We start from the raw sequence: 72,089 nt of genomic DNA on the forward strand, positions 1-72,089 counted from the left end.
ATGGATATGGCTTGATTAGTGAAACATGCGGTGTCATACCTAGTGTTAGTATGACAAGTACATACTTGTACCCTCTCACTATTTTATCACAGATTATTGATTAAACATGATAACTGAGCCTAATATACTGTGTTAGTGAGTTTTCCATATAAATATTTTTCTATTCTTGTTGATTATGAAATGGCTACTATTGGCTCATCTAGACTTATATGCTTACCCTATTTATGGATAATATAGTGACTATTGTATTATTTTACCCTATTAAGATGAAGTGGAGAATTTAACGACTATAGATCTATTTGGGAAAACCTTGGGTAGCTGGGGTGGTGGTTCTCTCCATCACTTTGGATTAGGGTCAATTATCTATGAGGCTTACTGAGTACACGCGGTTTCGTACTCACCCTTATTTTTATTTACTTTTCTTTGCCTTTCTGTGCCCCATGCGGGTATTGGTTTGAGTGGCAGATTATAGATTGTGTTCCTTCGGCATTAGATATTACAGAGATCGAGGTTGTGGCTGACAGACTTTGGGTCTTATCGAATCTCTCAAATTATTTATTATGTTTTATTCATTTCTAAGACATTTTAGAAAATTATTATTACTCTTAATCTATACTAGAGGCTTGTACTAGTGACAAATAGACCTGGGATATAGCTTTGAGACTTGTACCTAGTATATATATTTAAGATCACTTCTATTATTCTACTTTTGCTTTTAATTTTCTTACATTCATGTTCTTTGAGTTGGGTTAGGCTTACTTGTCAAGAGGGAGTGACAAGGTCCATCATGCCTATTTTGGGTCATGACACATTTGAACCTTAGACCACTACTATGCTACACATGTACTTGTTTGAACCAGTGAGTAAGCAATCTTTTAAATTTGTACTTTAAGAAAAGAGTTATTCAGTGATCGTGCATTTTCAGATAGTGTAGAATATAAAAATCTTATTCAACTTCGTATTAAACAACTGGAACATAAGTTTATAAAACAACAAAAGGATATTGATGAAAGCAAAACTACATTTTTATTATAAATACCAGACCTATTTATAGAGTTACAATCTAAATTGAAAATATGAAACTAACTTATAAGGATAAGGATTAAGGATTAGGGATAAGAAAGAAACTAATTAACTGGTAACAGATAAAAACTGTTATACAAATAAGATAGAATGTGGATTGTTTCAATTCTTATGTATTTTTCTAACACTCTTCCTTGATTTAAGAGATGCAAACTCCAAGTTTTTTCCTAAGAAGTTGAAATTTATTTCTTGATAAAGGGTTGGTGAAGATATCAGCTAGTGGTGGGCATTCGGTATTCGGTTTGATATTTTCAAAGTATGGGTTCAATAATTCGGTAATTGGTATTTGAACATAAATACCACATAACATACTTATAAACATCGATTCGGTAATTGGTAAATTAAACTTCAGTTCGGTATGATTTTTGGTAATACCATATTAAAGTTGTAGATGTGCAAACGTACATTTAAACTTCAAATAGTATATTTAATAGAAACCCTATGTAGTATTCCTTTTGTTGCTTTTTATGAATATACTATCAAAGTCCAAGAGATTCTTTGGGATGACTAATACAATTGTCTATTGGGTTGGTTAGACATATCATATGATATATATATATATATATATATATATATATATATATATATATTTGGTAAATACTGAATACCAAATGATATTAATATCTTGTACCAAACCCAATCCTAAATATCAAAATATCGAAATTTTATTCCCAAATACCATACCAAATAACAAATTACCGAATACCAAATTTTTTTATTCGGTTCAGTAATTTGGTTTTGGGTATTTATGACCAGCCCTAATATTAGCCAATCTGCTCCTAGATGTTGCAATAGAGCAGAATCATGTTACCATTTTTTGGACTTCCCTCCAGAAGAAAAGCTTGACATTGAAGTATTTTAATTTTGCATGAAATATAGGATTGTGAGAAATTGCTATCGCAGATTAGTTGTCCACAAATACCTCAGTTCCTTTTGTTTGATTTGTATGCAGGTCAGTAAATATTTTCCTCGACCAAGGCTTGATTCATACTATTGTTGCAGCCATAAATTCTACCTTTATAGTGGATTGAGCCACAATATCCTACTTCTTTGAGCCCCACAAATATATTCCGAGCCAAGACTAAAGCAATATCTGGATGTGCTCTTTATGTCATCCATTGATCTAGCCCAATCACTATCATAATACACAAGTAGTTTTAGACTTGGATTTTTCTAAAACTTAACACCATAATTAATGGTTCCTTTGTCACGACCCAATTTCTCGAGTCATGATCGCACCGACGCTATCCCACCAGTAGGTAAGATAAAATTTATCACGAAACAACAAGTAATGAGCTAGTTGGTGGAACGTAGAATAAATGCCAAAATTATGCAAGTAACTAGATTACAAGCCATAAAGCATAAGGATAATAGCATAACTGAAGATAAATAAAGAAAACAGTAGCAATATCTCATGACCTAGTAAAGTCGGTATAAGAGCCCCTGTCCAAAATAAGATTACTATAAGTAGAAAATACACAATATTCTTGAATAGAAAGACTATCCAAAATAGAAAAAGAAGAGAAAGTCAACTCTGGCTCTAAAAGCTTACCCTATTTTCGAACTTTGACCAGCACTAACACAACATCAATAGCAGCAACTAGTACTTGGATAAAAAGTATGTAGAGATGTAGCTTGAGTACCAGCAACGGGTACTTAGTAGGCATCATCTATTGACTAAGTTAAATAATAATATAAGTATAATAAGAGGTGAGGTAATAAACTAAGTCAAGGAAAAAAGACAAAATTCTCTAAAGATGAAAGTAAACAACTGAATAAATAATATCAAGAGAACGTAAATAACTATAGCATAACTAGGCCCCCATAAGCTCAGAAGACACAAATAAGAGTAAATAATACATGTGAATCGGTGGATGCAATCAAGAAGAAGTAATGACAATAAATATCCAAAGCTTAAAATCGTAATTATGGACTCTTTCATACCATACACACCGAACTCGAACCGATTACATAACAATAATAATTAACCTCTCAATGTTGAATTTGAACCAGAATAGTATCTCACATACCGAACTTAAATGAAAAATAATATCATGAATAAAGAACTCAAACCAGAAGTAATATCATCATAGATGCCGAAATCAAATCAGACTAAATATCATAATTTGTTGAGCTAGCTGCATATCAGTTGCAGGATGTTGCTCACACTTGGTTCAAGCAGTGGAATTCAGAAAGGGCAGATAATATAGGGCCTATAGAATGGGATAAGTTTGTCACTGTATTCGTAGATAGATTCTTTCCCCAAGAGCTTAGAGAAGCTAAGGTGTTAGAATTCATCAACCTCAAGAAGGGAACCATGAAGGTGAAAGAGTATTCTCTTAAGTTTACTCAATTATCCAGATATGCCCCTTATGTAGTTACAGACAGTAGGGCCAAGATGAGTAAGTTTATGTCAGGGGTGAATGATAGCATGGTTAATGAGTGCAGATCCACCATGCTGAATAGTGACATGACATTACCCAGGCTTATAACCCATGCTCAGCAGATAGAAGAGCAAAAGATTAAGATGAAGGAAAAAATAGAATAAGAGGGCAAGGACAGATAGTTTCAGCTTTGCTCATCCTAAGTCGGAAGATGTTAGCCGTTCTCAGTATAGTCATAAGTTTTTAGTCTGAGCTCTATGTTCAGCTAGTACACCAGTACCCAAGTTCAGGAATGACCATAGTGATAGGTTGTCAGACTCCTAAGCCCAGGGTAGTGAGAACAGAAGTCTTACCTATCCGCTTTGCGAAGAGTGTGGTAGAAATCACCTAGGTGTATGTAGAGCAGGAAGTGAGGTATGTTATGGATGTGGTAAGTTGGGCCATAGGATGCGGGAATATAGAGTAAAGGTTCAGAAGAGAAAAGATTTACTCCAGCAGGGCGTCACTTCCAGTACCACTAGTGATCAGTGTCAAAATAGGTTTTATGTTCTTTAAGTTTGCCATGATCAAGGAAATTCCCCCAGCATAGATTTGGGTACATTATAGATCCTTCATATTCATGATATGCATTGTTAGACCTCTTCCTCTCATTTTAGCTTAAGATTTTTCAGCATGAGTTAGTCAGTAAAACTAGCAATTTCATTTAGCAGTCAGACAGTAAAATTCCTATGGTTTGTTTTCCAACTTTTCATTTAGTCATACTATCCTAAGTTTCTTGAATAAGACCATTTCGAGGTAACACATCCTAGTAATTGTAAGTTCAGCCTAATTTTGGTGTCATATCTCAGCTTTGAACCCCATATATTCAGTCATAAACCAGTTTGTTGATGCCCTGTGCATTGCTCCAGTATCTCAGTAAGGTGAGCATTCTTAGAGGGACATAGTGTCCCAAGGGAGAGATACCCCATAATTCCTCAATGCTCTCATGTCTTAAATTCAGTTTCTCTTCGCATAACGAATCCAGTATAGAGTAGAGGGTACTCATAAGTTGACCCTCAAAGTCCCAACCTCAGTCATGAGCCATGTATTACTGGGCTCAGTTCAGTTCATGAAATTCAGTTCATGCATCATGTTCCAGTATCAGTCATGTTCTCATATTCCCGTACATGCATTCTTCTAGCATAATCACGGGTTCATTAGTACTTTCAGTATACATAATAGCTCTTCCTGAACCTACTCAGTTCTATGTTTAAACTACCATTACAAACTTGGTATTAGATTTTTATTACAAGCTTGGTACGAAGTACCCTTGTATATTTCAGTCCTACCTTCGTATATCAGTTCAGTTAGGTAATTATGTCTCAAATATGTATTCTCATTTTGAGAAAACTCAGTTCATCGTAATGCTCAGTCATGCATTCAGTAATCAGTTATCCATGTATCAGATATACATGTTGTATATGATATACTCAGCTTATCAGTCATGTCAGTCAAGAAATCAGGTTTTAGTAGTGTATATCTCGTACGTACTTTAGTTTATCATCTCTCCCCTTTCAATCAGTCTCATTCAAGGATGAATGTTCTCAAGGAGGAGATATTGTAATACCCCGTACTTGTACCTAGCTTAAAAACATCCCAGAAATGTTAAAGACTTACTTTAAATATGAACCCACTTTTATACATATGGTATTTTCATTATTTTCCCTTTTTATCATGTGGTAAATTGAATAAGCTTTCCTTCGATACAAAATTTTCCCAAATCCGACACCCGGGCGAAGACTTAGAGCCCTTTTAGTGAGACAGTGTATCACCTGAGCAATCAGCGTGTCGCGGAACCAACTTAAATGGCAATTGTCAATTTCCAGTGTTGCTCTAAGATAATGGCACATCTCGCTAAACTTCCAGGTCTCAAACAAAGTGGCAATGCGATAGCTTTGCATAGCACCACCATGTAGATTCCCAATTGTCCAGTTCTAGTGACTTGGTGCGATAGTGGAGCGTCGCGCCAAGGATGAAAATCAAAAAGTTTTCACAAGAATTAAAATACGTGTCCTAGGGTTAAAAGGGTCAATTTCCGTACTCTATGTAGCTCAAAAACATAGATTTGAGCCTCTATTACACCAAAATATACTCTATTCTCTCAAAATCCTCTTAAGAACACATTAGGATTTTTCATAGAAGATTCAAGTTCAACAAAGTCTCTCCATAAATCTTTGCTAAACCAAGAACTAAGGTATGCATAGTATTCATTCATGGACTCATTTCGTCCATGAAGCCCAAGAATCTCTTTTCTAAGTTCAAGTTATGGATTTTCTTTATGAGTTTCATGTTGGGTTGTTATTGTTCATGTTGATAATGACTAATTGAGTTCTAATCCATGTTTAGTGATAAATTTCATGTGGAATTGATTAGTGTAGGTGTAGGTTCATGTAAATCTATGATTAAAACCCTTGGATGATAAAATTAGAGATGAATCATGATTTTTGCTTGTTGTATAATGTTATCTACATATACTATGCTTACCATATGTTTGATTAAATGCCTATGTAAAGGAAAAGTTCCCAAATAGTATGATATCATGAAATCCCCATTTATGTACAAGTTTATGCATATCACATGTTTGACGAAATGCTTCAACAAATGAATTATGGATTATGATGTTAGTCATGTGTTCAAGTAAGTCATGCTTTGTTAGTTTCCTTCTATCGAGTCATGGAGGTACTTGTACCCAAAAAATATAGCTGTGTTTCTAGAGCCAGTGTCATGTTTTCATGATATTGTCAGTCAAGACAAGATCCATAGAACTCCGTTAGTCATGTGACTAAGGAAAGCTCAGTACTTCATTAATCCCAATAATTCTCATAAACTCAGTCAGTGATCAGATATTTGTAGTATTCCATTAGTAAAAGAAAATTCAATAAACTCAGCCCATGTTCATTTTAGTTAATCAATTTAGTGTCTTTCAGATGGAAGTAGGATTCAGCATCAAGCGAACCTAGGGATGGGGGCTCACCCGCTAAATAGGATTGAGATCCCTAGAAGCAATCCCTATGTTCTAGAACTACGTAGCCAGCTTAGGCACGAGATATCACCAGTTAGATAGGATTGACATACTCATGGATCACCCGCTAGTATAGGACTGATCTCAGGGGTTACCCGCTAGATTAGGAATGACCCCACAGCAGTTGTCTTTACCCGTGGCATGGTACTGACACCCTTCCAACTGGGGTTACAGGTTGGATCCCAAATTAGCTTATATGGGGCATATTAGTTAGATAACTACTTCCCACAGTCTCAGCTTCAATATCAGTCTTAGTAATAGAACTCATATAGTTCTACAGATTTTAGAACTGTCAGATACAGTCACTCAGATACAATTTTGAATCTTATGGCCTTCCAGTTCATGTTTTCCACATTATACAGTATATTATATAATATATAGGTATAGATATCAGTCATGGGCTAACTTGTGGTCCTTCGAGGTCATAAGCACCGTGTAGCGTTCCGGGTACTAGATTTGGGGCGTTATATGAACTGATCTTAATGTCTCCCAAGTACAACTTAGAACAAGTCAGACAATGTCTAAATCCTTTTGGGGCTCAAGAATGTAGATGGAATAATGTATAAAGGCATATTGAGTCTACAAGGATATAATAGTGATCTTGACCTAAAGTGGGCCAAAAGAGTCCATTTCTAACCCCAAAGGTCCATTCTAGGGCAATTTCTATCTCAAACTGGGCTAAGGTTCCAAAATCCCACTAAGAAGTGCTAAATAAGCCTTATTGAGTCCTAAGATAGTAATTAAACCTAAGGAATGAGTATCTAGGTAAAATACACCTAAATAAGGCTACGTAATTGGCAAAATAATATAAATCTCACTAAATATACAGCCAAGTCAAAATTCACAATCCAAAACTAGCATAATATTATATTGTAATACTCCGATAATTTCTTAAGCCTAAATCCATCTTTTGAGTGAATATAGATGACTTCCAAATTGATTGTTATTTATCTCATGTCTTATTTCCCTAAATTCTACTCTTGATCATGTGGAGAATTAGATAAGCTTTCCATCAACATAAGATTCACCCGAATTGGACACCCAGTGAGGAAGTTAGAGCCATTTTGTAATTCCCCGAGACTCTAACCAATAGTGCAACCATGAATCAAGATCTTGAAAAATAAATTATAGTGCTTTGGTTGTTTTGTAATCAAGGATGATGTGTATTAAGGCATTAAAGATGTCCTAACGATTGGGCGAATGAAAATATTCCTTACCGATTGAGTTCTTGGGAAGTATATTGGTATATTCTACTTCAAATGAGAATATCTCTCATTATACTTGGAATTTTGGAGCTCATGACCTATCAACATATATATAATTTAATTAGATTTCCAATAATACCAATTTCTCCAAAATCCGATATCGGAGCAAAGAGTTATGCCCATTTTACTCCAACATTGTCAAGCTGAAAAATGGTGACGACGGTTCCGTCGGGCTGTCATGTTTCTGACGCCATTTTTCACGACGTCGTCACTTTCTGACGAAATTTCTGACGACGTCATCAGCCTTAGGTAGAAAATAAAAACTTCGACCCATTTGTGACGACATTTCGTGACGGCCTATCACGGGTCTGACGGCCTATCACGAATATCGTCAGCCATTTTTTTCAGCAATAAGGGGTATTTTTAAAAGGGTATTTTAGTATTTTACACCCATTTTGATCCTCTATATATATCCAAGTAAAGAAGAAAACTTCATTTTTCTTCCATTTCATCAAGAATACTAGGGTTTCTCTCTCAAAAATCCAATCCAAATTTTCCAAGAACATCAAGAATCCAACCACAAATTTTATAAATTGGTTCAAGATTCAAGGTACCCAAGTCAAAAGCATCAAGAACCCTAACTCAAGAAGTGGAAAAGGAGTGTATAACAAGTTTCCTCATTCAAATCCATAATCAAGGTATGTGGGGTTTGAACAAGAACACTTCTTTCGTTCTTGTGCCCAAAGATTTAATTTCTACTATTGAAATCCATGATTTTGCAAAGTGGGTTTACACCCAAATTACTTTATTAATGATTTATGATATTTGAGATATTCAAGATCGATACACGTGACTATTTCATCATTTTATTTCTTAAATTGAGAACTTATGCCATGAGTTGAATATTATTATTATGAGTTGATGATTTTCGAATGATTTGAGATAAGAGTCATGATTTAAGCTTTTCTATGAGAATTTTTATTATTGAATATATATATATTGATATTTGAGCTTGAGAGTCAAGAATGAGTTCTATGATGTTTTCTTGAAGTTTTTGATACATGATTATTTTACACTTCCAAATTATAACTTGATATTTAATATTGTGAATTTCATGTTCTACCATGAGTTGGTATTTCAAGTGCTTTCAAGACATGTGTAAATCTTAAGCTTCCTTATGACAAATTGGATTATTGAGTATATTGATTCATAAGATTGAGTTTTTATAATGAGTCTTGATATTTCCTCAAACTTATTGATGTTGCCATGACTAAATGAATTGATACATCTTGATGTCTAGAAAGATTGTTTGATTTTGAGTCGAGTTAGGAATCCACAGTTGTATATAATTTACCGATGAGATATATATTTATGTTTTGGTCTTTATAATGGACTCACGAATTGATATTGATTAAAGTGGATTTCCTAATGCGTTTTGAGCTGATTCTGGGAGGAGTATTTAGCACCGAGTGGGAAATGTGGTATTTCCCTAAAACTATGAGCCACCATAGGATTGATATTGATGATTGTGGGCCAGAGCCGAGTATGGGATTGTGATTGAGAAATTGAGGTTGTACTCCTTGGCAAGAATACGACACCCCCACCAATATGGGGTTCTCTCCTTAGGAGGGCAAAACGTTGAAATCCATGCGGCTCACATAGTGTAGTTATGTCGGTTATAAGAAACTTAGCCATAAGAGTTCAAGTTTAATAAGTTACCGAGTCACTCTACGTCATGATTTAAAGAGTTTGAGTTAAGTATAATGATTTATGAGATTTAAAATTCTTGTATTACTATTGATGATTTACAAGGAATATATTTCTGTTAATTCAAGCGAAGAAAGTTGTTATCGTCAGCATGCATGATTTTCATAATCATTTATGATATTATTTATAATGTTGCATTGCACCCCCACATACTCATTACATTCCTTAAAGTACTGCCCCCCATATATTTCTATATGCTACAGTGCCTTATAATGTAGGTACAAGTTATAGCGTAGATACCGCTGTCAGTCAGTTCACAGCTTCCAGTTAGCAAGTGATGAGTCCTTTTGATTCGAGGGCATGAGTCAGCTATACAGTTCGAGAAGTATTGTATTTTTCTTACTTTAGTCATATTGAGATTGGGTAGTTGGGAGTCATGACCCATCTATCTGAAGTCAGTACCAGTAGAGGCTTCATAAACAGTCAGTAGAAGTTGATGTATTCAGTTTCAGTTTCATTTGTAAAAGTAGAGTTGTAATCTTGTAAAGTTTATGTTTATATTGATCAAGTTTAGAGAAGTTCTATTTTTTCGCTTACTTTATATAAATTTATGCATTTTATCCAGTTGTTTATGAGTTATGCCAGTAGGAGGGTTAGCTTAGGGTCACTTGCGCCCCTAAGCACTGTGTGACATCTCGGGACCCAAATTTTAGGGCGTTACAAACTTGGTATCAGAGCACAGAGTTCAAGCGTCCTAGGGTGTCTATGAAGCCGTGTCTAGTAGAGTCTTACAGAATGGTATGGAGACGTTTATACTTTTCTTCAAGAGGCTACAAGACATTTAGGAAATGTTCTATTTTTTTAAGTCTTAGATCATGCTATAAAAAGGTTCATTGAGAAACTTATACAGATTCTTATCTTACCCTATTCGGGGCATCCCCGCCTTATTTTTAAGGTATTAGAGATAGTCAAACTCAATTCTTTGTAGATAGTACTTTCTTAAATAGTCCCCATAGATAGTTATGAATTTGTAAATGAGCTAGAAAGTACCCTATTAGTGCCTTATCATGCTTTGTTTATAAATTGTGCAATAAGCCTAAGTCAGTTGCTCTTCTAAATTTCCTTCTCAGAATCCATATTGATAATCTATACTTCCTTATCTATGTACAGTTCTTGAAGTAACATGATCAGCGAGTTCCAATTTTCTCCCTCTGATAATGCTTTTAGACTTACAAGAGAGAAATTTCAGAAGTATCACAAAGCGTCCTGAGAAGAGCTTACCAACGTGTTATAAGTTTACTAAGTTCAATGTTATGCCCTCTCCCTTATGACTCTTTCAGTTAAGATAGAGTAAGATGTGTATTCTTAGATTATCAACTATTGTATGGCGAGTTTCTATCTCTTGTAACCTTATTATCTTTATGATGTTGGAACTAAAAGTCTAATGAAGTCGTGTGGGGCTCTTTTGATTCACTAGCATAATTGTTTTGTTATCCATCTCAATTTTTTTTTCAAAATACAAATCAAAGACTAAAGAAGCCGGGTGAGGCCTATTTTGATTCACTAACGACTCATTGTGTAGCTTTTTTCTGCGTGCTGGTTAGAACTGGTTTAGAGGTGTTGTGGAAAGAAAGGGTGAAAAGTGTGAATTATTGAAAGTATGTATAACTGAGCCTTTTGCATGTGATCGAGTTAGTGATGAAGTGACATTGTTCTTGTGTGTCAGCTCATGGAAGAAAGAGAAGGAGTTATTAGTGGAGGTAAATAATAGTTTGCATAAGGTATGAAAAGATTTGTTGGCGGTGTATTGCACAAGATAAGTATAAGTTATGGATGATGATAGTTAGTGGATGAGTGTTGTTAACTTAGATGCTCCTGAGATTGCAAGGGAAAGTTAAGTTGAGGCTTAGACAGTTATAAACTTAGTTAAGTTATGTATGAAGGGTAGATAGTAATGATGGGTAGAAGAGGGGCGTGTTGATGGATTATAAATGAATGATTATGACCAATTATTGTTATTAGGGGGTTTAAGTGGACTAGTGTTTATTCATGTTTTATTTTATAGTTTTCAAGTGAGAATGGTGTGTGTGAGGTGGAGTTGTAAGTTATGCTGAGCGCTAGACATTAAGATTGGATGAATGGTGGCTATGAAAGTGGATGTGATGATTTCTTGGTTAATGGTGCTAGTTACAGGGAAGTGATCTAATGGGCTTGGATAGTGTATGTGAGATCTTGAGTTTCATCAACTTGTAATTAAGTTTGATTTTGTGTTCTTGGTGAGAAATCTTGCCCAAGGTTCTGTGGGGCTGCTTTATTTTTTTCCAGGGTCATTGTTTGTAGCGTAATTAGTAAGTGTCGTGGAGTTGCTAGGTGGAGGAAGACTAGTTAGGCAATGAACGATGTTCCTAATAATTGAGTTAAGAAGTGTGATGGCTTTAGTCTAAGGGGGAGATAGTAAAACAAAGGACCAGGTTAGTTTGTCAGGTTCTAGTGGGTATGCCAATATGTTGTGGAATAGTTGTGAGAAGGGATACTGCTCGACCCATTTTTATTTTAGTATTTTCAGTCATTCTTGTATTTATTCATGCTTTGCGGTTTGATTCCATGATTATGATTCATGTCCAGGCATGCCATAAAAAAATCCTGTCCTCACTTAGTTGCCGAAATGCGAAGTCTCAGACCTTTCACCGGTTGGAATCATAATTAATAGTTACGAATTCCCAATTTAGGTCATGCAACGCATGACTTATGTACTCAAGCTTTGTGATATGTTCAGTTCCAATGTTTAAGCACTACTTTTAATGATCAGCAAGAAAGAAATTCAGATTCATATTGTGCATGTCCCCTGGCCGTATTTCTTTGATGGGTTTATGATGTTAAATCCTCTATTCCTCAAGCCTCAGTTGAGTGTTAAGTTATTCATAGTATCTATTCATGTGTTAGATCCTCACGCTCTAATCTTTTAGTTATCTTTCCTTACCTAAGATAGTGGTGGTTAATAGTTGTTTAGTCTGGAGAGAAAAGATATTTCCTTATCAATGATAGAGGGTGCCATACCTACTTTGGCTTGGCGGTAATGTGAAGTAAGATTGAGGCTAAGTCTTTGATGCATGTTATGGTTAGCTGAAGTTTAATGTATTATGATTAGTAAGATTGTGGTGTGTTCATTTTGTGTAATTCCATGAGTTGTAATTCCATGAGTTGGAAGAAATATTGGAGTGAAGCATTTGTGTAGGACTCGATTAGCAAGGAGTATGTCAGGTGTGCTTGAGGTGAGTGCATGGAAATTTTCGTTATTAGAAGTGTGTAGGGTATGAAGAAGAGGCTTTATAAATGTTTGATTAGGAATGCGCATGTGGTTATGAAGATAGGCTTGAATGTCGTGTTTGTGTGCATGCGGATGGGTGCCTTGCACATTAGTAAATGGATAGTGCTAGGTGGATTGGAGTTGTAGAAGTGTTAATGAGAATTACTCTTGAAGTGAGAGATTGTAAGAATGGAGATGTGTGGGAGCTCATGATTCAGAATGGGGTTATGTGGCGAATCTTGTGGTTCTAGGTTACGCATGAAAACGATGAGGGGGTTTGGTTCAAGGGGATATGAGTAGATGGAAGTATCGGTGTCATGTGAGGATTGTAAGTCAAATAGATCAAATATAGTATCAGAAGGGTATAGTATAGTCGAGAGAGTGTTTGACAAGTGTGGTTGAGTTGAGAGTAGGGAGTTTCCTTGCTTGAATCTTAGTACTTTTATCCTGACTTATGATTCATAGGTTTAGGTTTCAAGTTATGGGATTATGGTAATTTTATGATCTCCAATTCAGATGTCTTATTTAGATCTTACCTAAAGTTCTTTGCTCTTTTAGACCATTAGAATTCCTTGGGAGGGTGTTGAAGAAATCCTCTACTTAAGTATGAGTATCTAGTACGATTCAGTTTTCATAGCTAGCAACCTAGTTTTTAAAATTTGGCAGATAGATTTCTATGGTCATCCATTTTTTTGAACTAGACTGTCTTACCACTCGAAATTTCATAGGTATGAGCAATTCGATAAGTAGTTGCTCGCGCCAAAAATCTATGAATTCAGTTCAATATGTGTATCAGGCATTAGTTTTAGACTCGGATATATAATTGTGATTCAGTCTGTGAGCATTCATTGAACAATCTTTGTTTTCCAAGTATTCTAGTCCAGACAATGTAATATCCATTGTGTAGTCTTATCCTTGTTTATCATGACCTATGCCTGCATAAATTATCTCTTCGCCGTCTATGAGTACGATTACACCCTTATCACATCAAGTGAATTCTAAACTCTCAGTATGAGCCCGCTCTTTAATATAGGAAGAAGGCAAATCAGCTCAGATTCAGTCGAGAATTACAGTTGTCCTCTATCTATTTTTTTCCAATCTCGGATCCAGCTGTATAGCTATTCTCATCATGATTTTGTACATTCAACGAAGTACTTCAAAGTTTAGAAAGATATAGATTTAGATTTGCAAGTTGTTTCAGCTGTGTGTCTTCAGTTTTCTCTATATTCTTGGCCAAAAAGTAACACTCAAGGATGAATGTTTCTAAGGGGGAGATATTGTAATACCACGATCGTTTCTTAAGCCTAAATCCATCTTTTGAGTGAATATGGATGACTTTCAAATTGACTGTTATTTATCTCATGTTTTATTTCCCTAAATTCTACTCTCGATCATGTGGAGAATTGGATAAGCTTTCCATCGACATAAGATTCACCCGAATCGGACACCCGGTGAGGAAGTTAGAGCCATTTTGTAATTCCACGAGACTCTAACCAATAGTGCAACCATGAATCAAGATCTTGAAAAATAAATTATAGTGCTTTGGTTGTTTTGTAATCAAGGATGATGTGTATTAAGGCCTTAAAGATGTCCTAACGATTGGGCGAATGAAAATATTCCTTACCGATTGAGTTCTTGGGAAGTATATTGGTATATTCTACTTCAAATGAGAATATCTCTCATTATACTTGGAATTTTGGAGCTCATGACCTATCAACATATATATAATTTAATTAGATTTCCAACGATACCAATTTCGTCAAAATCCGATATCAGAGCAAAGAGTTATGCCCATTTTACTCCAACATGGTCAAGCGGGAAAACGGTGACGACGGTTCTGATGGGGTGTCACGTTTCTGACACCATTTCTGACGACGTCTTCACTTTCTGACGACATTTTTGCTGATGTCATCAGCCTTAGGAAGAAGATAAAAAATTCGACCCTTTTGTGATGACATTTTGTGACGACCTATCACGGATGTCATCAGCTATTTTTTTCAGCAATTAAGGGGCATTTTTAAAAGGGTATTTTGGTCTTTTCCATCCATTTTGACCCTCTATATATATCTAAGTAAAAAAGAAAACTTCATTCTTCTTCCATTTCATCAATAATACTAGGGTTTCTCTCTTAAAAATCTAATCCAAATTTCCCAAGAACATCAAGAATCCAACCATAGATTTTATAAATTGGTTCAAGATTCAAGGTACCCAAGTCAAAAGCATCAAGAACCCTAACTCAAGAAGTGGAAAAGGAGTCTATAACAAATTTCTTCATTTAAATCCATAATCAAGGTATGTGGGGTTTAAACAAGAACACTTCTTTCGTTCTTGTGCCCAAAGATTTAATTTCTACTATTGAAATCCATGATTTTGCAAAGTGGGTTTACACCCAAATTACTTTATTAATGATTTATGATATTTGAGATATTCAAGATCGATACACATGACTATTTCATCATTTTATTTCTTAAATTGAGAACTTATGCCATGAGTTGAATATTATTATTATGAGTTGATGATTGCCGAATGATTTGAGATAAGAGTCATGATTTAAGTTTTTCTATGAGAATTTTTATTATTGAATATATATATTTTGATATTTGAGCTTGAGAGTCAAGAATGAGTTCTATGATGTTTTCTTGAAGTTTTTGATACATGATTATTTTACAACTTCCAAATTATAACTTGATATTTAATATTGTGAATTTCAAGTTCTACCATGAGTTGGTATTTCAAGTGCTTTCAAGACATGTGTAAATCTTAAGCTTCCTTATGACAAATTGGATGATTGAGTATATTGATTCATAAGATTGAGTTGTTATAATGAGTCTTGATATTTCCTCAAAGTTATTGATGTTTCCATGACTAAATGAATTGATACATCTTGATATTGAGAAAGATTGTTTGATTTTGAGCCGAGTTAGGAATCCACAGTTGTATATAATTTACCGATGAGATATATATTTATGTTTTGGTCTTTATAATGGACCCACGAATTGATATTGATTAAGGTGGATTTCCTAATGCGTTCTGAGCTGAGTCTGGGAGGAGTATTTAGCACTGAGTGGGAAATATGGTATTTCTTTAAAACTACGTGCCACCATAGGATTGATATTGATGATTGTGGGCCAGAGGCCAAGTATGGGATTGTGATTGAGAAATTGAGGTTGTACTCCTTGACAAGAATACGACACCCCCGCCAATATGGGGTTCTCTCCATAGAAGGGCAAAACGTTGGACTCCATGCGGCTCACATGGTGCAGTTATGTCGGTTATAAGAAACTCCTAAGTCCATAAGAGTTCAAGTTTCATGAGTTATCGAGTCACTCTAAGTCATGATTTAAAGAGTTTGAGTTAAGTATAATGATTTATGAGATTTATAATGCTTGTATTACTATTGATGATTTACAAGGAATACATTTCAGTTAATTCAAGCAAAGAAAGTTGTTATCGTCAGCATGCATGATTTTCATAATCATTTATGGTATTATTTATAATATTGCATTGCACCCCCACATACTCAGTACATTCCTTAAAGTACTGACCCCCATATATTTCTATATGCTACAGTGCCTTATAATGTAGGTACAAGTTATAGCACAGATACTGCATTCAGTCAGTTCACAACTTCCAGTCAGCAGGTGATTAGTCCTTTTGATTCGAGGGCATGAGTCAGTTATACAGTTCGAGAAGTATTGTATTTTTCTTACTTTAGTCGTATTGATATTGGGTAGTTGGGAGTCATGACCCATCTATCTGAAGTCAGTACCAGTAGAGGTTTCATAGACAGTCAGTAGAAGTTGATGTATTCAGTTTCAGTTTCATTTGTAAAAGTAGAGTTGTAATCTTGTAAAGTTCATGTTTATATTGATCAAGTTTAGAGAAGTTCTATATTTTCGCTAACTTTATATAAATTTAAGCATTTTATCCAGTTGTTTATGAGTTATGCCAGTAGGAGGGTTAGCTTAGGGTCACTTGCGCCCCTAAACACCGTGTGACGTCCCGGGACCCAAATTTTAGGGTGTTACATATATCGATTCTATAATTAAGCCCAATCTAAGAGAAGAGTAAGTCTGGCCCACCTGGATGTCAAAGAATGCCTGATTAAGTCTAGTAAATTAATGATTTCTCCTTTCGAGAAGCCTCTAAATGATGCCACACTATCAAAATAGTGATATATGCTTTAATATGAGAAATGATACTCATATTATATTTTTATGCTTTGTGTCCAAAATCGAGTCAAAAATTCTATGTGGGGCCTTCTTACAGTATCGTGCTTTTGGGACCGTCAATACGTCCATCTACGCTCAAGGATTATTTATCCTCAAGAATGAGTAAATTTCAAGTTCAAATGATACTCAATTCAACCCATCAAAGAACTAGGGATTTACGACTAAATCGAAGAATTAAACCAAGAACTAGATGGAAATTTACAAGGAATATGATGACAAAATGACTTTCTCGAGCTTGCCAACACCTCAAGACCACTCAATGATCAATTTCCTAATTTTATACACTCCATAGCTCTTTAGTACTTATGGAACTTGGAAAAATACAAGAAAAAAAGGTGAGGGCTGAAATAAATGCCCCTGCAGTTACCGCTTAAGGGGCCACCGATAAAGCGATATAAGGTTATTTATACGACATCCTCCTCTGGCCTACCTCTGCTGTAGCGGACAACATGTCGCTCAAGAGATGTCTACTAAAGTGGTAAAGCATTTGCAAAAGCGGCATAGGCAGTACCAACCTTGGCCACTAAAGTGACCACTTAGCCGCTAAAGCGACCACCGCTTAAGCAGCCCCAACTTAGTCCATGCACTAGCTGAACTTGGATTTTGCCAAGTTTCCACCGACCCCTCGAGATTCATTTGAAATGCCATGAATGAAAAAAACTATGCTACCCTATCAAATTTAACAAGGACTCAATGGCGCCATTAAAATTTCAATCTGGAGTTCTTTCGATGAAATGTAGGCTCCACACCCAAGGGACACCTTTACCAAAATCCATTCAGTAGCTCAACATGAGTTCGAAAGCCTTAGAACCCGAACTAAATATCCCCGTAGCCTAAATTTGGTATTTCAAAGCTGATGAACTATCAGAATTGGCATATAAGATTGTTAACTTGAAGTTTACACTCGATAGCATATCCTTACTAGCAAAAACTTTAAAATAGGGAATTGGCTCTAAAAATAAATGAACTACCTAGTAACCAAACTACCGGCTCCAACAAGTCATAAATAACTTGGGACAACTATAGAAAAGCTATAAACAGTAGAAAAGTTTGGAAAGGTAGAAAATGACCTGGAGGGTCATTACATACTTTGATGTATCTAGTAACTTTTTTGCTGGTCTTAGAAACAACTTACTAGCAAAGGTATGAACCTTGATAAAATGCCTACAACATACAAAATATTGGGTCTTGTAGCTATGAGATACATCAAACTGCTGACTAAGCCTCTATAGTACGTTTTATCCACTTTCTCCACTCCATCATTCTTGCTTAGTTTTTCTTTTTATTTCATAGGAGTACTCATATCCTTACAATCTTCCATGTTGAAATTCTTGAGAATTTCCTTAAAATATTTCTTTTGGCAAATGAAAAATTTTTTCTTTCCCTAATTGATTTCCATTCCAAGGAAATTGAACATTACACCAAGATTAGTCATCTCGGAGGCTAGCATCATTTCTTGCTTGAAATCATCGTTATGCCTTATATTACTTCCTGTAACTAGTACATTATCCATATGTATAGACATAATAAGGATATCAATGCCATTATGTTTAACATAAAGAGTAGATTCTGATAGACTCTTTCAAAGTCTAACCCAAGAAACTATACCAGGTCCTTGGTGCCTGTTTAAGTCCATAAAGAGCCTTTCTTAGCCTGTAAACTTTGTACTCCATTTATTTTGCCACAAATCCTTTGGGTTGTTCAACATAAATTTGTTATTAAAGGAAATCATTAAGAAACATTAATTTGGCATCCATCTAATATAGTTTCCAACCTAATTACGCAGCAAAAGCGAGAAGTAACCGGATCGTGTCAAGCCTATCAACTAATGTGAATGTATTAAAGTAATCCACACCAAAAATTTGAGTATATTTCTTAACAACTCTTTATTTATGTTTGTTGGCTGAACCAACAACATTTATCTTCATTTTAAGAACCCATTACAACTCAATTACCTTTTTATCTTTAGGTTGATCAACAAGTTCTCAAGTTATATTCATCTCAATCATAAACAAATCCTCTTTCATTGTAATCACCTAATTTTAATCATTCTTGGATTCAATAGACTCAAAAAGTTCACATACTGACATATTGCGTCTCTAATCTAGTTCAGTAAGCAATTAAGTACCTTTAATTAGTGAATGATCTATGATTTCATCTTGTCATGATAGTGATATTTGTTATTCAGGAAACTTTTTAGTTGAGTTTGAAGAGCGTAGGACAAATTTCTTTGAGTCTTCCTAACACCACTCTTCGTTCTCTATAAAATATGCATCTCTACTGAAGATTATATTTTCAATTTGTGGTTGGAAGGCCTTATACGCCTTTAAAGATGCCATAAAAATGCTTGGTATTGATATTTTATCTAGCTTATCTCATTTAACTTGAGGAACATAGATAAAATAGAGACAACCAAATACTTTAAGAAAGTTTAATGATGGTTTAAACCCAGGTTCAATATTTCACCACTTTTGTGGGAGGCCTATTTTGGAGAAAAGCAGATATATTTGCTTTCTTAAAATTTACTTGGCAAGTTCTTCTCGTGCAACATGTATCTAGTCATATCCATTATGTATTTTTTCCTTATTTCACTTACTCTATTTTGTCCTAGAGTATATGGAATAGTAAGCTGATGATGGACCCCTGCTTCCTTACGTAACATGTTGAACTGTTGAAAAGTGTATTACTTTCCATTATTTGTTCTTATGGACTGAATTTTACAATTAGCTTCATTTTCTACTTTTTCTTTGAACTTTTGAAAGACTTTACCAGCCTCTGATTTATGCTTGAGAAAGTAAATCCAACACATGCGAGCTAGATCACCAATAAAAATAATAGAGTAAAGACTACTATTTAGGAGGGGGTCCTTTGAGGTCCTGCTATATTAGTATGAATTAGTTGCAATTTCTTTGAGGCTCTCCAAGTTGTCTTTGTATATGGAAGTATGCTTTATTTACCATATTTACATGTGAGGCAATTTTAAGAATTCACTTCTAAAACAGGTAATTCCTCGACTATTTCTACCTTTTTGTATTTTAAGTAACTCTTCATAGTGATAATGTTCGAGTCTCGTGTGATACTTCTACAACATTTTCTCTTCCTCAAATGGACTAATGAGAAACTTTAGCCTCTCATTCCTACTTTAAATATTTCTTGATCTAAGGTATCCTTGATTAAGCAATGTTTTATCTTCAAAATTTAATTTAAAGATGTTTTTCATCAATTGATCAACACCAAGTGGGCTTTGGATCTTCCTACAAATACATCATTGTGCATGTTATTGATTATATTGGAATTTCTTGGAACATCAAGGAGTTGCTACTACATGTTTCTTTAAGTTTACGTTCTTTTATTTAGCATTCTATTAGATTATATCATGTATTCAACCTGTCGAGTCATGATTATGACAATGAGTGGCTAAGAACCCCTTTTCCAAGGTTAAAGCTAAGAACATGAGTACTAATATTTTGAATTAATTTCTTTTAATCTGCTTATCATTATTGGTTGTTTGTTCATTATTGTATTAACTATTTTGAGGCTTGATGTAATAGCGGTGCTTTTTTCTTAGCTTGAAAATCATCTCAAGGATGTTAGAACTTTGTTTGAAATAAGAATTCATTCTTATACATGTGTTATTTCCATAGTTTTCACTTTCTATCACATGAGAAATTGAATAAGCTTTCCATCGATGTATAATTCGTCCAAATCTGACACCCGGGCGAAGAGTTAGAGCCTTTTTAGTGAGATAGTGTTTGACCTAAGCCTTCAGCGTATCGCGGAGATAGCTCAAATGGAAATTATCAAATTCTAGTGTTGAATTTATGATCTTAAATTAAAGAAATGTCAAATGTACCAAAATGCCCTTCAAACTTGTGATCTTAAACATGTCATGTGAAAAACTAAAATTAAAAAATTATTTTAAAAAAAAGGGAGTCATTCTTTTTTAAACGGAATTAAAAAATTATTTTAAAAAAAAGGGAGTCATTCTTTTTTAAACGGAGGGAGTATAAATTTCCGACTTATTTATAGAGTCACAATCTTAATGAAAATAAGAATCTAACTCCTAAAGATAAGAAAAGGATTCTGGATAAGATAAAAACTAATTATCTGCTGAAAACATATAGTTTGGACTGATGCAGTTCATATACATTTTTCTAATTGTGACAATGACATACGAAAAAAACTAGAGAAGATGATAAAAATGGGCAAACGTTGCACTAAGCGTGCATGTTTAGAACCGTAAAGATCAAATAAATCTGACAGAAGTAACAAAAACAAGCTGCCTTATGAAAAAAGTAAACACTGATTGAAATCTAAAATACTTTATGTAGGAAGAAATAGCCAACTTAATCACTGACATCAAGAGATGTTTGATATAATGTACAAACTACTTCTGTCCATAAGGAATGACACCAGGAAAAAATGACGTCCTAGACAAAGCTGTATACTAATTATAGAAAAACCATGGTTACGAATACAAAGCTGTATAATAATTCTGGAGCACTGCCAATATAAGCTTTTAAAAGGAATGTATGTGCTTCACTTTTTCAATGAGCTGCTTCACTTTGTTCAATGGTTCTTCGTGCAAGTAGGATGGATCATCTAGCTCTGCAGCCAGGCTCCTCTCCCCAAGAAAAGCACGAAATGATTCTACAACTGAATTTGACAGAGAACTGAGATTATAGCCCCCTTCTAAGAAAAACACGCAACGTCCCCCACACAGATCTTTTGCGAGTTGCTTAATTTTAGAGGCTAGCATGTAATATGTTCCTGTTGTGAACTGAAAGCTGGCAAGTGGATCCAACAGATGGGCATCATACCTGAAAATTCTAGAAGATGTGTTAATCGAATACACTTGTATAAGAAATCAGAGAGTCCTATCCTAATGTTTTTAAGATTACTGACATGCCTAGCAAAGACTACATCCTTTTCTGCTACGAACATTTCAAGACCAGTAACCGAATATATGACGGACGATAGTAGTGATCAGACCAAATATTCCCACCTCACTACACCATGGTAGTTTAGCAGAAAATTCAAGCGTAATACATGATCTATTATTCAAGGCGAAAGAAAAAGGAACCACACAGTAGCAGAAAAGTAAGAAAAGCAAAAGGAACTGTGTTTAAGCCGCATTTTTCCTTTTACATACCAAATGTTGAGACTATCTTCATAGACAAGAAAATTACCCAGCTGAAACGAGGATTATATCAGGCTTGAACCTTTGAGCACATGGTACAATCACTTCATCAAAAACCGTTCGCATTGCTGTATCACCTGATCCTCCAGGTAAAGGGAGATTCAGTGTTGATCCTTCACCCCTTCCACAACCAATTTGATCTATCTTACCAGTCCCTGGATAACTTCCAGCCTACATCAACCCAAGGATAAGTAAGCATGACTAGTTAAATCCATGCAATTATTAAGTTTCAGACTATTAATTCTACACATCAACATGAATAGCTGGTATATAATGAAAGAAATCTCATTTTCATCTAAACACAATGCTTGATTGAGATGAAAGGGGGAAGGGAGCAGAAGGGGTGAAGGTTGTTCTTGTTATGTAGTAAGTAAAAGAAGACGTGACAAAAAGCGGAGAGGCATACAGATCCACCAAACCAGAAATTAACCTTGCTGATGTTGGACAAGATAATAGTAACTAACAAACACCTTTAATATTAATATTTGTGTCTCATTATGCGTTTTTTGAAATTTTAAATAAGTTGAAGATCAATTTTGAGAATTGTTGGAATGGTTTTGGGTGATACTCGAGGGGCTCGGGAGCGTTTCAGCACTAGAACACTTTGAAAATGTCAAGTCACATTTAGGAGGTATTTTGGAGCGTGACAACAATCATAGTTGATGTATTTTATTTCTGCTTTGTAACAAATAAGATGAAAAGTGCCTGGGAAGTAATCACCAAGTCCAAAGTACCCTTTAACAGAACGTAGTATCAAGAATAATCATCTTTGTGGATCATTAGATCTAGCTCAATTAATAGATCAAACTAAATGTTCTTCCCTTCATTCAACTACATTTTACACTAGCAGTTGATTCCAGAAGTAAAAATACCAAAATATTTCCTAAGCAATCTGTTCAATGTAATGTGTAGCTTACTTGATGAGTTGAAAGAAAAAATATATCTGGATCCTCGTAGAAGGCATCATTGGTTCCATTTCCATGATGAACATCAAAGTCTATGATAAAAACACGTTTCAATCCATGCATTCGTTGAGCATAACGAGCAGCGATAGCAATATTTCCAAACACACAAAATCCCATGGCCCCCTTTGGAATAGCATGGTGACCAGGAGGTCGAATTAACGCAAAAGCAACAGGAGGATCCTTGCTAACTTTGGATGCTGCTACCTGAAATATCAGATGAAGCAATTACTCCAGCTTCGAGAGAAAGAAGTCTACCAGCAAAATGTACCCCAAGTGATTACTCCCCCTCCATTCTGTTTTACTTGTCACTCTTTTCCTAATTTGATTTCCATTTTTACTTGTCATTTTTGACAAATCGAGAAAAGACAATTTTTTTCCATGTTTTACCCTAAGCATTAATTACTTATTCTCCAAATAGTAAACATCAATTACCAGGGGTAATATGGTAACATCACTATACGAAGCATTGTTTTCTTAATAGGTGTGACAAGTCAAAATGTGACAAGTAAATCTGAACGGAAGGAGTACTATATTTGTAAATCCTGAAGGGATTATTCCCCGTAAACTGAAATATTAGTAACAGCTTAGAATGAGACATTACCACTGAATCAACCAAGGAAATTCCAGCTCCAGCTGCCAATAATGACTCTTGGAATGTCTGCATCATCATATGTCAAAGATCAGAGTTCACATTGCCATAGAACACGTTGTGTTAAATCCTTCTGGCAGAAATCAATAATTCCAGGGACCTTACCAGCTTATAACCCCAACCCAAACCCCCCAAAAACAAATTGATAAAAATAATTATTTCATTAATATATGAAATTTACGTGTTATGCAGAGGGCTACACTTCCAATAAGGTGGAACCAGGATTTTGAACTTGTGGGTTCCCATCACATGCAGTTTTAGAATTTTAGAATCCAAAAGCAAGATAGACTGAAGCAAAAAATTCGCGCCCACAAGGGGTCGAACCTTCGTGAAGCTGGACAGCAGCAATTCAGGGTGCCTACCTTTTCAGGGTGCCTACCTTACCATTGAGCCAACCACCCCTTTTTGTTATGGGTTCCTATCAGACGTTACTTAGTGTTTTAATATAATTTTCAAAGTACCCGCCACTGTTGATCCGTATTAACAAGAATTTAAGATAGCAACTAAAACCGCCACCAAGAACAATTGATAGATATGAAAAACCCTAATTAATAAAATCAAATAGTCCCTAGTCTACAGGATATCCGTAAATAAAATTAATCCACTTCAAGACACCCTTAAATAATACATCAATCATCACAGGTAAGCTAAGTAGTTAGTCTAGGAAACGAAATATTTCTTTCTCAAAAAGGAAACCAAGTATTTATACTAGGTCTAATTATTAGATAAATGACCAAAAGTCCCTAATTAGGCATAAAATGGAAACAGGCTGAAATAGAGTTTTCGGACTTGTAGGACTATTAGCACGCGCGATAGGCATCAGTAATCGCAGTCATCAACAGGCTCAGCCTTCATCGCGATCGCAATTTGGCTTCATAATCACACTATCTTCGCAAAATCCACTTTGACGATTCATGATCTATGACTCATGATCACTGTTGCCTGTTCAGTGTGCAAACTTCGCAACCTGCAGTTCCTGAAATCTACAAGTTTGCTTATCTTCTTCCTTTGATTCTTGTGCTCCTTCATCCCCTACAAGTAATATGATGCTGTACAACTTCGTAAACAGCTCCCAAGCCTCCTCCAATGCTCCTATCTTCCTTACAGGAGCATATAACAGACAACCAACATATTGCACCATTGGCACCCTTCCTCACAAGTCTTGAATTAGGATCTCTAGAACATTGGTGCCCCACTAAGAATAAGAAGGAAAAATGTATTAAGTGGGAATTGACCCCTAGTCCTGTATGCAAGTGACTCAACATTCAACCACGTGCACCATTCAGCATTCCCACCATACCATACCTAGTTTTACGGAGAAACCACGAGTTCACGTGCCCCATATTTTAGCCTATAAAATTTTCCCCTGCTCACAACCACCACAACAGCTTCTTCCCAACACTCATCATCCTTAAATACATCATGCCCATAGAACGAAGTACCAACAAAACCAATCTTCCCCACCTCCTTGAACACCTTCTTCACACAACAAGGTCTCAAAATGGCTCACGAACACCCAGCAGAAAACACCAAACATATTTCGAAAGAGGGGAAAAATACCTAAAAATTAAGTGAAATGTGACCCATGCGTACCATAAAGTTAAATCTGGTTATTGGTCTCCCATGCAGTAATAGAGAGTAGCATCAAAAAAAGGAAGAGAAAGCTTAAAAGATGTATTCTTACTGTGGCAGTAGCATATGTTGGTCCAGATCCATCAATGAAAATTAGACCTTTCTCTGAAGCTTGATCCATAGCCTGCAGATGATAGTCAACAAATCGAGAGAAGATAGGATGAGAGAGAATAATGGTGGCAACACCGATGACAAAGATGATGATAATAATAATATTGATACTACTACTAATAATACTAATAACATTATTGAATAAATATTAACAACCGTTACAATGTCATCACAAATAACAAAGAACAATAGAAATAGTAATAATAGTGAGGATGATGACAACGATGATAAGAAGTAATAATAGTGGCATGGAAAACATTCCCTTGGTTTCAAAAAGAATGGCCGAGTTAGGAAAGTGCGAATCCAACCAATTAATTTTTTATCTCGATTCGGACACCGATTTCTTTATTTTTCTAAAATTAAAATTATAGAAAAAGTGATGTTAGTCAATTATTTACAACCAAAAATACTTAAATAATGCACACATTGAGGATACAATTAGATGGTTCAGCCATGTCCGACATCAATGTATGAATGTGAAAACATAGTGAGTGAATGTGTTAAGGAAAAACAAGGTAAACCTAAAATCACATGAAAGGAAGTTGTCTCGAAGGACCAATAGTCTCTTGAAATCCATGAAGACCTAAGGAAAAATAGGGAACCCATCATAACTCCACATGTTACAATTTTTTTAAAGAACAAATTCCAAAAATAAGGTAAAAAGTCTTGTGCTAAGCTCTTCACAATATATGACAAAAATATGCATAGAGAATACGAATTAAAACATTATATTATATTATATTATATTATGCAGACTCTTCATTTCCATGTGCACTCTTAAAGAATGGGAATGACATGGGTAAGGATGTTTTACATGCTCCTCCAAGATAGAATAAATCCAGCTAAAAATGAAGCGACCATGTAGAATACGTACAAATAATAGCTTTTCAAACCCAAATTTCATGTAACATCAGAACAATAGATGAGTTTTAAGCAATAGCCCAAAATGGGAAAAGAGACAAATGCCAAGCATGGTCTCATCTCTATCAAACTGATCAAAAACCAACCCATATCCATGAGCACAAGGGATCGGAAAGATAAAGAAAATGTACTTTTACGCCGAACTTAAAGTTGGTATGATGGAAGTTATTTTCTATGGGCAACAATTTTTCGAGAAAATATTTTCTGGCATTTGAATGGTGAGTGGAAAATAGTTTTAGAAAAACAAAGATGCATTAAAGATTAATAATAACATTAGCAAACCAGAGAGCGATTACATAAAGATTTTTACTAGTAAAAATTAATAATGTCTTAAGCGTTCAAACAATATATGGTTAAAAAATTATTTAATAGTCTCCAAAATAAAATATGATGTTAGAAGTGAAAAAAGAAGTTTGGAAATGACTCATCAATATGTGGGGAAAGTCATTTTTCTCATTTTGATGGAAAATATTTTCTGGAAACGGAAAATATCATCATGATGGAAAACATTTTCTTGAAAAGTGACTTCCATCAATGCAACAAACCGCCAAAGAAGTTCGGTGTTGTTATACAATAACATTAATATGGAGAATTATCAAACCTTATGGCTATGCTACCTTCTCAAGCCCCGAAATGTAGGGCATAGCATGAACACTTCCTATGTCATCTGTTGTAGCTGGTCTGAAATTCTGTATTTCAACAACATCTAAACCTCGAAACTGGAAAACAAAAGATAACTTGGTTAGTTCTAAAGGTGTTCAATAACATCACTATATGCATCTTACTAATGCACAGGAAGGTTCGGGTCATTTTAATAAGACCCAAATCCTGACCTCCCGCCCCTCAAAAACCCAAATGATAAGAGTTCTACCAGGAATTCCCCTGCCCTCGTATGATTAAACCTAGAGGTAAGGGTCCTATGACAAAGGAAAATTCACTGGATCTTACTTCATAATATCTCCCATAAGCTCCTCACAGAAATTGCTTCACTCTAGCATAGGATGGTAGCTCCAATTAAACCCTTCTTTTGTGTTGTCTCACAATTAAGAATAGAAGGTAGCTCACACGAGGTTTAGCTAAATAGCTGAAATGGGAGATTAGGCGGCACATCATGGAGGAGAGTCGTGACACCATGTGGGACTGTGATCCAGGCCAATGTCACAAGACGTCCTAGGTTCAGTCGGTGTTACATGCAGACTTATCTTTTGTGCAAACAGGACAAGGTTAAGCACCAACAACCTGGAGGACTTTTGGAACCATTTCCAGTGGCAGAGCATCCATCCATGGGAGAGTGTGGCTATAGATTTTATCACTTGTTAGCCAAAATCCGAAGGTTATGCCGCTACTATGGTGGTCATGGATAGATTTTCGACATATGGCCATTTTCATGCATGGCTCACCGAGTTGCACCGCTGAGGAACAAGTTATTCTTTAAGAATATGTCGAAGTATTGGGGCTTGGCATGGCATGTCATTAGTGACTGAGACCTGGCTTTACTGGGAATTTTCGGAGAGAATTGTTCAAACATACTTGGCACAAAGTTGCCCTTTTCTACCAGCTTCCACCTGTAGATGGATGGAAAGATGGAGCAAGTAAATGCCTTAACAGTTTCCACAATAAAGTTGCAATCAGTATAGCTCAAAGCCTCGGAATGATGTTCAACATGACCGAACAAATTATAATGAAATTGATTGGCATCAAAGAGAGTTACTAGTGACACCTTGAGTAAACTTCACGTAGCATCAGAAAACAACTAGAAAACGTGCTTACAAAAACAACTCAGAAAAAGGACTTTTCCTACTTCGGTTTGCAAGTTGGGCATGTGCGACATGTGCACTCCAGCTTGATGGAGAGTGTTGATTGAGTTAATTAATTAACATGATTTAGGAGACTTTATTTTTCCTTTTCCTAGCGTAATCATAGGAATAGAATATTGTTTTTGTTGCAATCGATTCTTTCTTTAATAGTTAGGATTCAATTGTATACCCCTTCTCATGGGATGTAAAGACATACTAAAATACAAATAAGTCTTTTCTGCTTTCTCAAATTGTACAATTTCCATGTCCATTCTTGTTCTTGTTGTCCATTTTAGGAACTTCATATGCAGACTTAGACTGAGAAATGGTTATGCCTATATTCCTTCGATACTAACTTATCTGGAATTACTTGTTTTATTTGGAAGGTATAGGCTACTCATTTCATCTATTTCCCGTCATTTCACCTTCTTCTAAGGAAATGGTCTATCCTCGAGTAGATCAGTAATCTTTTGCAATTACATTGGGATTATTTACTATGATGAAAATGGTAGGGAGCTCAGATTCAAGAAAAAAAAATCAGGGGAAACTAAACTGTGAGGGGAGTATGTGCTAACCATCTTTCTTTCCCGAATAAAATTTGCGTACCATCGGCTGCATCTAAATGTGCTCAGAGAACATACTCCAAAAAATTTCTAATATATTTCCAATTCCCAGAAACATACAAGTGGCTTGGTGCTACCGTGATCCATGAATTTTCATTTTGTACTTCTCCCTAATCATTTGCCTCCAGAGTGCCTCCTCATTGCTAAACAACCACTTCATAAGAAGACTGTTCCTGTGTGCCCTTAGATTCTTTACCCAATCCGCCTCCCTTCTTGTCAATGGTCCCCGTCTCCCATTAACCAGAATAAAAGACCTTTTCTCATTTTTACGTTGCCACAAAAATCCCTCTTTAATTTATTGGTTCTCTTCTCCACCCTCTTTTGGTATAGGTAAATAGAGACATAGATAAGCCGGAAGCATCCAAGACACTATTAATTAGAACCAACCTTCCCCTAGCGATAAGTATGGTATTGTACAATTTGCTAGTCTCTTTTCAGAGGGATGGCCTTGGCTCAGCGGTAAGCTTGCTTACCGTGGTGTGCCAGGGTCGGGGGTTCGAAACGCCCCTCCAGCGAAGTTGGGGTGAGGGCGCGTAGGTCAGGCCCGGAGTGGTCCCCCCCCCTCCCCGACACCTACGGAGTAGGTATGAACCGGGTCGTCCCCCGCTAGTCTCTTTTCACATTTTTAATGCCCCCTTCTTAAATGCTTTATACCATGATGTCGCTAGCCCCAAAAGGCACACCTTAATATTTAGTTGACAATGACACGCCTAGCATTCGATTGAAAATCGCCAACTTTTGAATGTTACACACCTCGTTCGCTAGAATCCGACTCTTAGCATATTTTATGTGCAAACCTGACATTTCTTCAAAAAGCAATAAAATTGTCTTCAATATAATATTTATTCTTCGGTTGCATCGCACATAATAAGAGTGTTGAGTCAAGCAAGTGAGAAATCAGTATTGCTTATTGTCCTCTGATTTCTGCATGGAAACCTTTTATCCAATCCAGTTGTGACACCTTCTTAATCCTTCTACTAAGACGTTCCATGGTTAAGACAAACAAGAAGAGAGATAGGGAGCCACCTTGCCTTAGACCCTTCTTCGTAGGAAAAAAATCCAACAGGCATTCAATTTATCAAGGTAGAGAATCTTATTGTGGATATAATTATTTATCTATTTCCTCCATTTTTCCCCGAAACCTATGTCTCCTAGTAGCCTCATTAGAAAACTCAAGGCAACATAATTGTTAGCTTTCTCTATGTCCAGCTTCATTAAAATCTCTTCGTTCTTTTCTTCTTGTAGAATCCAAATCTTTGTTCGTTATTAGAACTGCATCAATATTTGTCCTCCTTTGATAGACACCATCTGATTGTACCAGTAGCCTGTTGATTACCTGGTCAACCTTTCCACCATCAACTTCGTTGTAATCTGTACATGCTCTCAAAAATTAATTGCCCTGAAATCTTTTAGCTCCTTCGATCGGTATTTCTTAGGGTCAATGTGATGTAACTGGCATGTGAAATATTTAACGACATAGTCATTTTGGTGAAAAAGTGATCTAGAGCACTCATTACGTTTTCCTTGATTACAGTCTAGCACTTTCTATAAAAAGTTGTGGTAATTCCATCTAGACCTGGTGCCTTGTCCCCTACACATCCTGTAGTTCCCACTACTACTTTCACTTAAAAAGGTGTCTTGCCCCGTAAGTTTTCAATAATTATAGGCTAATTCTTAAATAAGTATTTAAAGAGAGCTCGAGGTATATCAGGCCCCACACGAGGGCGTTAGGTCATGGGAATGCATAGACGTGTTTACGAAATTAGTTATAAGTGGTTTGAATTTATAGAGGAACAAAGCTTGTGGTGGAACTTAAAATAGGAATCAAGGCTCCATCGCGCTGGTCGCACATGATGCGAGCCCATCACAAGAAGGTATCAGGAGGCATCCCAGGATAGAGTTCATTTAGGCCCCATAGCAGCTCTATGGCAGCTCAAAAATACACTATAAAGCTGCCTGATGGCTCCATAGCGCAAAGGCTAAAATAGCTCGTGTTGGAGCTCCATGGCACGAAGCACATGTCTATAAAATGGCTTACAGGGAGAGAATAAGTTGCCATTTTGAAGACTTAGGATTTCTATAGAGAGGAGCTTCGCCAAGGCATCAAATGGGCATCCAATGTGAGTTTTATAGTGTTCCTATGATGGATTAACATTAGTAGATGCTTGTATTAACATTTATGGATCAAAATCTATAGGACTCGCTAGAAATCTCAAGCATCTCAAATTTCTACAAAGATAGGGGTTTCATCAAAAGAGGTAAATTCACCACTCCCTTTCGAAATTGATATTTAAATTACTTTATGGAGCATATTTTGACATTGGAAACATGATTTCAACAATGGGTTGAAGAAAACCTAGAACCTAAATTTGACAAAGTTAGGGTTCTTAAGGAGGATATAATGAATAGTGAAATAGTGATTTTGGTTGAGTTGTTTGGTGATCTAATAACTTCAATACTTTTATAGAGATTAAGCATTGAATTATGCAGACATGAAAGAAGGTATAAATGAAAACTGGAAGTTGTAAGAAATGTAGTTATATTTCATTATTTTGGTTCCTAGATAGATTATGTGAAATTGTTTGAGTATGAATCGATGGAATTCAATACCTTTGTATTGTTCTTTTCTTAAAGTCGTGAACTCCACGTTGTTGCAAAAATATAGTGAATGTGAACTTGAGAGAGTGAGCGATCAGTCTCCCGGACTTCGTACTTTACGTTATGATTTTCCACATGAGAGCTGTTTTAAATGAAAGTTATGATACTTATGCATATCCTATGAGTCAAGGGTGTAACACCAACACTTCTACAGCAGCGGAAAATGACATGGTTGCAACTGGGACAGCTTCTAGACGACTTTTGAAGAAGGTAAAGCATTGGGAGGTTGTGAAGTCTAAGAGACTCTTAAGAATTGATGGGTTCACTTCCTCTTGCAGTGAAAAATCATGGGAACCACTGTGAGGTTGCTGGAGTGGGTCGCCGGAGTTCGGAGGGATCTAGGTTGAGTCATTTTTGTAAGGGAAGTTGTATAACTCACTGCACAAGGAATGTGATGAAACTAAAATTAATCCCACTGCATCTGTTGAAGATCTGGGTCCTGAAAAAGGTCCAGATGACCTGGGACAAAATGTAAATAAGGGGGAGGGGGCTCGAAAAAATCATCACAGTATGAGGAGAATCTCGTATGGACTAGTTGAGGCCAATATCTCAAGAGAGGAGACTCTTGTTGGTTCTGTATCACTACAGCAGTCTTATGGTGCCAGTTAAGTCTCCTCAGCCTACTAAGATGATAATTACAGCTACTATAAGCACAGAAGAAGATGCAAGAGGGACATAAGGGTTGGATGCAATTTTGACGGTGTATTTTACAATCAAGTTTGGAACTTTGGAGAAGGTCATCTTTATTGTTTGGTTGTTTTATCAATGGATTAGCTAACCTCTGGATAGTTACCCCACAATGAGTACAACAACAAACATACCCAGTAAAATCCTAAAAGAACAAACCCAATACTGTGGTATAAATAATCTCAAGATTACTTATAGTGAATCAAACATTTCAATCAAAAATCAAGATAAAATAATCCTACAATGAGTGTGGCATGAAAATAAACCCAATACTTTGGTATAAATAACCTCAAGATTACTTATACTGGAATCAAAAATTAAGATAAAATAATCTCACATTTTATCACAGAATTATTTTCCGTATCTCTGATTCCAAATGCCCCCTTAAGATATATCCTATGTGTTCAGCTTTTATGATCTACTTGTCAAAAGAATAAACACAAGAATCAACATTGACAAATAATTGTGCCGTGTTTGTGGCATACCTTTGAAGTCAGTTTCATCTTTTCCAAAGCTGTCAAAATTGCAGTAACTCTAGAGTTGCATTCTGGATGTGATTCCTGAAATTTTAGGCTGAATTCCAAGAAATAGATATTCCCCGACACAAGAAACATACTAAAGAGAATCAACAAAAGATTTAAGCTATAAAACGCTAGGATAGTGAAGTTTATGGCAGTTGTTCATACCCTAAAGAAATCATGCAACAGAAATATTAACAAAAATCTGTAGAAATAAAAGGAGTTGTTCTATGGCATCCAATTGATTACTTAAATTAAGGATCCATCGTAGGAACCTGAAAACTCAGAGGTATATAAACTACTTAGCCCAACAAAATTAAGGGACAAAATCATAGGAGTGAAAAAGTTAAAAGATAGAATGAAGCATTTTATCCCCAAAGATATTTTGCAAGTGAAATCTAGTCTAAACAAGAATATTAAGCAACAAACTAACATACTTAAATAGCATCAAAATCACAATTTTAATTTTATTCAGGCAGCATCTCGAAAAACAAGAAAAAGCAGTGGTAGAATTTGTCCAGTCCAACGCAACCACACCACAGACATGCTTGGACAAGAGAAAATGCCTCTGAAAAAGCTGCTAAACTACTGTTAGAGAAACACATCAAGCAAGAAAGGTAAGAGTTCCAAAAGGGACATCCAATAGAATTGGAGCAAGAAAGGTAGGAAACCTGGAGAATTTTTTGTATTCGATAAAACAGAAGATGGCTATGAATCTTTGAACTTCAATATTCCGGTCTTAATATATTAACTTTTAACTATTCGGTCATGCATAGTTGCTCAGCATTACAAATAGAGGTACTCAAGATAAATAGTAAAAAAAAAAAAAAAAAAAGAGATCAAATCAAACCGACTTAAGAAACAATGTGTGGCTTATATTATATTGTTTGGTGTTAGATTCCCAAAAACTGTACACATTTGATTCTGTTTTGTATTCCACTTCGCGTTCCCTTTTTATTTTGTGAGAAAGGTAAGGTATATTATTATCAGAAGCACATTACAAATAGAGATACTCAAGATAAATAGAAAAAAAAAAAAAAAAAAAAAGATCAAATCAAACCGACTTAAGAGACAATGTGTGGCTTATATTTATATTGTTTGGTGTTAGATTCCCAAAAACTGACAACATTTGATTCTGTTTTGTATTTGATAAAGAAATGGACCTTGGATCTAACTCAACCTCAAAAGCTAGCTCATGAGGGAGGATTGTCCAAGACCATATAAGGAGACCAAGGACCTTTGACCCACCGATGTAGGACTCCAACACCCCGCATGCCCAGAACTGAACATCTGGAGTGTGGACAATATAAGATGGGGGGCCCAACATCGAGAATAATGAATTGGGTGGGCCTGTCTCTGATATCACTTGTTGAGTTCGAAATCGAGAGGGCGTCATGCGGAAGCTAATATTTTGCATATCATAGTGACGATAATTCAGACGGCACATAAAATAATACTAAAAAGACATTATCGATATGGTTTGGTCAAACGACCAACATATTGAAAAAATATAAAACCTATTCGGAGAAAATATCCCCCTAAACAAGACTCTTAAAAGACTACATTGTGTGTTTTTGTTGTAAATATCGTATAAGAAGGGGGATCTTCTATTTATAGAGTTTCAAAACCTTTCCTCCAAGAAAGAGGTTGGCCAAATATGAAAAAGTTTTATATTTTCTTTTAGGAAAAGTAAAAGTAATTATGGTACTATTTTTATTTTCCTTCCAAGAAAAAGTAAAACTTAAATTTGGTAAGAAAATCTGGGCAAAAACCCTAACAAATCTCCCCTTTTGGCTTGATTTTCTTTAAAATATTCTTGATTCTCCTTTTTCACACGATCTTCATATATCATTATTTCTTACCATGATATAAAAGTTGATATGAGTTGAAAACTGGAGCCCCATGCGTTAAAAATAAAAACATGAATTAATATTATTGGAGCCTTATGTTATAAGTAAACAGGCCGAAGAAATACTGGAAAGAGGTAATTAGACATGACATGGAGCTGTTACAGCTTACTGAGGACATGACCCTATGTAGGAAGGTTTGGAGGACGCGGATAAGGGTAGAAGGCTAGTTCGTGGGTGGGTGGTAACTAGTAGTTAGGGTGCTCTGGTGTAGCTGGGTTAGTAATCCTAGGACTGTGTCCATTGGTAGGAGCCGCTAGTGTATGTTACTACTAGGGGGGTCCTTTCCTATTTCTTATTTCCTATGTTTACTTTCGTATTGCGTTTATTTTCGTGTCTTTCTTATCTCTATTTTTATTATTTCTCATTTCTTATTTCGGTTATGCCATCCATTCTATTTCATGTATTACTATGACCTTGTTAACTATTCTTTATCTTGAGCCGGGGGTCTATCGGAAACAGCCTCTCTACTTCTACGGAGGTAGCGGTATGGACTGCGTACATTGTACCCTCCCCAGACCCCACCAATACACTGGGTTTGTTGTTGTTGTTGATAAAATTGACAAAAAAAATTTGATGTGAGGACAATCTGAATCTCACGTTCTCTCTTAGAAATAGTAGTAAGGGAATATATATATATATATATATATATATATATATATATAGGATAAATTAAGGTGGGATTATTATACCACCAAATATATGGGATAGCTAATCCCGGTACTATTTATTAGTACCGGGATAAGTTATCCCGAATTAGGCAACCAAACGACCCCCAAGAGATTAAATGTGCCTTATGAACGACCTATAGTTGGGTATTGGAGGCACTAACTGGTTCCACGTATTTGTATTTGTACAACATGAATGATTGTTCACTTGATGCATTATGTGTGATACATGACATGATTTGTTCACAGGTATCGACATATGCATTTATACTTTTACAGACTTCTCCCAGGGATATGATCGAACAGCAGGTCGATGATCTTATTGGGTCCTTGTGGCTCAGAGCTTACTGCTTCTTGCAAATACTGTAGTTGATACTACTTCATACGCCACCATATCAGCTGAGGTGAGTCATCCACTCGATCAGTGCAGGCTGGAGTTCCCCTTCATTTATGTTTATATTTTCAGGTTATGTCAAATACACTCTTGTACTCGAATATTAGAGAACTTCATGGTTTATGATGTGGGATCATGGGATTCTTATTCAATTACGTTGTTATTGATTTCGTTGATATGTTATGAATATTGTCACTTTATTGTCTTGTAGTTTGCTAATGGTATGAATGATAACTACGAGAGTTGGTTCGCTTGGCGGGGTAGATGCTCACTTACTGGAGGTGACGGCCTTTCGGATTAGGGTCGTGACATTGGATTTCACTTAAGTCATGTAATTTGACTTAAATACCTAACCCAGAACTTATTGGCTGAAAATGTTGACCAGATCCATCCAATGTGTCTTGAATTTAGGATTAAGCATAAGTATTATATGGACCAATCCAATAAAATTTTGATGTCTACGATGTGTTTTGAAAGGGAGAGTCATGGACAATTTAATAATAAAAATTGGTCAATCTCCAACCAGCCAAAAAGTGGCAACAACAACAACCTGCCCAATATATTCCCACAAAGGGGGTCTGGGGAGGTTAAAGTGTACGCAGTCTATACCACTACCTCAGATGACAGCCAAAAAGTGACATGTGCCTTAAATTTAAATAGGTTTCATGTTGAAGGAAGAATTACACCTGGAAGGAGAAGGATCCTATTTTAAGACATCCAATTAAATGGTCACTTAAGATCCAGAGCTATAGGATACATGAGTTACCGATATCTGATAGAGAATAAATGACACCTTGGAAACTGGAAAGAAAAAGAGTCAGGCATTTCTGACAAAAAGTTTGTACAATTGCAGATCAATACAACAACAACAAGAACAACAACAAACCCAGTGTATTCCCACATAGTAGGGTCTGGGGAGGGTGAAATGTCCGCAGTCCATACCACTACCTCCAAAGAAGTAGAGAGGTTGCTTCTAGTAGACCCCTGGCTCAAGGCAAAGAATAATAATAAAAGTCGTAATAACGCATGAAACAAGAAGAAATAACATAAATAAGACACCCACAAAGTAATACCCTACACTGACGAACCAAAGGCACCCACAAAGTAATACCCTACACTGACAAACCAAAGGCACCCACCACCCCCATACCCTCCTACTATCAGCTCCACTCCAACCTATGAACATAGCCCTAAGACTACCAGCTCGGCTACCCCAAAGCTCTCCTAACTACTAGCTATGACTCCCCCACATGCACTAGCCTTCTAACCTAATTCGCATCCTCCATACCTTCCTATCTAGGCCCATGTCCTTGGTAAGCTGTAACTACTCCATGTCACATCTAATTACCTCTGTTCAGTATTTCTTCGACCTACCCTTACCCCGCCTGAAACTATCCAAAGCTAGCCTCTCACACCTACGAACTGGGGCACTCTTCATCACATGCCTGAACAATCTCAACCTAACTTCCCGCATCTTGTCCTCTACCGAAGCCACTCCCACCTTCTCTCGGATAGTTTCATTCCTAACCCTATCACTCCTAGTAAACCCACACATCCAACGCAACATCCGCATTTCCGCCACCTTCAATTTTTGAATGTGGGAGTTCTTGACAGGCCAACACTCCGCTCCATATAGCATGGCCGGACGAACTGTCACTCTGTAGAATTTGCCTTTAAGCTTGGACGGCACCTTCTTATCACACAACACTCCAGAAGCGAGCCTTCACTTCATCCATCCTGCCCCAATAAGGTGGGAGACATCTTCGTCAATCTCTCCATTCCCTTGAATCATAGACCCGAGATACTTAAAACTGTCCTCTTACAGACAACCTAGGGATCCAATCTTACTACCACTTCGTTCTCCTGCCTCAAGTCATTAAACTTACATTCCATATATTATGTCTTGGCCCTACTCAACCTAAACCCTTTAGACTCATGGGTTTATCTCTAAACCTTCAATTAATCATTCACACACACATACCCGCACACGTCTCATCAATCAAAACTACATTATTTGCAAAAAGCATACACCAAGGCACCTCTCCTTCTCTCCTTGAATACGCCGCGTCAACACATCCATCACCAACGCAAACAAAAAAGGGCTAAGAGTCGATCCCTGATGCAACCCTGTCAAGACAGGGAAATGCTATGAATCTCATCTCGCCGTCCTCACCTGAGTTTTTGCTTCATCATACATGTCTTTAATCGATCTAATGTACGCCACCAGGACCCCACTCACCTCCAAGCATTTCCAAAGAACCTCCCTAGGGACTTTGTCTTATGCCTTCTCTAGGCCGATGAACACCATATGTAAGTCCCTCTTCCTTTCCCTATACTGCTCCACCAATCTCCGCACTAGGTGAATTGCCTCCGTCGTCGAGCGACCGGGCATAAATCCAAACTGATTCTCCGAAATAGACACTATCCTCCTCAACCTCCGCTCGACCACTCTCTCCCAAATCTTCATAGTGTGACTCAACAACTTAATACCCCTATAGTTGTTGCAGCTCTGGATGTCACCCTTGTTCTTATATAAAGGAATCAAAGTACTCAATCTCCAGGCCTCAGGCATTTTCGCAGTTTTGAAAATGCCATTAAACAATTCAGTCAACAGCCTTAAACCAGCACCGCCAGTAAACTTCCAAAAATCCACTGGTATCTCATCAGGGCCCCGTCACCCTACCCCTTCGCAGCCTGTGAATAGCCTCTCTGACCTATTCCACCTTAAAACGTCTACAATAACTGAAATCACGACACTCCCCTGAGTGCTCCAGCTCTCCTAACACAATATCTTGGTCCCCCTCCTCATTCAAGAGTCCATGAAAATACGACTGTCATCTTCTCGTAATGTGAACGTCCTCCACCAGCACTCTACCATCCTCCTCCTTAATGCACTTCACTTTAATCTAGGTCACGACCCTTCCGCTCCTTAGCCTTTGCAAGCCTATACAACCTCTCCCCCCCTCCCACTCTCCTCTAACCCCGCATACAAGCTCTCAAACGCTGTCATCTTAGCAGTCGTAACTGCTAACTTAGCCTCCTACCTAGCTAACTTGTACTCCTCCCTATTTATCCGATTCTCCTCTTTATCTTTACTCTCAACCAACTTTCCATACGCCCCCTTCTTAGTCTTCACTTTCTACTTAACTTCTTTATTCCACCACCAGTCCCCCTAATGTTGTCTAACCGACCCCTCGAGACACCCAACACCTTTCTAGCAGTCTCCTTGATGCAACTAGTAGCCCTATCCTACATACCATCCACGTCCCCCCTACATTCCCACACCCCCATTCCCGCCACCTTCTCCCCTATCTTTAGCGCATTCACCGGCGTCAAGCTACCCTACTTAATCCTGGGTCGACCCTCCCCGCCCCTTCTCTTCTTATCCTTCTTTATAACCAAGTCCATCACTAGAAGCTTCTGCTGTGTCGAAAGATTCTTACTCGAAATGACCTTACAATCCTTACACAGCGCCTTATCCCCCTTCCTAAGTAGCAAAAAGTCAATTTGAGTCTTGGCTAACGTGCTTCGGAAGGTAATCAGGTGATCCTCCTTCCTCGGAAAGCTCGAGTTCACTACCACCATCCCAAAGGCCCTCGCAAAATCCAACAGAGCAGCTCCCTCTTCATTCCTCTCCCCAAAACCAAAACCTCCATGCACATTGCCATAACCTCTCGGTAACACCCTGATGTGCCCAGTGAAATCCCCTGCCACTGCAATCTTCTCAAGTCATTAAACTTACATTCTATATATTCTATCTTGGCCCTACTCAACCTGAACCCTTTAGACTCAAGGGTTTGCCCCCAAACCTCCAATTAATCATTCACACACCCCCGCGTCTCATCTATCAAAACTACATTATCTGCAAAAAAGCATACACCAAGGCACCTCTCCTTGAATACGCCGCGTCAACACATCCATCACCAACGCAAAAAAAAAACGAGCGAAGAGTCGATCCCTGATGCAATCTTGACAAGACAGGGAAATGCTCTGAATCTCCTCCTTGGAAATAAAATACCTACTTTTCGTACATGCGGTCGACAGAATGACATGCAACTACATGGAACAAAATTAAGCACAACTTTCTCTTAGGGAACACCTATAAACATTATCTACCTAGTTGTCAAAATAATATCTTAGTAGGGAAAGCAATAAGACAACTGTGAGAACAAGACACAGAGAGAATACAGAGATAGAAAAACCATAAACTCAGTAATGGGCTAATCTTTGCAATTAAATGGACGAAAAGAGAGATATTGCTTCTCCCTTCGGTAGCCAGAACCTGATGGGAAGTTCAAAGAGGTTGTAATGAACTTGATGACAATATATTTTCAGGTCTATGACATATAATAATATAACAGTTCTATGTTTCAGATTTTCACTACCATTTAAATTGATCTAGATACTTGAAACAATTCATACCTCCTGAGGAGATTTTACTTTTTGAAAAAAAAAAAGAACTTTGGGTTGGAAAAAAAAATCTACTTGCAACTCTGATATAAGAGTTTGGGTTGATTCCTCTTCAAGTCGTAAGCAGTTTCAAGGTTACACTTGATCAACACCATAACACCATATATAGCTTTAGTTTAACTCTCATGGAGTTCATCAAATAAACATATTAAAGTTTTTCTGCGTGAGCTGGGTCCACAACAGCTTTAGGATACGATGCTATGAAGTAAATGATTCCTTGGAATCCCAAAGCTAGCTTGATAATGCATATGCTAAGTAGATTTAATACCTGATTATGACTCATTGCAGGAGCAGCAGCATAAACCACTTTTGCACTAACTGGGATATGATCAGAAGGCAAGCCAACATTTTTTTCCTGCTGATTTGAACAATAAATGGTGCCGCGAACACTTGTTGAAGAATGTTCCTTTCCTGATTCAATATACTTTGGGCCATCTATGTACTTAAAAGCAATTCCATTTCTGGAATACTTCTTATGAGAGTAATTGTGAGGTCTAACACAGAACAGCAAGTTACCTGCCAAAAGGAATTGAAACAATTATGTATATCCATTGAAGAGAAAAGCAGCCCATTTTGGAAGAACAAATAAAAAAACTCTGCAACAATAAAATTCGACACGATGATCTTCAACAGCATGAGTATTCCACAGAAACTGTGCATTTTCAATGAGAAAAACATTCTCACATAAAACCAGGCCTAGCCCAGAAAAGAAAAAAATCAAATGATAGTTTTCAAATCAGATAAAAGTTTGTGGCGCTATGATTCATTAGTTAGGTGCAAACAATGATGTGATGTGTGTTGAGAGTTGTAACTTGGCTAACAATGGCATTGTCACACAGGTAGGATCATCAACCCCTTCTCCTACTCATACATAAAATTAATTTTGCAGCAGAAACCTGCAATAGAGTCCGAAACCATTTCCAATGCAATTAAGCTTTGGAGCATATTCAGCTTCATGTAGTTTGGACTTTGACTCATTTAGATATCCCTGCCTGTCGTCATTCTAGTCATTTCCTTTTCCTTAATTCTTAATTAACAAGCTTAGCATTCTCATTCTGGACGACTAATATAAGTCAACAAACTTCTTATTTTTTGATAAATAGAGTGTCCAATCCAACTTGTGCACACCTCAACTAATTCCACGGTTATGAGCCACCTCCCACCAGCACACCTCGACTAATTCCATGGTTACCTGCCACCTCCCATCAGCAACTGGTATAAGGTAACTCTGTCCACCAAGACTAAAACAAATGGAAGTCAAGAAACTTGTTTTCTAATTAATTTAATGAACACGTAAATTTCCATGTCAACGACTGTCGTAATATACATAACTGACACTAGGCCATGATTTCTTCTCTAGATGTCACTCCGCACAAAACAAACTGTTACACAGATTGGACTAATTGTTTTCACACAAAGATAACTGTTTATTATGCCTTCAAAGTCCCATCAATTAATTGTAAAATTCAAAATAATAAGAAATCTACCTTTCAAGAAATTCAAATGTATAAAATACTCAGATTTAAATAAGCCCGCAGAAGAGCAACCCCAGTTTTCAATTGTAACCAAACCCAACCCACTAAAGAGTTCAGCACAAGTACATATGAAGACACTGAATTATAAAGAAAGAAGGAAGAGGGAAGAGTACATCCAAAGGGTCCCAAGCAAACAGCGGGAAGCTCCATTAATTAACAGAGGAAGTTGAAAATACCGGGATAGAGGATCTAAATTTCTGTACCAAAATTTATACTTTCTCCTCCGTTTCAAAAAGATAAGGTACTTTCATTTTAAGTGTGTGTGTTTAAAGGAGAATTTTGTTAATATTTTAATTTCAAACTTTTAAGGACATCATATAATTGACACAATTTTAAGTTAAAAGGACAAGAGTCAAAAGTTATTCTTTTAAAAGGAAGGGAGTACTATGTTTTATCTCAATTTATATATATTACATGATTTTTTTAAAATTCATCTGAAAGAATATCACTTTTCAATTTAAAAATAATTTGATTTTAAAATTTTTATTTTATCTTTACTAAAATGATGATTTATGATCACAAGAATGTCTAAAATTTATTTTAAATTATAAATTTTAAAAGTCTTTCATTATTTTTATTCCCTGCCTAGTCAAATAATATTATATATATTGAAATAAAAAAGTAAAATTAAAATTATAAATCTTTATATTTAAATGTGAAAGGATATCACTTTTCAATTTAAAAACAATCTGATTTTAAAATTTTTATTTATCTTTAATAAAATAATGATTTATGATCATAAGAATATCTAAACTTTATTTTAAATCATAAATTTTAAAAGTATTTCATTATTTTTATTCCTTGCCTAGTCAAATAGTATCACATAAATTAAAATAAAAAAGTAGAATTAAAATTTATAAATCTTTATATTAAAATGGGGGGTGGGGGTGGGGGGGAGATTTTCTTCTTATGTGTTTTATGTTTATTTATTTATACTTAATAAAAATCTTTTGCAAATCAAGAATGTTCTATTACTCATATTCGTAAATCAAGAATGTTCTATTACTCATATTTGCAAATCAAGAATGTTTTATTACTCCATTCTATATTACCTTAGTATTAAATAATTAAAGAAAATAGTAATGGTGAAATTTAGAATTTCAAAACATAATTAAGAATGTTAATTATATAAAATATATCTGTAATTGATATTTTTTGAACAGATGTGTCAGGTTAAAAGAGGTCAAGTAAAATATAACGGAGGGAGTATCTAGTTTTTTTGTTCGAATCTTAATTATTTAGATATCAATAAGTGTACTTTTAATTGTGCAATACATCTTTGTATTCAATTATGTTTTGTATGTGTTTACTGTCTCGGTCTCTAAATAAGTGATTGCTTTATCTTAAATGCATCCATTAATATACTATTCATTCATAGAAAATAAAGAGTGTGTTTACTGACTTGACATTAATAAATACCTTTAAAAAATGTAATTTCTTAATAATTTTTTAGTTATATAATACTCTTATTATTTAAAAAAAGATAAAATTAACAAAATATCATTAATAAAAATTTTTAACTATCTAAATCACCACTTATTTATAATTGAGAGGATAATTTTTAAAATTTTTGAACACTTTCTATCAAATTATGTGCAAAATTCTCATAATTACTACACATAAAAGTGCTTGATAAAAGTACTCCAAATTTTATGATGAGCTTGTCTTATACTCACTTCGTTTCCAAATAACTGACATTTTTTATAAAAATATTTTTTTTAATTTAATTATTTTATTTATAAAAAAAAATAAAAAATATCAAGTTCAATATTATCCTATCACTAAATGATCATACAAAATGTGCATATACTCAAATTTATATTTTTAAAATATAATTAATAAGGTTTTTGATATAATAAATTTTTAATAAATATTTTCTCAATTCTCAATTATTTTGAAAAGAAGGGAGTATATATAAACTTTTACACCTTCTTGGAATTAAAAATGCTCCTCAATGTTGCATAGATTTACGAAAATGCATGAGCATAGATAATTAATACAGGAATAAAGGTGTGGTAAATAGTTAGAATATTGCACTAGTGATAATCGCTGCGCATCGCGCGGTTAAAAATAACATTAGTAAATTTATATTAATAGATATTATCGTAGATTATTATAAAGAAAATGATTTGATTTTATCTTACACCTATGATAGTTAATTGTATCTAGTTAACCAAATTACAAATTCTTCCTTGTGTTTATGTATTTTGTTGGATAATAGAATTTTTGTTTCTCTATAATTTTATTTTATATATTTAAATGAAATAAAGATGAGATAAGAAATTTTAAAAAACTATGACCATTGAATGTAAATTAAAAGAAAAAATTTTAGTTAGTGTTTTGTACTTCGTAATTAATTATGTCAACTATTATTTCATAATAATCCTTTAGTGTTAGTTATGGTTATCCATAGTGTAAAGAATTTGACATAATAAAAGTTAGTATTGCTCTGAGTTTAAAAGTTTTATCTCAGCAAAATTGCAAGTTCTATCTCACTAAGAAAGAGGCTATAAATAATAAATATTGTTATCCTTCAACCTTTCATTGTTGACTTGTAGCTCTCTTAAAAAGGACCCTCCTCCCCCCGCTGATTTGAGAAGTTTAGAAAAATTAGATAACGTTAAAAAAAATATACTTTAAAAATTGTGTAATATATTTAGAAGAAAACATAACAATGCCATTAGCAACTATCTACTTCTCTTTCATTCTCTTCCATAGTTACAATATTGGGTCTATGTGTTTTATACACCGTGTTCATCAAATTAATAAAACAAACTACATAAAACTTTAAAAAAGACAAAGTGTTCTACTTGACATGAAAGGATATCAAAACTAATGAAGTTTCCCCCCTTTAATAAAAGGATATCCAACTTCATGTACATCAATCCTTTTATAAGATGATGATAATGCTCTTAGAAATTAAAGATATAAAATAAAATAAAAAAGAAAGAAAGTAAACAAAAGAGAAAAAAAGAAATAACATACCATGAGATCTCAAAATTATATGAAGATATACTGAAATATAAATACGCAGGACAAAAGAATTGTGCACTTAATTATGAGTGATTATTTAGGCATACTATATAAATGAGTATTGATACTATGTGGGTGAAACAATGATATAATTAGACTTTATTGCATATAGTGGATAATTCTTTTAGATTATATTTAATTAGTCTCTAGACACGTACATTGTACGTGCGTTTTACATAGTAAATTTTTATATATTCATACAAAAGATTAAAATTCTATAAAAATATGTGCGCAATGAGAGATGCAATGCAACAACTACAAATAAATCTTTGTAAGTATGATAAAAAGCACCAAATAAGAGGTGTATTTTAATGTTTAAAATTAATTCATAATTTTAACCAACAAATGTAAATTATGAACTTTATTTTAGTAATTAGCAAACCTTCAATAAAGTCAAAAATGACTAATTTGAGCCTAAATAAAAATATAGATTTACTGCAATTAAAAATTTATAAAAACTTAAATTAAAGAAGTTTGATGAGAAAAAAACAAAAGAAAATAACATAGAAGAAACCAAAAAAAGATAAAGGGGTCGAGAAGTTAAGAGACTTAGCACACAGGGAACTTGTATTGAAATTGAAAAAGTAAACAAACCTTATAATTGTTTCATTATAATTGATATTTATATTCATTATACTTTAAAACTTTATGGCTTTGAATGTAAAAAAAATAAATGTACCCGAAAATATAACCATTTTTGTAGAAGCCTAAAGGAACATATGACCATTTGAATAGATTAATATTTATAATTTTTCATCCAAATTTATATTAGTTTCAGTAAATACTTTATTTAGTATTTAGTCTAATATGATATGATTACTATCTAAAATTTAATTAGTATTTTATGATATTTTGATTTAATATAGGAGTAAAATGATAATCTAACTTTACACTTTGAAACTTACATCATCAATCAACAATAAAAACAAGAAAACATCATTTTAAATTCAACAAATGAGAAAGAGAAGTAACAAATATAATAGAAAAAATATAAATAAATGAGAAAAAATAAAGAAATCCTAGCTTTGAAGAGTGTCATCTCATCTTCCACCTTCTCTTTAATTGAGCAATGAATGTGGATATAAATTTATTGATCATTAAAAGAATTCATTCTTTTTGACTTTTTTTTTTACTATTTTTCTTCTTTTGATTATTCACTCTAATTTTTCTTCCTTTTCTTCTAAAAGTGCTAAGGATGGACGCGGTTAGAATAGTGGAAAACCAATTGGTTTTAGCGTGAACTTCTGCAATAGTTCATCTTCCGCTCCATCTATGTACATCATAGATAAGCACATTTTTTTCTTGATTTCCACAATTACCCTATGGTCAGCAAGCATGTCATCGCTTGTGTGGTTATTCTTACTTTTATACTAGACTAGACAACTTTATCCACGCCTCGTGCAGCTTCAAAAATATTACATTTTATCTTTTTAAAAATATTCTAATAACTAAATATTGAAAGTATGTTAAACAATTTTTTTAGTCTCCAAATCTACATAGATGAAATTTTAAGTTCTAATCCATTTCATTGTTAACTCTTACTTTATTTTTTCCACTAATTTTCATCACTTAGAGTTTTTAGCTACTAAAGATATTGATGTATATGGGCAAAAATGAAGAGATGTGACATGTCTTTAAAGTCAATAAAACTATTTTTTTTAGACTTCATCCCATTTAATTTTCTACTAAATTTTAATTTTGAAATTTGAATGTCTTTCAATTTCGTAAAAATATACAATCAATCATTATTTCTAAAACTCAAATTTATGAGAAAATATTATATCTACTCTTGATATCAGAATATATAATCTACTAATTGTAACCTTCTTCCTAAAAGAAAATAGATAGTAATAAAGAGTAAAACTAAATTATCTAACTCATAATTATATTAGAAAGTTCACAAAGCCTCTTTGAAATTATATTAAAAGAACAATCTAGTGCACTGAAACTTCCTCTATGTATGAGGCTAGAAGATGCCTTAACCATTAAGGTTTATTGTACGTAGTCTTACCGTATATTTCTACAAGAGACTGTTTTTATGGATTGATTTTATGGCCTTCACTTTATCGGCTACCCTAAGACTCCCATTCACTCCAAGATTTTTCTTCCTCATTGAAATTATATTAGGAAAAGAAAAAACAGAATACAAACATCCATCACTAGAGAATTGTGAATTCTCACTTCTTTTGTCCTTAAATTAACCATAACCAGCAAGTTAAAATAAATTTAAAATAATGAAACAATACACATAATCATGTTCATAACTTCCTTGTAAAGTAGGGGAAAACAATTCTTCTAACACACTTTCATTTTTTTTCATTCTTATTCTTATTAGCACAATCACAATTCACACATCAACACAATTTCACTCCTTTAATTGTTTTGACATATTTTTACAAATACATGTCTCTTTATAATTGAATATATAAGAGGAGAGCAATTTATTTTTTCACTCACATTTGACATACTCTCATACAACGTAAATAAAATACTCAATTATTGACAAACACACATAGTACACCTGTCATATTCATAAACTAAATTAAAATTCTGAAAAAGAACACAATTCACAAAAAAAAGGTAAAAAAAATAAACACATTCACTTATACAAGTCTGTAGTTACATATTTTTACACATTACAAGTAAAAATTCAACCAAAAATCATATCTTGCGGACTGTCATGTCGCTTTTACTGCCTCATAGAGAGAAGATTTTCACACTGTAAATTCATGTCGATACAATATTCTCTAATCCACCTTCTTTGCTAGGTGGCGAGCATGTGAATCTATTTTCACATAGAAAAATATATACAAAGTGCTATAGAGCTTATGAATTATAAGTTATAATATGTAACTCATACATTACAATCTTTTAGTATGACTAAAATAATATGGGAAGAAAATAATGTGACACATTTAAGAAATAGATATATAGAATATCTTTATTTTTTAAGCAATTTGTTTAGGGGAAAATTGAGAGAAAATTGTCAAAAATGAAGAATAATGATTTGGCTGAATTAAATCACTTTTCTCATTATTTTCAAATTTATATGCATATATAAATATAGACATATAGATCGTTAGGTACCAAAAAGATATTTAAAAAAAAAGGAAATAAAAGAAGCTAATGAATAAAAGAAAAATGATCACCTTCTTTCTTTTTTTTTTCTACGATCGTTTCGTAGAATTTTACGATTGATTAAATTAATCAAAGGTTAAAAAATAATGTAACCAAAAATTAAAAAAAATTAATGAAATAGAAAAAAATCAATTAAAGACATATATTCTTAGTTGAACCTATTCTCATATTACCATCATAAGACCCTCCTTTGTCTCTAAAACTTTAAAAATATAGAGTTTGTAGTTATCGTCTTCTACCAATCAAATGTGAACTTTTCTATAACCCTTCACACACATCATAGGAAGAAAACACAAAAAGCAAAAAAGAGAGAATATATGAATTATTAGAGACCACAAAATAAAATAAAATAAAATAAGCTAATGAATAAAATAATAATTGTCACCTACTTTCATTTGTTTTTCTATGGTCTATTTATAGTAATTTGTGATTGAGAAATTAAAAAGTATGAAATGAAAAATAAAAAAATAGAAAAAAATCAATTACATACATACATCCTTACTTAAAAATATTTTCATACTATCCTCCTCCTCTTAAGACTTTGAAACATAGAACTTCTATCTCCTTCTCTATTTGTTTTTATCGATACTTTAGTGCATATAAGGTTGAGCACAATGGCCATCGTTTTCTACAAAATTAAATGTGAAATTTTTCATAACCTTATACAAACATCATAAAACATCATAAAATAAATCACATATCGAAAAATTAAAAAGAGATGAAGAACAAAATAAAAATGGAAAAGGGACGAAGATGCATCCTTACTTGAAAATATTTTCATACTCCCTTTGTAACGACCCGATTTTTTAGAACCGGAACGTCACACGGTGCTCATGATCCCAAAGGACCACAAGCTAATCCTTTACTGATATCTGTACCTGGACACTGCATAATATAGATAATAAATAGGAAAACTGACCATAAGGTTCAAAACATCTAAAAATACTCAAAATTTAAAATTGAATACTGATATATTTACCCAAAAAGCCTCTAAATTATCTGAGCTGTGGAGTTGATGGGACATGTCCCCAACTAACTCTGTCTACTAAAAATAAATAAAATCTGATGCAATAATGATAAAAGGATCATCCTCGAATGAAGAGGACTCACTGCTATGTCTATTGCTTCTGACTGGGACTGAGCTGCTAAGGGTACTTTGGATCTCGTGCCTCTGAACCTATGGTGTCAAATAAAACACCATAGCGTAAATGTGTCAGTACGGGAATGTACCGAGTATGCAGACGAGGTAAGGCTAAATGCAAGGGCTTATGCATGAACAATTACTTAACTGAATAATCATGAGAGTACTGAATAAGAACGCATGCATGAATGCACGAACCATAACTGAAATCATCGCGACTCAAAATACTGAAACTCGAATACTACTTTACTGCCATCTGAACTCACTGCTAATGCCTGAGATACTAAATACTGAATCATCTGGTACTGATAACTAAGTACTAGAGTTGAGATCAGTCTTATCTAGTGAGTGACCTCGAAAACTGATGATACTAAAATTGATTAACTGAATCTACTCATATCAATGACTGAATTCTGAGGTTTCTACTCTCTACTGACTGCATCGGAGATCAAACCTCTCTAACGAATGATTTTGAAATCTACTATCAATAATAAGAAATGATCATGTCTGAATCTAACAACAAGAATACTCAACTGAATCTGAGACTGAGATCAAGCCTATCTGACGGGTGATCTCGGGATCTGATAATGAGATTACTCAACTGAATCTGAGACTGAGATCAAGCCTATCTGACGGGTGATCTCTAGATCTGATAACAAGAATACTCAAATGAATATGAGACTGAGATCAAGCTTATCTAACGGGTGATCTCTAGATCTGATAACAAGAATACTCAACTGAATCTGACACTGAGATCAAGTCTATCTGACGGGTGATCTCGAAATCTGATAATGAGATTACTCAACTGAATCTGAGACTGATATCAAGCCTATTTGACGGGTGATCTCTAGATCTGATAACAAAAATACTCAACTGAATCTAAGACTGAGATTAAGCTTATCTGACATGTGGTCTCTAGATCTGATAACAAGAATACTCAACTAAATCTGAGACTGACATCAATCCTATCTGATGGGTGATCTCTAGATCTGATAATAAGAATACTCAACTAAATCTGAGAATGAGATCAAGCCTATCTGATGGGTGATCTCTAGATCTGATACAAGAATACTCAACTGAATTTGAGATTGAGATCAAGCCTATCTGATGGGTGATCTCTAGATCTGATACTGAATAACTTTATATGGGACCATGCCTATCTGACGGGTGGTCCATGAATCAATGAAACTATCTGAGTTCCTCACTAAGATAGATGACTATATCTAACAGTCCTGATTTCTAAAGATTGATACTGAAACTGCAACTGTGGGAAGTAGTAACTTAATCGACATACCCCTAATCTCTACTGGTGGGGTCCAATTTGTAACCCAGCTGAAAGGATGTCAATACTGTGCCACGGATAAAGACCTCTCTATCAAGCCTATCTGACGGGTGACCCTCGCAGGAAGTCAAGCCTAAGGCATATAATAATCAAGCCTATCTGATGGGTGACCAACCTTTCTTGATGGGTGACTCCTGCTGGCTATACAGTTCTGGAGTTCAGGAATTACTCCTAACGACTCTGTCTTTCTGACGTGGAGTCGTCATCCCTGCCCTCACTCGGTACTAGCTCCTACTCTCAACTGAAAGACTCTGAATTGATTCTTAACTGAACACAAACTAAGTTGAATCTGATACTGATCATGTTTCTCGAATGGTCTGACTGAGTTAAGCTAAATCCACTTGGTTCCGTATCTAACGTAATACTATTGAACCTCATTATCTAACTAAACGACACTGAGCTTTGAATAGAATACTTGATTACTACAGAGGTTAGAACTGAACACTTGAATACTACTAGATCTGAGATGGGTACAGAACTGAGGCTAGATTACTAGTGATACTGAGATTACGATGATTACAGAGATTACTGAGATTTCTTAAGTTCTGTATCTGTCTGAGAATATAGAGTTCTATAACTCGCTGAGTTCTGAGAATCATGGCTCGACTGGAATTATCGTAAAAATTGACACGGGCTCTAGACAACAGATAAATTGTCGGGTATAAATACCCCCAAGACTCGATAATATAAAAAACATAACCATTCTTGAATAATCAAGACCATGGATAATCATTCACTATCACAATCACTAAGGCATCACTTCAAGTATTTAGGAATCCTAAACATGTAATAACATAGGGGGACATGCTATTGGATCATACTCTATTCAACAAGGTCGTGCATTAAACACTTGGCATGTATTAAAGTCTTAGCATGTATCAAAGAGCACATAATTGGGGAATTTCATGCTATCATGTCACAATTCATTCACTACGGCTTTTCAACAAACACTTGACATGCATGTGCTTGCACACAATTGGGGATTTCTAGTCAACATGCTATAATGGCTCTAATTCCTTCACATAAGCATTTTATCAAACATATGGGGAACATGCTTTGCTTATTCAACAATTTTCTTCACTTAATTGATATGAACACATCACTTGACAAGCAACTTGAAGAGCGTCTATCATGAACATTACATGAATATCATATACTAGGGTCAAAGCTTTAAAACCTTACAAACAAACATGAATCAAAACTCAACAATAGCATGAACATCAATTTCAACTCACATGAATCATGAAAACCCACAAACATAAGATCTTTGAATTTTAGAAAAGAGTTCTTAAGCTTCTTGGATGAAAGGGACCTAAGAATCAACATCTACATACCTTAAAAGAACTTTTTCTTGAAAGCTCTTAGAGAGATTCTTGATTTCTTGATTTCTCTTGATTTTTCTTGAAGAAGAAAGAAGGGTTTTGATTTTATAAAAACCCTAGTTTTTTATGTTGAAGATGAGAAATGAAGTTGTGAGCCTTGATCGGATATAAATAGGGGCTAAAATGAGTGGGAAAAAGACCAAAAAACCCTTTTAAAAATGAGTTAAAAATATTGAACGGGGTCTGCGATGGTCGAAGTGACGGTTTGTCGCTTAGTCTGACGGTCCGTTGGATCATCCGTCGCACAACGGTTGGAAAAAAAATACACTGCCTTGATACAACGGTCTCAGCAATGTTCCGTTGTAAACCCGACGGTCCGTCGGATCATTTATCGCACGTTGGCTAGGATGAGGTCACACTGCCTCAGCGCAACGGTCCCAGCGACGGTCCATCACAGCCTCGATGGTCCATCGTCCTGGCCGTCACACTTGGGCATCACTTCCTTGGTTGCGACGGGCTGGGCGATGGTCAGTCGCAAGCTCGACGGTCCGTCAATTCAGCCGTCACACCTAGGCGGTTCTGACTGCTTTCTGTAAAACGAGCATAAATTCCTCGTCCGATGTCAAATTTTGATGAAATTGGTATCGATGGAAAGCTTATTCAATGCTCTACATGACAAAAAGTCGATATTAGGGAAATTCTATACAGTTTAAAATACTTCTCATTTGGAAAGACACTTCTCAACCTTTTTGGATTGGATTTACCCTTCACTTGACACGCTCTAAGGCTCAGACTACGAGAGAAATTTGCGGGGTCTTACACCCCCTCCTCTTAAGACTTTGAAAAATGAAATTTCTATTTCTTTTTCTATTTGTCTTTATCGATACTTTTGCTCATATAAAATTGAGCACTATGGCCATCGTCATCTACAAAATCAAATATAAAATTTTTCATAACTTTATACACATGTCATAAACATCATAAAATAAATCACAAATCAAAAAAGTAAAGAGAGATGAAGAATAAAATGAAAATGACAAGGGACAAAAATGCTAACTCAAAAATTTGAATAAGTTGGGTGAAAGAAATAGAGATGTTACCTTTTTCATCTTTTTTCATACGCATTTTATACACAATTCAATAGATTTTTAAATTGCGTTTACATATTTTTCTTAATAATTCATAATGAATATTAATGGTGGTACATTAATAGGCATACTTGAAACGGTAGAAATGCATATGAAAGGGTGGGATAACAATTACTATTCTTGTAATGACATATTATGTGCAATAAATCTTGCTATAACTTCATAAATTATTATTAGTTTTTTAGCAAAAAAAAAAAAGAATTAAAATGCCAAAAAAAGGAGAAAAAAGATAAATTGAAATCTTGGCCTTAGAGAGGTGCCACATAGGCATATCCATAACTCTCTTTTATATATATATATATATATATATATATATATATAGACTAGTAGTAGATACTAGAAAGGGAATCAAATGCCCTTATAATTAATTGTAAATAGAATAAAGATATCTTCCATGAGAAAATTGAAGGAAAGGTGTCAAAAAAGTCTCTCTCTCTCTATATATATATATTGATTAGTAGTAGATACTAGAAAGGGAATCAAATGCCCTTATAATTAATTGCAAATAGAATAAAGATATCTTATATGAGAAAATTGAAGGAAATGTGTCAAAAAAGTATCCTTTAACTTTTTGTGACTCTTGACCTAGTCTAAGAGTCAAAGGCAGTTAAAAATCAAATTAAGTTGATTGAGGATCCAATTAATATTTTTAAAATTTCTTATTTAAAAAAAAATACAAAACAATTTCAACTATTTTTAATAAAAACAAAAAATTCAAAAAGCAAAATCAATTCTCAAAAATTATAACTTTTCTCCCCTCAAAATGTCCAACAATTGGTGCAAATCATCGACAACAGATCAACGCAGTAGCTATCCTCCGGCGATCCAAATTTCAAGTTCTTCATCGTTTCTTTTCGACTTTCAACTTTTAATTTCTCTCTCTTCACATGTAAATGCTTCTCTTTTTTCTTGGTTTTTAAAAAATTGTGTTTTTTATTTATGAAGAAAAAGAAGAACTTGAGTTGCTTCTCATCTAGTATGGGTTAATAAATTTAGGATTTGTTGCTTCAAATTAAATGAAAACTCAAGAAAACTCTAATTTGTTGTATTTATTCTCTTAATATGGTTGATGTAAATATGATATCTTTTCTGGGTGAAATATAATTTTTTTTTATTGTTGTTGTTGTTCTTATTCTCAAATATGGTTATAAGAATAGCGAAACTTACATTTTAAATTTTTTCAAAGATATCTACTATGATCAAATTCAACAATTGTTGATATTTTCTCTTGGTGTTTATTCATATTGGTGTTGTTTGTTTTATTGGTATTGTTTGTGTTCTTGGTTTTCTTAGTCTGATTGGTATTGGTGGTGGTGGTAGTGTTCTTGGGTTTTGTTGGTTTTATTGATGCTGGCGGTGGTGGTGTTCTTGATGATATAGCTTGTTGTTGGTATTGGTGTTAGTGGTGTTCTTGTTGATAGATGTTCATGGCAAAATATTGCCCAACAGATATGTAATATGTTATAAAACAGAATAAAAATCCGTTGGAACATATTAAACATCTATTGGAAATAACTATTCCATCTGTTGATTTATTGTTATGTTGTTTTCAATGAATTGTCCATCTATTGCGATAGATAAGTCATCTGCCGCAACAGATAAGTCATCTGTTGGAGTAAAGCAAAATAGTAGTAAAACTATTTTGATTTCTTCTAATAGATAATACATATGTTGCAACTACTGAGTCACCTGTTGTAAGAAATCAAAACAATATTAAAATTATTTAATTGCTTCCAACAGATACTCATCTATTGCAACAGATCACGTATCTATTGAAACTATTATTTTACTGTGTTGTACATTTTGAATTAACTCTTACCTTTTTCTGTAATGATACACAAATCAATTATAATTTTTTTTATTTTTCTCTTGTTTGTTGATAAAATGGCTCCTCCAAAAATAAAGAAAGTGAATCAACTCCAAAGAAAGAAAGACGTAAAGTTGCTAGGCTACGTTCATTACTAAATGAACTTGTTGTACAAGCATATCTCAATCACAAGTCGAAGTTCCTTTTCTATCATCTCTAGATATAAAAAAAGGATGAAAAAGAAGTGAAAAATATGGAGATTTAAATAAAGATAAACAAAGAGAAGTGGAAAGTGAGGGAGATGAGATAGATGAAGAGAAAAATAATGAAAATGAAAAGGAAGTAGATGTAGATAAAGAAGGGGATTGAGAAGGTGTTGAAGTAGAAGAAGATGATAAAAATGAAGAAAGAGAAGAAAAAGAAGAAGAAGAAGAAGAAGAAGAAGAAGAAGAAGAAGAAGAAGAAGAAAAAGGAGGAGGAGGAGGAGAAGGAGGAGGAAGAAGAAGAAGAAGAAGGAGAAGATGATGAAAATGAACATAAGGAAGAAGAAAGCTTCACAAAATATCCTGAATTTAGATCAAAACGTCAATGTGATCTAAATGCTAAATCCTAATAGCCCTTCCACCGAAGAGGTTGTCAAAACCTTCTGGATGTGTTTGGTATGAAGGAAAATAGTTTCTGAAAAATGTTTTCCAATTTTCTCAGGTTTGGTTGGCTTTAAGGTTTTGGAAAATCTTTTTTAAATCAACTTATTTTCCTCAAATCTAAGGAAAATGACTTTACTTCAAAAAGTAAGGAAAACATTTTCCAAAACTCTCTTTCAACCTCACTCTTAAGTTGAAATATTCATACAACTCTCAAAATCACGCACCCCTACTTCTCCCCCAATCCCCTACCCCCACCCCACCCCTACCACCCCCATCCAAATAAATTTTCAAATTTCTTTCTTACCTTATCCCCTACCCTACCCCAAACTCCCACTCCCCCCTCCAACTCTTCCAAAAAATATTTATTTTTTCTAAAAAAATTCAAACTTTTTCTTATCCCATTACCTGACCCCCACCCCTACCAACCCCTTCTCCCCTAAATAAAAAAATTAAATTTTTTAAAAATTTTAAATTTTTTCTTACCCCACCTTCACTCCTATAACCCCAACCCCCTACTACCCCTATCCAAAAAAACTATTTGAAATTTTTTTTTACCTTATTCCCGAACCCAAAACTCAAATCCCTACTCCCTTCAGAAAAACATATTTAATTTTTTAAATAAAATTCAAACTTTTTTCCTTCCCTCCACTACCCAACCCCACTCCACCCTACCCCTACCAACCTCCCCTCCTAAAAAAAAATTATTTTTTTCTTACCCTACCCCAACCCACACCTCTACTAGCCCCCCCCCCCCCCAAAAAAAAATAATTTATTTTTAAAAAGATCAAAAAAATTTCTTACCCCACCATTACTATATATTTTGACAACCTCAATCCCCACTTACTACCCCTCTCCCCCCCCCAAAAAAAATATTTTTTCTTAATTTTTTTTTAAAAAAATTTAAAACTTTTTTCTTATCCCATCCTTCTTATCCTATTCGTTCTCATTGTTTTTGTTAAATATATATAAATACTTTTAGAAAATATATACTTACCCAATTTGCATAACGGACACAAAAATATACGTACGAAACGACTTATTTTTCTAGAAAATGTTTTTCCTCCTTCATATTGAACACATCCTAAAAAAATATTTTTCAGGGTCAAAAATTATTTTTCTAAAACATATCTTTACTCTTTAGATAAACGCTAAAATGTATTTTCTGAAAAAAAAAATTCATTCACCAACCAAACACTAGAAAACATTTTTCGAAAAATATTTTACATCCACTAACCAAGCATAAGAACACAAGAAAGAAATCAACTTGTTTTTCAGGAAAATATTTTCTAGTAGAAAACATTTTCCTTCATACCAAACACACCCTTTATATTGATAATTTTTCTATGAGAATGGAGTGTGATGGTGCCACTGATTTAACTGATGATTGTGTGGTAAAGTCAGCCATAAAAAAACTTTTGATATCGTTAGAAAAATACTTTGAGAATAAAAATCAAATGTTTATTTCAAAGACATCTTCTTTGAGTAATATCTTGATTTGTCAAAGGACAATAATACTCATTTCCAAATGATTATGGTGTATGGTTTTCTCAAATGTAGGTTTATGTATGAGAATAAAGATAAGATGAATGAAGTCTAAATAAATTACTGTGGCATACCACTTTGTTTTGGTTGGAAGGAGTTTGTCATAGTTACTGAACACAAAAAACACCCGGCACACTAATAACAACAATAAATAAAGGAGCTAAGTCAACATCTAAGACTGTCAAGAAAACTCAAAAAGGTAAATCAAGCGATGGCGATGACTTGGTGTCCCTTGTTGGTCCAAACTTCAAAAACACAAATTTGGTTGAAGGGTTGAAAGGTAAAAGGCTTTCAAAGAAGCACAAATAATCATTGTACTTAATTTGGTTTGTACATAATATTCTTTGAGCGAGAGATGTTAATACCAACATACCACTTGGTTTAATAAAGCTCTCTGAGGCTCTGAAGGCATTTAACAATTACTCTTGTGGTCATGGAAACTTCAAAATAATGGTCAAATATTTGTTGAGTTCTTTAACGCCAAAGAAAGTCAACTTATATGGCTTTCTATGGGCTTTATGACAAATATCTATTTTTTTGTATATTTTTTATTTTTTTATTGAATAATGCTTTTGATTTATTGACATAATTTTATAGGTATGGGCATTTGAAGCCATTCATCATCGCCGACAACAAGTGAATGGCTACCAAGAAGAGATTTCTAGTTCAAGATTTTTGAGATGAGTGTCGGCCAAAAATAATAAAAAGGTAATTTTTTTATCTTTTTAACCCCAGTGAAAGTAGTAATTCTACTTTCAATTAAGTTTTTACTTTAATTAATAATTAATGATTAATTTTAATGATTTAATCATCATTCTAATATATGTACGTGTTTGTTTTAGAGTATACATCCATGGCTTGTTCCGACTAATAGAGTGTTGAAGATGTCATTTCTTATTATTTTATGATCTGTGAAAACTTTATCAGGGCTACGGTAATTGATAGAATAAAAAGAAATTGACTAGAGCAACAACTATCAAAAGAAAAGCATTTGGGGAGGATAAACTTATTCTTGGTGATATTGTTGTTGATTGTGCTTCTATTGGCATTGTTGTTGCTGCTGATATGGTCCTATTGTTGGTAATGTTATTTTTGTTAGGGTTAGTATTGGTAATAGGTTGGTTGATGCTCCTCTTGCAACATCTGAAATAAGAAATGACCATGATTATGATCATACCGGTTTTACTAATTTTTGTGGTGGATATACCCCTTTAAGTGGGCATACTATAGATTTATCATACAGATTGGTATACAATAATTGAGAGATATTGCCTCTCCTAGCTCATATTCTGTATACAAAGGTCAAGAGTACAAAAAGAAACATGATGTAGTAATTAATGCTCTTAATGCATTGACTGATGCTATTAAGCAATCGACATCTAAAAGATATGTCATTCAATCAAAGAAAATTTCATATTCATTCATTCAGTTGGAGGTTAAGAGGAGAAAGAAAGCAATTTTCAGGTGCTATCAGATATCAAATAAAGAAAAATTGCAACTTCTCTTTCTTGCACTATTGAGCAATTTTCAAGAGCCATAAGGGAGCAACATGAGCTAAAGAAGGTGAATATTTATAATATTGTGAATACCAAAAAGAAGGCTAAGCTGAACAAGGTGATGAAATCATAAAAAAGCCCCATAATTCTACTCCATGCATAAATTTGGTGCAAAATTTTTTTAGGATATGATAGTATGAATGTTTGTTGGGTCGACTGGGTAAGTTTTATAACCTTTAATTTATATTATTTAGGGTTTTCAAACTTGTAAATATTTATGTAAATATCTCACCTATTGCAACGGATTGTTATTGCAACAAATTATATATCTGGAACAGATAGGACATCTATTATAATTGATTACCCACTGGTTCATAACTTATAGTTGCTGGGGTAATTTGTTAATACGTATAGAGATCAGTGCAATATATATTTCATCTATTTCAAAAAATTACATATCTACTACAATAGATGGGATATTTATTGCAATAAATTCTTCATCTGTTGCATTACTTGCAGTAGCTGAGGTAATTTATTAACATGTACAGAGATAGGCGCAACATATGTCCTATCTGTTGCAACATTATATATTTGTTTCAATAAATGGACCATCTGTTGCAACATTATATATTTGTTTCAATAAATGGACCATCTGTTGCAACAGATTACATATTTGTTGCAACAAATGGGATATCTGTTGCAACAAATTACCTTCTGCTGCATAGTTCTTATTTTTACTATACATATTTATGTAAATTCTTTTTCATTTCAATATGTTGATGAAATTATTTATCTGGTGCATAAGAGACATGTTACATACTTTGAGTACTATGATATAAAATATAGAATCAAGGATCTAGTTTCTACAGTAACTTCTTATTGAAAAATATTGAGCTAACCGAGGAAGAGACAAGCAAAGGTGGAAAAGAACTTGACCAATTACTTGCTGAATTCAAATGATAATGATATGCTTAATTACTGTATGGGTAAGATCCTGCTATATGTCTTACCCTGGACATGTGTCATGATCCAAACTAGGGACTGGCCATGACGGGTATCTCAAGTCCCACATGGACCAGAGATCACCCCCTACACCTAACCAACCCAAACACAAAGTACCCTAAAGTTGGATGAATTTCGAATATATAACAAGATAGCATGAAATAGCTTAAGAAAATTTCAATGCATATCCATGATGAACCACTGATGATCGGCTAAACGATCAATCGACACCCACCAACTACCACAGTAGTCCAAGCAAAACCTTCTAACAAGAACCAAAATTGAATATCAATAAAGTGTCGGGACATGCCCCCGACTGTAGCCAAAATAAGTCTGAACAATTTGAGAAGTAAAAGAACAAAACATAAAATATGGACTTCCGATGTATGGAAGCTCACCACTTTAATGTCAATTCACGATCTGATACCGGATCCTAATCACTAAACATGAGGAGTAGAAGTATGACTAATTCCTACATTGGATGGGGATATAATGTCCAAAGACGATTTCTTGGGTGAACGCTAGCATGTAACTTAGGGATAAATATAACATAAAGTTATGATCAACAATTTAAAATCATTCAAAACCAATGTATATAATCAAATGCATATACATAAATACTTCATATGCCGGGATAGGGAACAACTCTCACCCCCTGATCGGGCTCCAGTGCGTGTAGCCATACAAACCGAAGAATAATCTTATATATATGCACATGAGGGACTTGAACCTCCCAACATATACTAAGGTGACTTAAGCACCCTATCATTTAATGATTTATGGGGGAATCAAACATCCCTAATCATAAAATAATAATGAGGGGGACTCGATCCTCCCTAGTCACTTTGACCCCCGTGTCGGCAAATTTAGTTTCCAATATCGGTCGCTTGGACCTCCACTTTCACGACTTAGCTACACAACCTTATTAAAGCCCAATTAATACAAGTATCACACATTCCCATTCACTGAACCATATTTCACATTAAGGCATACATTTTTGGTATTGACATACCAACTACACTTGTATGGTACTAACAATATGCCAAAACAATTTCCATTAACTTGGGGAGAACTACTCCTTTCCGTTCATTAATACCAGGTGGGTGGACACTGACTCTCTTTATTCATTAAATCAGGCCATTGCATTTTAAATACCTCTTTATATTGTACAATAGTTTAGCTAATTCAATAATTAAAACCAATTTCACATCATGGGGTTGGGGTATAACCACTTCAAAAGTCACAAGTTTGGGAAAATCATAATCCCCTAGTTAAATTTACCATACCCATGCACCAATAAGTTTAAACCATAATTAAAGCATAAAAATTATATGTAAATCATGAGAAATATTGTTCAATTCATAAACATTCAAAATCCATAACTCTTGCTTCAAAACGAACATGAATATCTCATGAACAATACTTTAAACACATGCTTTTATAAAATTAACAATGAGGGAAGAGTAACATGCCTTAAACACCAAGAAATTTGGAGAGAATTTGACCTTTGAGCCCTTAAATGACCAACTTGATGAAACCCTAGCTTGGCTTGCCTGAGGGAACTTAGAGAGCCGTTGGAGTATTTGTAAAGTTACTTAGATTAGTTTTTGAGTGCTAATGAAACCCAAAAAGGGTTATAAGTTGTGGGTTTCAATTTGGATAAACGGAGAAATATCTAGAATGCCTTTAACTTAAAAGCTAAAAAAGTGCTGCCTTTGACTACGAGTTAACCACTGACTTCTAGCCACTACTTTTGACTAGTCACCACGAGTCATAACCAAGGTAGTACCACCAAGGCACCCTACACTGCTGACCTTACAACTCAGCCATAAAAATAGTAATGGACCCTACGACTCGTAAGTCCCAATCATAATCAACACAGGATAACCATTTGGGTATACACGGGGCATCCTATAATTTACAACCCAAGACTCGTAGCAAATCTTTATAGCTCATAGTGAGCCACTCATACTCAGAGCATAATCATGCCACAAACTTACATGATTTGGTTACGACTCATTCTAATGACTCATCATGAGTCTTTACGACCCGTACCCTCAAGTTATACCCAGGAAAATAACTTCAACACCATTTTATAGACACCTTACGACTAGGTTTGCATAGCCCATCTAGACACCTTATGACTGTACGGAGAGTTGTAGTTAAGCTAGGGAGCTTAAAACTTAAAAAATTTCAAGGGCCAAAACCTAGGGGCATTACAACAGGTGCTTAGAGAATTTTGATTGTGATGCACCTTAGAAAAATACACTTTGTGACTCTTAAGATATTCATCAAAGAGAAAGTCATGAATGTGTATGATGGAAATATTCTATGTGCCTTAACCTGCAGAAGGGATTTCTTGTTAATGTCTATTGGAGTTATTTCTCAAGTTGTTGAAGTAAAGTGATATGTTTAATTACTTGCCAGAAAAATTGCTCGATGAACGATGGGATTTTCATAGAAGAATATTGAATCTCGCCAAAAATAAAACTGGTCATGCATGTGAATTATATTCACTCGCCTTCATAAAACATTTGATAGCCAAGACCAATGTGACAAATCTAGACACTTTAATATGTGACAATTCTGTTTCTAAAATGTAAGTTGTATGGGTTGCTGGTGTAGTATACAAGAGTTTAGAGCCCTAATAGAATAATTTGTAACTTGTGATAACTTTTATTTCTATGTAATTGTTGGTTCTGACTATATAATAATTTTTATATTTCATATTTTTGTTGAATTATATTATGTAATTTTTGATGGCCTGAATTTTTTTCTGGATATGAATTTTATGTTGTTATGATTAATTTTACAGATGTATAAATTTACAATATTATTTCCAATAGTCTTACTATATCTATTGCAATAGATGTATATCTGTTGGAAATGTTACAATAGATATAGACATATGTTGTGGATGATTTCCAACATATTCTACATATATTACAACAATTGATAAATCTGCGGCAATAGATGAATAATCTGTTAGAACTAATCAAGCATATTATTCGTCTGTTGCAATAGATATTTGCATCTGTTTCAACAGATAACTATATATATTTGATTAGTTCCAATATACTCTACTTATATTGCAACAAATGAATAATTTGTTGGAACTAATCAAATGGATAAGTCATCTATTACAATAGATATACACATTTGTTGCAACAGATGAATGATATGTTTGATTAGTTCCAACATACTCTACATATGTTGCGACAGATGAGTAATCTATTGCAATAAATGTATAATCTGTTGAAAATAATCAAACAATTATAGTTATCTGTTGCAACATGTTATAATCTATTGTAATATATTATATACTTAGTTAATCATATAAGTACTATAAAACTAATCGAGATTGTAATCGAACATATTAATTGAAAGCTAATTATAGTTAAATAACTTTGTTTATTACTAATCATAATTTTATAAAGTATTTCACAACATATTAGTCAACTGATTACTCTATTTAGGAATAATACACTTAGTTGATCACGTAATTACTATGAAACTCATTGAGATTGTAATTGAACTTATGTAACACCCTAAAATTTTAGGCCTAAAAATTTCTTGGTTGTGAGTTTATTGCCCAACCTACACCTCACCTTATGAGTCGTAAGGTATCATTACAGGTCGTAGTACCCTAAATCATAGAGTGACTAATGTGTTACCCAATGCCTCTGACCTGAGTACGACTAGGTCATAACGAATTATATGGAATCTTTTTAAGTCATAGGATCTCTTTCATAGCTAAACCAGTGTAATGGTCCCTTATTTCTAATGTGTCTACAATTGAACCTCATGAGTCATAAGTCTGAGAAAGAGTCATGGGGTATAAATCATAGTCAAACCAATATAGGTGCGTTACTGTCCAGAATATAACTCCTGGTGATGAGTTATAACATGTCCTCATGGGTCGTAGGGTGACCTATCATTACTGGCAATAATTTTTCAGCTTTTAATTAAGGGAACTTTGTACATTTCCCTTTCTCCCCAACTTAGACCCGAATTCTATAAAACAAAAAAAATAGGTTATTTTCATCTTTTAGAAATCAAAACACACTATTTTCTCTATCAAATTCCTCAAGTAAAAAAAACCTAGGGTTTTAACAGATTGGCAATTAGAGATTTCAAGGGTTGATTTCTCTTTTTAATTCTCGCTATCTCAGGCATGTTACTCTTTCTCAAATCTTATTTTGTTAAAGTATATGTTTTAAATTGTTATTCAAGTGGTTTTGAATGTTGGCTTTGGAATGTGGATTGAGGGTTTTGAATGATTGTCTTCTTAAATAATGGTCTCATGGTTTATATGTAATTTTTCATTATTTAGTGATGGTTTTGAACATGTGAGGTGCATGGGCATAGTGAATAAACCAGGAGGTCATAGATTCCCCTAATTTTGTGGATTTTGATTATTGAATTGGTGATAACCTCAACCCAATCTTGTGAAACTTGCTTTGAAGATGAGAAATATGCATAGAAAATACCTTTGGAACTATTGCTTAGCATAAAAGGCTAAAGAACCAAATTTGATTTGATGAACAAAGGGGTCGTGGCATTTCCCCACACTGATTTAATGAAAGAAGGGATCATGGAATTCCCCCATACTGATTTAATAAATAAAAAGGGTTGTGGCATTTCCCCACACTGATTTAATGAACAAAGGGGGTTGAGGTATTCCCCCAAGTTAATGGAATTGTAATGGCATAATTATAAGCTTACAATCTTAAGGGTATGATGATACCTATGTTGTGCCTTAGTTGTCAATTTCTTGGTTAAATAGATGGGTTATGTGAAACTTGTTTTAATTGGGCTTAATAGGGGTTATGTAGCTAAGCCGTAAAGGTAGAGGTCCCGAAGGACCGATACTGGAAACTTGTATCTGCCGGCATGAAGGTTGGTCTTGATGATCGTGTTCATGGTTCACACTACTAATACTAATTTGTATCATGGATTGACATGAGGTCAGGGCATTCTAGGACTTTCTTGATACCTCTGGTTCATCTGTGGCTAAAACACACTGGAACCCTTCCAGCAGGGTAAGTTGAACCCATATAGCCCATGGGTGCCTTATTATGACAGTTAAGCTACATAGTCCATGCTAATGTTTTACTTGCATACTAATCCTTGTTCTCTATCCCAATATCTTATACGTATATATGCATATATGTGAATATGTACATTGAGTTTGGACTAAATTTTGAAACTTGCATTATTTTATCCTTATACTGAGTTACATGTTAGCACTCAACCTGCTAACCGTCTTTCCCATGCGATGTAGGAATCAGAGACACTTCTATTTTTCCTGTACAGTGATAGGATTTTTGGGTTGTCAGTAGTTAGCTTTGAGGTGGTAAGCTTGCTTTCTCCAGAAAGGCTATTATTTTAAAATCTTATTTCATTTATGTCTTAGACTACTTCTATTGGACTCTTTTGGCTATCGTCGGGGGCATGTCTCGACTTAGATTAGTTTTGGTCTTTTTAGAGGCTTTGTGGATTACTATAGATTGGGATGATTATTGAAATCCTTAGTTTCTTTTTTGAGATTAGTTGAGTTGACTATCTTGTTATATATTTAGAACTCAACCTATTTTGTTATATGTTTGGTATTAATCCACTGCTAGTTTTAATGTATTCTATTTTTATTAGGCAAAGGGGCTGGTCTATGGTTCTCGACAGACTTGGGATACTCATCACAGCCAGCCACTGGTTCGGGTTATGACAAAGTTGGTATTAGAGCCCTAGGTTCATGGTTAATGGGTGTGCACAGAGCCGTGTCAAGTAGAGTCTCTTTGGTGTGTAGAACATCACATTTATAATCGAGAGGCTATGAGATATTTAAGAATATTTCTCTTTTTTGTGTTCTATTTTTGGGCAAGAGAGTCTAAGGTCTTAAATCTCCTCTAATTCCATTTGTTTTTATTTCAAATCATGCCCCCCAAAAATCTGATGCTTGTGGAAACTCCTCTGTCCTACTTGAGGATAATATCAATTGAACTCATTCTAATTATGGATTACAAAAACAATCTAGGGTCCTTGCTTCTGACTGCCCACGTGGAGTTCCAGTAGTCCCTACCAGTCTTCCTCGATCTTCTCGGGCTGATGACAATCATGTCCCACTGCCTCAAGGAGACATTTCTAATGCCAAATTCCACTAATCTATTTATCTACTAACTCAGTTGGTGACTTCTTAACCTCGCCAGCCTGACCGTGTTGGTTCTGTTACTCTATCTTTTAAGTTCACTAGAGTTGGCTAGTTTATAAGGTTGAGTCCTCCGACTTTTACTAGTTCCAAGGTTGAGGAGGATCCTTAAAGGTTTATAATTGAGATGGAAAAGATCTCCCGAGCGATAAATACTTCTGACTCAAAGGGTGTAAAATTTACCACATATCAGTTGAAGGATGTGTCATATCAGTGGTATGGGGAGTGGGAATAGTTGAGAGGGGATGATGCTGAGCCGACACTATGGGATGAGTCTTTTGGTTATTTTCTTGATCACTTCTTTCCTCAGGAGTTGAGGAGGGCAAAGGCTAAGGAGTTTGTGAATCTGAAGCAAGGCAGAATGACTATGGAAAAGTATGCCTTGAAGTTTCATTAGTTATCTCGCTATGCTCTAGAGTTGGTGTTTTCTATTAGGGATAAGATGATGAGTTCACTTCGGGTTTGTCTCGGGACTTAGTGTTGGAATACAAGACAACCTTATTGAATAAGAATATGGATATCTCTAGGCTTGTGGTGTATATGCAACAGGTCCAAGATAAGAAAAAAAAGCAAACAAATATGGGAGAGAGGCAAAGTAATAAATCCAGGTATTTTGAGGAAGGTGGAGGCCTCTTAAATAGTGGTAGAGATGGCAGGCAGTGGTCTAAGAAGAAGCAGGGAAATTCTGGTTCTTATTTTATTGATAGTTCTCTATATCCTAATCTATTCGATGTTCGTTGCTTTTATAAAAAACGATGGATTTAAGGCATAAGGTGCCCAATCTCAGGCCAGTGGGGCCCAGTCAACTTCATTATATCCTTATTTATAGATTTTATGGACAATTGCACTGTGGTTTTTGTGATGAGAAGAGGGATAAGTATTTTAGATGTGGACAACCTATCCATATTCAGAGGAACTGTCCTTTAGGAAATATCGCTACTAGAGCCAATAAGGTTTTGATTGCTACGTCTTCAGCACCAGCACTGAAGGGTGCTACTTCTAGTACCAGTACTGGTTAGAATTATTTGTATGATCTTGCCACCCATCAGGAATGTGAGGTATCTACTGATGTCGTTATTGGTACTTTATAACTTTTCTCTCGTGATGTATATTATCTGCTTGATCTGGGTTTTACCCTTTCTTATGTGACCCCTCATATGGCTGTTCATTTTGGTTTTGGTCCTGAGTGCATTTTCGATCCCTTCTATGTGTCTACCCTACTGGGTGATTCTATTTTGGCTAGAAGGGTCTATAGGGGTTATGTGGTATTTATCTGTGGTCGGGAGACCTTGGTAGATCAAATAGAGTTAGATATGTTAGACTTTGATATTATTTTGGGGATGGATTGGCTCTATTAGTGATATACATCTCTTGATTGTAGTACCCGAAAGGTCAGTTTCTAATTCCTAAATAAACTGGTGATTGAGTGGGAAGGGCGTTCCCTAGTACCTAAGGAAAGATTTATTTCTTATCTCAGAGCCCAAAAGTTGATTTCAAAGGGGTGTCTATACCATCTAGTTTGGGTTAATGATTCTAGTTTTGGAGTTCTCTCCTTATAATCTATTCCCGTGGTTAATGAGTTACCTAAAATATTTCCCAGTGATTTTCTTGGTATTTCTCCATATAGGAAAATAGACTTTGGCATTTATCTTCATCAAATACCCATCCTATGTCTATTCCTCTATACAGAATGGCTCTAATTGAGTTGAACAAACTTAAGTATCAGCTAAAGGATCTTCTTGATAAGGGTTTTATTCGCCCTAGTATTTCTCCGTGGGGCGCTTCTGTGCTTTTCGTGCGCAATAAGGATGATTCTCTTGAAATGTGTATAAACTATCGACAGTTGAATAAGGTGACTGTGAAGAATAAGTATCCTCTTCCTAGGATTGATGACCTGTTTGACTAGCTGTAGGGTGCTAGATTTTTTTGTAAGATTGATCTTCAGTTGGCTTATCATCAATTGAAGATTAGGGAGGTGGATATCCGTTAACCACTTTTTTTACCTGGTATAGCCATTATGAGTGTTTGGTCTTGTCGTTTAGTTTGACAAATGCCTCGATGGCATTTATGGATCTTATAAATTAGGTATTCCATTTGTTTATGGAATTATTCATCATTGTGTTTATTAACGACATCTTGGTATATTCTAAAAGTGAGGAGAATTATGCTAATTACCTCCGTATAGTATTGCAGACTCTTAAGGATCAGTGATTGTATGTTAAGTTTTTGAAGTGTGAGTTCTGTTTAAATGCCATTACTTTTTTTGGGTCATGTTGTTTCTAGTGAGAGGATCATGGCGGATCTATAAAAAGTTGAGGCAGTTAAGAAGTGGTCTAAACTTGTGACTCCAGCCAATATTTGGAACTTCTTGGGTTTTGTCGGGTATTATAGGAGGTTTGTGGAGAGCATCTCTTCTATCATTGATCCATTGACTAAGTTGACTCAAAAAAAGGTAAAGTTTCTATGGTCCGATGCTTAGAGAGTTTCTTTGAGAAGTTGAAGGATAAGTTGACTTCAACTCTGATTTTAACCCTACCTAAGGGTACTGATGGCTTTATTATTTATTCTGATGTGTCTTTTGTGGAATTGGGCTGTGTTTTGATGCAGCATGGTAAGGTTGTGGCGTATGCTTCTAGGCAACTTAAGGTGCATGAAAAGAATTATCTGACTCACAATTTGGAAATGTTGGTTGGTGTTTTTTCTTTAAAGATTTGGCGTTATTACTTGTATGGAGTTCATATTGATATATATATTCTAATCATAAGAGAATATACTATGTGTTCACCCAGAAGGAGTTGAATCTCAGGCATACGAGATGGCTTGAATTGCTCAAGGATTATGATATGAGTTTCTATTATCATCCAGGTAATGCTAATGTGTTTACTAATGCTCTTAGTAGGTTGTCCATGGGGAACTTATCTCATGTTGATGAGGAGAAATGAGGTTTGGTGAAGGATACTTACTATTTGACTAATCTTAGAGTTTTTCTTTTAGACTTCGAGGATGGTGGGGTAATTGTTCAAGAGATAGTAAAGTCTTCTCTTGGTATGAGGTAAAGAAGTAGCAGATTTTGGATCCTATCTTTATGCAGATTAAGAATTATATGGGCCAGGAAAAAGTCACAACATTTGAGATTGGCGGTGATGCTATCCTGAGGTACCAAGGTAGATTATGTGTTTCCAATGTTGATGGATTGCTAGAGAGGATCTTGGCTGAGGCTCATGAGTCGAGGTACACAATTCATCTTGTTTCAACACAGATATACAATGATCTAAAAGAGATCTACTGGTGGAATACCATGAAGAGGGATGTGGCCAATTTTGTAGCCAAATGTATGGTTTGTCAGCAAGTAAAGGTGGAGCACTTGAGGCCTGGTGGTTTGTATCAAAAGATTGAGTTGCCTTTGTGGAAGTGGGAAATAATTAACATGACTTTGTTACCAATTTTCTACGGTATTGAAACTAATTCAATTCAAATTGGGTCATCGTGGATCAAATGACTAAGTCTGTTCACTTCTTGCCCGTGAGGACAAATTATTCTGCAGAGGATTATGCTAAGATTTTTATTTTGGAGATCGTCAAGTTACATGGTGAGAATTTTTCTATTATATCTGATCAAGGTACGTAGTTCTCGTTTCACTTTTGGCATCCATTTCAGAGAGGTTTGGGAACTAAGGTGAACCTTGCACAGCTTTACACCCTCAGACAGATGGAAAAGCGCAGAGGACCATTCAAACTTTGGAAGATATGCTAAGGACTTGTGTGATTGACTTTGGTGGTAGCTAGGTTGACCATTTAGTCTCATCGAGTTCACATATAATAACAACCATCATTTTAGTATTCAAATGGCTCATTTTGAGAATTTGTATAGTAAGAGATGTCGTTCTTCTATTGGGTGGTTCGAAGTTGGTAAGACTAGATTATTTTGTTCTGACTTAGTTCATCAGGCCACAGAGAAGGTGAAGGTGATTAGGGATAGACTTAAGATTACCTAAAGTCACCAAAAGTCCTATGCAGATGTAAGGCGTAGGGAGTTTGACTTTGATGTTGGTGATTAGATATTCTTAAAGGTGGCTTCTATGAAAGGGGTGATGAGGTTTAGAAAGAAAGAGAGGCTTAGTATCTGGTATATGGGCCCATACATGATTTTGAGGAGAGTGGGCAAGGTAGCTTATGAGTTGGAGTTGCCTTGGAGTTTAGTTTCTATCCATATGGTGTTCCATGTTACGATGTTAAAGAAGTGCGTGGGCGATTCTTCCTTAGTTGTTCCTCTGGACTGTGTTGCCATTTTGGATTCCATGTCTATGAGAAGTCTCGATGGAGAATTTGGACTGGAAAGTCCGCAGTTTGAGGACTAAGGATGTGGATTCTATGAAGGTTCTATGGTGGAATCATAAGGTTTAAGAAGCTACTTGGGAAACTGAAGAGGACATGAAGTCCAAATATTGATTCTTGTTCCCCGCTTTGGATAATGATGCTTATGGTATGTGTTCTCTTTAATATCTTTGTTTTCTGGATTTGTTAAAGGATAGTATGGTTTTGTTTCTATGTTAAATTATGATAATGGACAACTTGATGCATTATTTAGGGATGAATGATCCTAGGGGGCGGGGGAGAATGGCCTGAAAATTTCTTGGTTTTTAGTTTACTGCCCAATCTACTGCTCACCTTACGAATTTAGGGTGTCATTATGGGACATTGGACCCCAAATCATAGAGTGACCAGTGTGTTGCCCAACGACTTTAACATGAGTATGACTAGGACGTAGCGAGCTGTATGGACTCTTTATGAGTCCAAGGGTCTATTTCGTAGCCAAACCAGTGTAATGGTCCCTTGTTTTTGATGCGTCTATGATTAAATCTCATGAGTTGTAAGGTCTAAGCATAAGTCGTAAGGTAAGACTCATAGTCAGACAGTATGGGTGCCTTATGCTATCATCTAGACTACAACTTGTGGTGACGAGTCATAACGTGTCCTTACGAGTCGTAGGGTGACCTATTATCACTGGCGACAAATTTTTAGCTTTTAATTAAGGGCACTTTGGATATTTCCCTTTTTCCCCCGACTTAGATCCCACGTCAATAAAACAACAAAAAGGGGTTATTTCCATCTTTTAACAAATCAAAACACATTCTTTTCTCTTTCAAATTCCTCAAGTCAAGAACACCTAGGGTTTCAAAAGATTGACAATTAAAGCTTCCAAGGATTGATTTCACTCCGTAATTCTTGATATCTCAGGCATATTACTCTTCCTTAATCTTATTTTGTTTTAGCATGTGATTTAAACTGTTATTCAAGTGGTTTTGAGTGTTGGCCTTGGAATATGGGTTGAGGGTTTTGAATGATTGTTTTCTTAAATGATGGTCTCATTATTTATATGTAATTTTCATGATTTAGTGATGCTTTTGAACGTATGGGGTGCATTGGAATGGTGAATAAACTAGAGGATCATGGATCCCCCAATTTTATGGATTTTGATAATTGAATTGGTGATAACCTCAACCCAATCTTGTGAAACTTGCTTTGAACATGAGAAATACACATCGAAAATACCTTTGGAACGATTGCATAACATAAAAGGCTAAAGAACCAAATTTGATTTGACGAACTAAGGGGGTCGTGGCATTCACCCACTCTAATTTAATGAAAAAAGGGGGCCGTAGCATTCCCCCACACTGATTTTATGAACAAAGGGGGTCGTGGAATTCTCCCACACTAATATGAACAAAAGCGGTCAAACCATTCCCCTAAGTTAATGGAATTATAATGGCATAACTATAGTTTTGCAAGTACAAGGGTATGACGATCCTATAGTGTGCCTTAGTGGTTAATTCCCTGTTTAAATCGATTGGTTATGTGAAGCTTGTTTAACTGGGCTTAATGTGGATTATGTAGCTAAGCCGTGAAGGTGGACGTCTTGAAAGACTGATACGGAAACTTGCATTTGTCGGCATTAGGGTTGGTCTTGATTACCATGTGCATAATTTACACTACTGATACTTATTTGTAGCCTGAATTGATGTGGGGTTGAGGCATTTCCTAGTCTTTCTTGAAACCTCTAATTCATGCAGCTAACACGCACTGGAGCTCTTTCAGCTGAGGGAGCTGAGGATGCATTATTATGACAGTTAAGCTACATAGTTTAGGCTAATGTTTTACTTGCATACTAAGACTTGTTCCCCATCCCAGCATCTTATACATATGCATGCATATATGTGAACATTTACATTGAGTTTGGACTGGATTTTGAAACCTAGATTATTTTATCCTTATCCTAAGTTACATGCTAGTGCTCAACCTGTTAATCATCTCCGGATGTTGTATCCCTACATGATGTAGGAACTAGAGACACTTTTACTTTTCCTATACAGTGATAGGATTTCTGGGTTGTTAGCAGTTATATTTGAAGTGGTAAGCTTCCATTCTTCAGAAGGTCTATAATTTTAAAGTCTCGTTTCATTTATGTCTTAGACTATCTATTGGACTCTTTTGGCTATCATCGAGGGCATGTCCCAACTTAGATTGGTTTTGGTATGTTTAGAGGCTTAGTGGAT

General features: G+C 35.0%; 1 protein-coding gene across 8 annotated transcripts; it reads right to left on the reverse strand.

Moving 5' to 3' along the window:
* Positions 1-21,285: 21,285 nt before the first annotated feature.
* Positions 21,286-42,052, reverse strand: LOC107867869 (histone deacetylase 14, chloroplastic). 8 transcript variants are annotated; one of them, XM_016714330.2, is made up of 9 exons: positions 41,827-42,052; positions 40,447-40,694; positions 32,707-32,781; positions 27,075-27,176; positions 25,478-25,549; positions 23,746-23,802; positions 23,097-23,348; positions 22,169-22,350; positions 21,286-21,799 (listed from the first exon to the last, which is right to left on the reverse strand). In XM_016714330.2, the coding sequence occupies exons 1-9, from the start codon at positions 41,861-41,863 to the stop codon at positions 21,499-21,501; spliced, it is 1,326 nt and encodes a 441-aa protein (XP_016569816.2). In that variant the 5' UTR covers positions 41,864-42,052; the 3' UTR covers positions 21,286-21,498. The 8 variants fall into 8 exon arrangements, with proteins under 8 accessions (XP_016569816.2, XP_047267820.1, XP_047267824.1 ...); XM_047411864.1 differs by having other exon boundaries at positions 21,286-21,808; positions 41,827-41,987; XM_047411868.1 differs by lacking the exon at positions 27,075-27,176 and having other exon boundaries at positions 41,827-42,025.
* Between the last annotated feature and the right edge of the window lie 30,037 nt (positions 42,053-72,089).

This window comes from Capsicum annuum, chromosome 4 (assembly GCF_002878395.1).
Source record: "Capsicum annuum cultivar UCD-10X-F1 chromosome 4, UCD10Xv1.1, whole genome shotgun sequence".
NCBI lineage: Eukaryota > Viridiplantae > Streptophyta > Magnoliopsida > Solanales > Solanaceae > Capsicum > Capsicum annuum.

Bases quoted from the DNA above. Each gene is read 5' to 3' on its own strand.
- LOC107867869 (XM_047411864.1), bottom strand. From the start codon at position 41,863: ATGGAGCTTCCCGCTGTTTGCTTGGGACCCTTTGGAT. The intron at 32,782-40,446 runs GTATTAAATCTA...CTAAAATTTCAG, and splicing joins CTGCAATGAGTCATAATCAG to GAATCACATCCAGAATGCAA. The intron at 22,351-23,096 runs GTAAGCTACACA...GGGTTGATGTAG, and splicing joins TTTTTCTTTCAACTCATCAA to GCTGGAAGTTATCCAGGGAC.